This window comes from Dasypus novemcinctus, chromosome 17, assembly GCF_030445035.2.
Source record: "Dasypus novemcinctus isolate mDasNov1 chromosome 17, mDasNov1.1.hap2, whole genome shotgun sequence".
Lineage (NCBI taxonomy): Eukaryota > Metazoa > Chordata > Mammalia > Cingulata > Dasypodidae > Dasypus > Dasypus novemcinctus.
This window is the reverse complement of record NC_080689.1, coordinates 100657517-100729605: the sequence shown is the minus strand read 5'-3', so window position 1 is coordinate 100729605 and position 72089 is coordinate 100657517.

The following is a 72089-nucleotide window of genomic DNA, read 5'->3' as shown; positions in this document are numbered from 1 at the left end:
TTGGAACCCCGCTTCCCCCAGCGCCGGAGGTTTTCCTGGCAGTGGACGCGCTCCCCGAAGTGCATCGGGTGGGTTTCGGCAGGATGCCTATTGGCCGCATCTGTCCCGGCACTGCCACTGGGGACAACGCCCGAGTGCAGAAAACGCCTCCCCTCCCCCCCAATCCATCGCAACCGTCTTCCCACCCCCGGGCTCGGGCTCGGGCACCTCCCGCCAGTGGCCACCGTCTCCAGAGCAACCAGGAGGGGCGGGGTCGGGGCGAGTCTGCCGGGGGCGGGGTGAGTGGCGCCTGCGCGCCAGGGCGGCGCTGGGCGTGGGCGGCCCAGCGGGCCGGGGCGCCTGCGCTTTGCTCCCGGCTTTGCGGGCGTCAGAGAGCGGTCGGCGGCGGCGCGGGAGGCCTAGCGCTTGCCCCTCCCCCTCCCCCTCCCCCGCCCCCACCCCGGGCGCCGTCTGGGCGCCCCGAAAGGAGGGGGTCAGGCGGAGGCAGCGGATGTGAGCGAGAGGGGGCTTAGATCCCACAGGGCTGTTGGATGCGGCTCTCCCGCTGGCAGGTGTCGGCACTTTGGCTTCCCTCCGTGGTGACGACCACGTTCTCCTCCCTCTCAGCTGACCTGGGCCGGTCCAACGAACCTGAGCGCAGGTGGTGCACCTGCGCTGGGGCTCAGGTCCCAGCTGGCACGGGGCCTGTCCAGAGACATGCAGAAGCCTGTCTCCTGAGCGGGCACGCACCCAGTGCCAGGCTCAGCCGCACCCAAAGTGACAGAAGGAGAGGCATGTGTAGGGAGGCCCCCCTGCAACCGACTCCCCTCCCCCACCCCGTACCCCGTGCAAGAGCACGGATTCCCGAGTAGAGCCCACTGGCAGGCCACTGAGGCCCGGAGCCACCTGCCATCAGCAGCGCAGTCCTGGGTGTGCCCGCAGCCCTCAGGAGCACCAGGGCCTGGGGCTTGATATCGACCCGGCAGCTGCGCCTCGGCGAGAAGGCCTATCTGCTTTGGTTTGGAAATCTGGACAGTATCCCTGCGGCATCGCCCGCTATGGTAGCTTGGAACGGCGATCAATAGGAAAATCACCTGGTTGCGTGGCGTGCTGTGGCAGAGGGAAATGTGCTGAAGATGATGGGTTCTCCCTTTTTTTCCCCCCAAAACGGATGGGTACGACTCGAGTCACTGCCCAGACAACCCATACGTCGTCCTCTTTAGACGGTCACGATGGCCGCTTAGAATATACCCGGTCCATGGAACACCTGGACCTGTAAGCCCACTTGACCGCAGTGCCTGCCTCAAGTGAGCAGAAATGATTTCCACGCAAGTGTCTCACCACCCAATAGGTAAGCAGTTTCGTTTTGCATCCCGCGGCCCCAGAGCCGAGAGAAACGCTCGTTGGTTGGTACGGTCCCAAAAAGGAGGGCGAGAGGAGAAAGGGCAGGCTCCTTGCTCAGAGTCGTCGGGGTGCTCTGGGGCCCCTCTCGTCCCAGAAAAGAAACGCAGAGAGAGAGAGAGGTCATTGGCAAGGGAGAGGGAAGACCCTGGGCCTGTCCTCTCCGGGAGACAGGCCTCTGCAGGCCTGGCCGGGAGCCCAGGCCGAAGCCCGCAGGCCACCGGTGGGAAAGGCCGGGGTTCCCCTGACATAAGCTGGAGGTGACGGCGATGGGAGACAGCATGTCTGTGACCATTGCCGTCGTGGGAGAGACCTGCAGGGCAACGCCGGCCGGCCCTAGCTAGGCCCCCGCTTGAGGAGGCCTCGGGGACTTTGGTTGGCGAGGAAACCCCCTCTTCAGACGGGTCTGGCAGCCTGGCCCAACCCAGACCCTTGGCCTGGGCCAGGTGAGCTATGGCATGGAGAGGGGGCTCTCCCAAGCAGCCCCAGAGCTGGCCCACGGGCCCCTTCCCCCACAGCCCCTTCTGCAAGGGGCCCTGCCCCTCCCCCTGCCGTAGAACTCAGCCCTCTGGCCTCCAGCAAGTGTCAGGAAGGAACTATTCCTATCCAACAGTGGCCCCTAGCGGTGGAAGTTTTGGCTCTGACTTTGGGCACCGGAGCCGCTCTCTGGTTCCTGGAGCTTCTTCCGTCTCTTGGCTTTTCACCAGACAGACAGGAGGGAACAACTGTCCAGGACAGCATAGCAGAGCTTCTCTCCTAGCCCAGTCCCCACCCAGCAGGCTCCACCCACGTCGGCGACCCCTTCCGTCGGGTCCCCGTGGCCTCCTGCTGGCATTCGCTGTATACATTTTGGAACCCCGCTTCCCCCAGCGCCGGAGGTTTTCCTGGCAGTGGACGCGCTCCCCGAAGTGCATCGGGTGGGTTTCGGCAGGATGCCTATTGGCCGCATCTGTCCCGGCACTGCCACTGGGGACAACGCCCGAGTGCAGAAAACGCCTCCCCTCCCCCCCAATCCATCGCAACCGTCTTCCCACCCCCGGGCTCGGGCTCGGGCACCTCCCGCCAGTGGCCACCGTCTCCAGAGCAACCAGGAGGGGCGGGGTCGGGGCGAGTCTGCCGGGGGCGGGGTGAGTGGCGCCTGCGCGCCAGGGCGGCGCTGGGCGTGGGCGGCCCAGCGGGCCGGGGCGCCTGCGCTTTGCTCCCGGCTTTGCGGGCGTCAGAGAGCGGTCGGCGGCGGCGCGGGAGGCCTAGCGCTTGCCCCTCCCCCTCCCCCTCCCCCGCCCCCACCCCGGGCGCCATCTGGGCGCCCCGAAAGGAGGGGGTCAGGCGGAGGCAGCGGATGTGAGCGAGAGGGGGCTTAGATCCCACAGGGCTGTTGGATGCGGCTCTCCCGCTGGCAGGTGTCGGCACTTTGGCTTCCCTCCGTGGTGACGACCACGTTCTCCTCCCTCTCAGCTGACCTGGGCCGGTCCAACGAACCTGAGCGCAGGTGGTGCACCTGCGCTGGGGCTCAGGTCCCAGCTGGCACGGGGCCTGTCCAGAGACATGCAGAAGCCTGTCTCCTGAGCGGGCACGCACCCAGTGCCAGGCTCAGCCGCACCCAAAGTGACAGAAGGAGAGGCATGTGTAGGGAGGCCCCCCTGCAACCGACTCCCCTCCCCCACCCCGTACCCCGTGCAAGAGCACGGATTCCCGAGTAGAGCCCACTGGCAGGCCACTGAGGCCCGGAGCCACCTGCCATCAGCAGCGCAGTCCTGGGTGTGCCCGCAGCCCTCAGGAGCACCAGGGCCTGGGGCTTGATATCGACCCGGCAGCTGCGCCTCGGCGAGAAGGCCTATCTGCTTTGGTTTGGAAATCTGGACAGTATCCCTGCGGCATCGCCCGCTATGGTAGCTTGGAACGGCGATCAATAGGAAAATCACCTGGTTGCGTGGCGTGCTGTGGCAGAGGGAAATGTGCTGAAGATGATGGGTTCTCCCTTTTTTTCCCCCCAAAACGGATGGGTACGACTCGAGTCACTGCCCAGACAACCCATACGTCGTCCTCTTTAGACGGTCACGATGGCCGCTTAGAATATACCCGGTCCATGGAACACCTGGACCTGTAAGCCCACTTGACCGCAGTGCCTGCCTCAAGTGAGCAGAAATGATTTCCACGCAAGTGTCTCACCACCCAATAGGTAAGCAGTTTCGTTTTGCATCCCGCGGCCCCAGAGCCGAGAGAAACGCTCGTTGGTTGGTACGGTCCCAAAAAGGAGGGCGAGAGGAGAAAGGGCAGGCTCCTTGCTCAGAGTCGTCGGGGTGCTCTGGGGCCCCTCTCGTCCCAGAAAAGAAACGCAGAGAGAGAGAGAGGTCATTGGCAAGGGAGAGGGAAGACCCTGGGCCTGTCCTCTCCGGGAGACAGGCCTCTGCAGGCCTGGCCGGGAGCCCAGGCCGAAGCCCGCAGGCCACCGGTGGGAAAGGCCGGGGTTCCCCTGACATAAGCTGGAGGTGACGGCGATGGGAGACAGCATGTCTGTGACCATTGCCGTCGTGGGAGAGACCTGCAGGGCAACGCCGGCCGGCCCTAGCTAGGCCCCCGCTTGAGGAGGCCTCGGGGACTTTGGTTGGCGAGGAAACCCCCTCTTCAGACGGGTCTGGCAGCCTGGCCCAACCCAGACCCTTGGCCTGGGCCAGGTGAGCTATGGCATGGAGAGGGGGCTCTCCCAAGCAGCCCCAGAGCTGGCCCACGGGCCCCTTCCCCCACAGCCCCTTCTGCAAGGGGCCCTGCCCCTCCCCCTGCCGTAGAACTCAGCCCTCTGGCCTCCAGCAAGTGTCAGGAAGGAACTATTCCTATCCAACAGTGGCCCCTAGCGGTGGAAGTTTTGGCTCTGACTTTGGGCACCGGAGCCGCTCTCTGGTTCCTGGAGCTTCTTCCGTCTCTTGGCTTTTCACCAGACAGACAGGAGGGAACAACTGTCCAGGACAGCATAGCAGAGCTTCTCTCCTAGCCCAGTCCCCACCCAGCAGGCTCCACCCACGTCGGCAACCCCTTCCGTCGGGTCCCCGTGGCCTCCTGCTGGCATTCGCTGTATACATTTTGGAACCCCGCTTCCCCCAGCGCCGGAGGTTTTCCTGGCAGTGGACGCGCTCCCCGAAGTGCATCGGGTGGGTTTCGGCAGGATGCCTATTGGCCGCATCTGTCCCGGCACTGCCACTGGGGACAACGCCCGAGTGCAGAAAACGCCTCCCCTCCCCCCCAATCCATCGCAACCGTCTTCCCACCCCCGGGCTCGGGCTCGGGCACCTCCCGCCAGTGGCCACCGTCTCCAGAGCAACCAGGAGGGGCGGGGTCGGGGCGAGTCTGCCGGGGGCGGGGTGAGTGGCGCCTGCGCGCCAGGGCGGCGCTGGGCGTGGGCGGCCCAGCGGGCCGGGGCGCCTGCGCTTTGCTCCCGGCTTTGCGGGCGTCAGAGAGCGGTCGGCGGCGGCGCGGGAGGCCTAGCGCTTGCCCCTCCCCCTCCCCCTCCCCCGCCCCCACCCCGGGCGCCGTCTGGGCGCCCCGAAAGGAGGGGGTCAGGCGGAGGCAGCGGATGTGAGCGAGAGGGGGCTTAGATCCCACAGGGCTGTTGGATGCGGCTCTCCCGCTGGCAGGTGTCGGCACTTTGGCTTCCCTCCGTGGTGACGACCACGTTCTCCTCCCTCTCAGCTGACCTGGGCCGGTCCAACGAACCTGAGCGCAGGTGGTGCACCTGCGCTGGGGCTCAGGTCCCAGCTGGCACGGGGCCTGTCCAGAGACATGCAGAAGCCTGTCTCCTGAGCGGGCACGCACCCAGTGCCAGGCTCAGCCGCACCCAAAGTGACAGAAGGAGAGGCATGTGTAGGGAGGCCCCCCTGCAACCGACTCCCCTCCCCCACCCCGTACCCCGTGCAAGAGCACGGATTCCCGAGTAGAGCCCACTGGCAGGCCACTGAGGCCCGGAGCCACCTGCCATCAGCAGCGCAGTCCTGGGTGTGCCCGCAGCCCTCAGGAGCACCAGGGCCTGGGGCTTGATATCGACCCGGCAGCTGCGCCTCGGCGAGAAGGCCTATCTGCTTTGGTTTGGAAATCTGGACAGTATCCCTGCGGCATCGCCCGCTATGGTAGCTTGGAACGGCGATCAATAGGAAAATCACCTGGTTGCGTGGCGTGCTGTGGCAGAGGGAAATGTGCTGAAGATGATGGGTTCTCCCTTTTTTTCCCCCCAAAACGGATGGGTACGACTCGAGTCACTGCCCAGACAACCCATACGTCGTCCTCTTTAGACGGTCACGATGGCCGCTTAGAATATACCCGGTCCATGGAACACCTGGACCTGTAAGCCCACTTGACCGCAGTGCCTGCCTCAAGTGAGCAGAAATGATTTCCACGCAAGTGTCTCACCACCCAATAGGTAAGCAGTTTCGTTTTGCATCCCGCGGCCCCAGAGCCGAGAGAAACGCTCGTTGGTTGGTACGGTCCCAAAAAGGAGGGCGAGAGGAGAAAGGGCAGGCTCCTTGCTCAGAGTCGTCGGGGTGCTCTGGGGCCCCTCTCGTCCCAGAAAAGAAACGCAGAGAGAGAGAGAGGTCATTGGCAAGGGAGAGGGAAGACCCTGGGCCTGTCCTCTCCGGGAGACAGGCCTCTGCAGGCCTGGCCGGGAGCCCAGGCCGAAGCCCGCAGGCCACCGGTGGGAAAGGCCGGGGTTCCCCTGACATAAGCTGGAGGTGACGGCGATGGGAGACAGCATGTCTGTGACCATTGCCGTCGTGGGAGAGACCTGCAGGGCAACGCCGGCCGGCCCTAGCTAGGCCCCCGCTTGAGGAGGCCTCGGGGACTTTGGTTGGCGAGGAAACCCCCTCTTCAGACGGGTCTGGCAGCCTGGCCCAACCCAGACCCTTGGCCTGGGCCAGGTGAGCTATGGCATGGAGAGGGGGCTCTCCCAAGCAGCCCCAGAGCTGGCCCACGGGCCCCTTCCCCCACAGCCCCTTCTGCAAGGGGCCCTGCCCCTCCCCCTGCCGTAGAACTCAGCCCTCTGGCCTCCAGCAAGTGTCAGGAAGGAACTATTCCTATCCAACAGTGGCCCCTAGCGGTGGAAGTTTTGGCTCTGACTTTGGGCACCGGAGCCGCTCTCTGGTTCCTGGAGCTTCTTCCGTCTCTTGGCTTTTCACCAGACAGACAGGAGGGAACAACTGTCCAGGACAGCATAGCAGAGCTTCTCTCCTAGCCCAGTCCCCACCCAGCAGGCTCCACCCACGTCGGCAACCCCTTCCGTCGGGTCCCCGTGGCCTCCTGCTGGCATTCGCTGTATACATTTTGGAACCCCGCTTCCCCCAGCGCCGGAGGTTTTCCTGGCAGTGGACGCGCTCCCCGAAGTGCATCGGGTGGGTTTCGGCAGGATGCCTATTGGCCGCATCTGTCCCGGCACTGCCACTGGGGACAACGCCCGAGTGCAGAAAACGCCTCCCCTCCCCCCCAATCCATCGCAACCGTCTTCCCACCCCCGGGCTCGGGCTCGGGCACCTCCCGCCAGTGGCCACCGTCTCCAGAGCAACCAGGAGGGGCGGGGTCGGGGCGAGTCTGCCGGGGGCGGGGTGAGTGGCGCCTGCGCGCCAGGGCGGCGCTGGGCGTGGGCGGCCCAGCGGGCCGGGGCGCCTGCGCTTTGCTCCCGGCTTTGCGGGCGTCAGAGAGCGGTCGGCGGCGGCGCGGGAGGCCTAGCGCTTGCCCCTCCCCCTCCCCCTCCCCCGCCCCCACCCCGGGCGCCGTCTGGGCGCCCCGAAAGGAGGGGGTCAGGCGGAGGCAGCGGATGTGAGCGAGAGGGGGCTTAGATCCCACAGGGCTGTTGGATGCGGCTCTCCCGCTGGCAGGTGTCGGCACTTTGGCTTCCCTCCGTGGTGACGACCACGTTCTCCTCCCTCTCAGCTGACCTGGGCCGGTCCAACGAACCTGAGCGCAGGTGGTGCACCTGCGCTGGGGCTCAGGTCCCAGCTGGCACGGGGCCTGTCCAGAGACATGCAGAAGCCTGTCTCCTGAGCGGGCACGCACCCAGTGCCAGGCTCAGCCGCACCCAAAGTGACAGAAGGAGAGGCATGTGTAGGGAGGCCCCCCTGCAACCGACTCCCCTCCCCCACCCCGTACCCCGTGCAAGAGCACGGATTCCCGAGTAGAGCCCACTGGCAGGCCACTGAGGCCCGGAGCCACCTGCCATCAGCAGCGCAGTCCTGGGTGTGCCCGCAGCCCTCAGGAGCACCAGGGCCTGGGGCTTGATATCGACCCGGCAGCTGCGCCTCGGCGAGAAGGCCTATCTGCTTTGGTTTGGAAATCTGGACAGTATCCCTGCGGCATCGCCCGCTATGGTAGCTTGGAACGGCGATCAATAGGAAAATCACCTGGTTGCGTGGCGTGCTGTGGCAGAGGGAAATGTGCTGAAGATGATGGGTTCTCCCTTTTTTTCCCCCCAAAACGGATGGGTACGACTCGAGTCACTGCCCAGACAACCCATACGTCGTCCTCTTTAGACGGTCACGATGGCCGCTTAGAATATACCCGGTCCATGGAACACCTGGACCTGTAAGCCCACTTGACCGCAGTGCCTGCCTCAAGTGAGCAGAAATGATTTCCACGCAAGTGTCTCACCACCCAATAGGTAAGCAGTTTCGTTTTGCATCCCGCGGCCCCAGAGCCGAGAGAAACGCTCGTTGGTTGGTACGGTCCCAAAAAGGAGGGCGAGAGGAGAAAGGGCAGGCTCCTTGCTCAGAGTCGTCGGGGTGCTCTGGGGCCCCTCTCGTCCCAGAAAAGAAACGCAGAGAGAGAGAGAGGTCATTGGCAAGGGAGAGGGAAGACCCTGGGCCTGTCCTCTCCGGGAGACAGGCCTCTGCAGGCCTGGCCGGGAGCCCAGGCCGAAGCCCGCAGGCCACCGGTGGGAAAGGCCGGGGTTCCCCTGACATAAGCTGGAGGTGACGGCGATGGGAGACAGCATGTCTGTGACCATTGCCGTCGTGGGAGAGACCTGCAGGGCAACGCCGGCCGGCCCTAGCTAGGCCCCCGCTTGAGGAGGCCTCGGGGACTTTGGTTGGCGAGGAAACCCCCTCTTCAGACGGGTCTGGCAGCCTGGCCCAACCCAGACCCTTGGCCTGGGCCAGGTGAGCTATGGCATGGAGAGGGGGCTCTCCCAAGCAGCCCCAGAGCTGGCCCACGGGCCCCTTCCCCCACAGCCCCTTCTGCAAGGGGCCCTGCCCCTCCCCCTGCCGTAGAACTCAGCCCTCTGGCCTCCAGCAAGTGTCAGGAAGGAACTATTCCTATCCAACAGTGGCCCCTAGCGGTGGAAGTTTTGGCTCTGACTTTGGGCACCGGAGCCGCTCTCTGGTTCCTGGAGCTTCTTCCGTCTCTTGGCTTTTCACCAGACAGACAGGAGGGAACAACTGTCCAGGACAGCATAGCAGAGCTTCTCTCCTAGCCCAGTCCCCACCCAGCAGGCTCCACCCACGTCGGCGACCCCTTCCGTCGGGTCCCCGTGGCCTCCTGCTGGCATTCGCTGTATACATTTTGGAACCCCGCTTCCCCCAGCGCCGGAGGTTTTCCTGGCAGTGGACGCGCTCCCCGAAGTGCATCGGGTGGGTTTCGGCAGGATGCCTATTGGCCGCATCTGTCCCGGCACTGCCACTGGGGACAACGCCCGAGTGCAGAAAACGCCTCCCCTCCCCCCCAATCCATCGCAACCCTCTTCCCACCCCCGGGCTCGGGCTCGGGCACCTCCCGCCAGTGGCCACCGTCTCCAGAGCAACCAGGAGGGGCGGGGTCGGGGCGAGTCTGCCGGGGGCGGGGTGAGTGGCGCCTGCGCGCCAGGGCGGCGCTGGGCGTGGGCGGCCCAGCGGGCCGGGGCGCCTGCGCTTTGCTCCCGGCTTTGCGGGCGTCAGAGAGCGGTCGGCGGCGGCGCGGGAGGCCTAGCGCTTGCCCCTCCCCCTCCCCCTCCCCCACCCCCACCCCGGGCGCCGTCTGGGCGCCCCGAAAGGAGGGGGTCAGGCGGAGGCTGCGGATGTGAGCGAGAGGGGGCTTAGATCCCACAGGGCTGTTGGATGCGGCTCTCCCGCTGGCAGGTGTCGGCACTTTGGCTTCCCTCCGCGGTGACGACCACGTTCTCCTCCCTCTCAGCTGACCTGGGCCGGTCCAACGAACCTGAGCGCAGGTGGTGCACCTGCGCTGGGGCTCAGGTCCCAGCTGGCACGGGGCCTGTCCAGAGACATGCAGAAGCCTGTCTCCTGAGCGGGCACGCACCCAGTGCCAGGCTCAGCCGCACCCAAAGTGACAGAAGGAGAGGCATGTGTAGGGAGGCCCCCCTGCAACCGACTCCCCTCCCCCACCCCGTACCCTGTGCAAGAGCACGGATTCCCGAGTAGAGCCCACTGGCAGGCCACTGAGGCCCGGAGCCACCTGCCATCAGCAGCGCAGTCCTGGTTGTCCCCGCAGCCCTCAGGAGCACCAGGGCCTGGGGCTTGATATCGACCCGGCAGCTGCGCCTCGGCGAGAAGGCCTATCTGCTTTGGTTTGGAAATCTGGACAGTATCCCTGCGGCATCGCCCGCTATGGTAGCTTGGAACGGCGATCAATAGGAAAATCACCTGGTTGCGTGGCGTGCTGTGGCAGAGGGAAATGTGCTGAAGATGATGGGTTCTCCCTTTTTTTCCCCCCAAAACGGATGGGTACGACTCGAGTCACTGCCCAGACAACCCATACGTCGTCCTCTTTAGACGGTCACGATGGCCGCTTAGAATATACCCGGTCCATGGAACACCTGGACCTGTAAGCCCACTTGACCGCAGTGCCTGCCTCAAGTGAGCAGAAATGATTTCCACGCAAGTGTCTCACCACCCAATAGGTAAGCAGTTTCGTTTTGCATCCCGCGGCCCCAGAGCCGAGAGAAACGCTCGTTGGTTGGTACGGTCCCAAAAAGGAGGGCGAGAGGAGAAAGGGCAGGCTCCTTGCTCAGAGTCGTCGGGGTGCTCTGGGGCCCCTCTCGTCCCAGAAAAGAAACGCAGAGAGAGAGAGAGGTCATTGGCAAGGGAGAGGGAAGACCCTGGGCCTGTCCTCTCCGGGAGACAGGCCTCTGCAGGCCTGGCCGGGAGCCCAGGCCGAAGCCCGCAGGCCACCGGTGGGAAAGGCCGGGGTTCCCCTGACATAAGCTGGAGGTGACGGCGATGGGAGACAGCATGTCTGTGACCATTGCCGTCGTGGGAGAGACCTGCAGGGCAACGCCGGCCGGCCCTAGCTAGGCCCCCGCTTGAGGAGGCCTCGGGGACTTTGGTTGGTGAGGAAACCCCCGTCTTCAGACGGGTCTGGCAGCCTGGCCCAACCCAGACCCTTGGCCTGGGCCAGGTGAGCTATGGCATGGAGAGGGGGCTCTCCCAGCAGCCCCAGAGCTGGCCCAGGGGTCCCTTCCCCCACAGCCCCTTCTGCAAGGGGCCCTGCCCCTCCCCCTGCCTTAGAACTCAGCCCTCTGCCCCCCAGCAAGTGTCAGGAAGGAACTATTCCTATCCAACAGTGGCCCCTAGCGGTGGAAGTTTTGGCTCTGACTTTGGGCACCGGAGCCGCTCTCTGGTTCCTGGAGCTTCTTCTGTCTCTTGGCTTTACACTAGACAGACAGGAGGGAACAACTGTCTAGGACAGCATAGCAGAGCTTCTCTCCTAGCCCAGTCCCCACCCAGCAGGCTTCACCCACGTCGGCGACCCCCTCCTTCGCGTCCCCGTGGCCTCCTGCTGGCATTCGGTGTATACATTTTGGAACCCCGCTTCCCCCAGCGCTGGAGGTTTTCCTGGCAGTGGACTCGCTCCCCGAAGTGCATCGGGTGGGTTTCAGCGGGATGCCTATTGGCCGCATCTGTCCCGGCACTGCCACTGGGGACAACTCCCGAGGGTAGAAAACGCCTCCCCTCCCCCCCCCAATCCATCACAACTGTCTTCCCACTTCCGGGCTTGGGCATCTCGCGCCACTGGCCACCGTCTCCATAGCAACCATGAGGTGCGGGGGCGGGGCGAGTCTGCCGGGGGGCGGGGTGAGTGGCGCTGGGCGTGGGCGGCCCAGCGGGCCGGGGCGCCTGCGCTTTGGTCCCGGCTTTGGGGGCATCAGAGAGCGGTCTACGGCTGCGGGGGAGGCCTAGCGCTTGCCCCTCCCTCTCCCCCCACCGTCCCCGGGCGCCGTCTGGCCGCCCCAAAAGGAGGGGGTGAGGTGGAGGCAGCGGATGGAGCGAGAGGGGGCTTAGATCCCACAGGGCTGTTGGATGCGGCTCTCCCTTTGGCAGGTGTCGGCACTTTGGCTTCCCTCAGTGGTGATGACCACATTCTCCTCCCTCTCAGCTGACCTGGGCCGGTCCAACGAACCTGAGCGCAGGTGGTGCACCTGCGCTGGGGCTCAGGTCCCAGCTGGCACGGGGCCTGTACAGAGACATGCAGAAGCCTGTCTCCTGAGCATGCACGCACCCAGTGCCAGGCTCAGCCGCAGCCAAAGTGACAGAAGAAGAGGCATGTGTAGGTAGGCCCCCTGCAACTGACTCCCCCCCCATCCCGTACAAGAGCACGGATTCCCAAGTAGAGCTCACTGGGAGGGCCTTGAGGCCTGGAGGCACCTGCCATCAGCAGCGCAGTCCTGGGTGTCCCCTGTTACTTTTACCAGAGCTGAGGTTGGTGCTGGGGGTTAATGTATACTCAGGGGACCTGAATCTCTGGACTGAGCATGTGATAGCAAGGCCCTGAGCCTCAACAGACTTGCAACTTCTATTCTGGTTTATTGGACTTATCCCACTCATCTAACTTGGAAGTGAAGAAGGTCAACCACCACACCATGGAGCCAAGAGTGTCTACAACTGAAAGCAGGAGCATTGCTTCCAGCATCCATGTGGAATGTAAGCCCCCTCTTGATATCGATATGGAGTGTACACAACCATTCTAAGGCCCACAGGATGGATGAATGGAGTATGGATTCAAGTGGACTTACTGATAGTCTGTCATGAACTATTGTGATTTTTAATTGAAGAAAATATGGCATTGGTGTGGAGAAAGTGGCCATAGTGGTGGCTTGGGGTAGGGAGTGGGAGGAAGAGATGTGATGTGGGGGCATTTTCAGGACTTGGAGTTGTCCTGGGTGGTGCTGCAGGGACAGTTACTCGATATTGTATGTCCTCCCATGGCCCACTGGGTGGACTGTGGGAGAGTGGCTATGATGTGGACCACTGACCATGAGGTGCAGTGGTGCTCAGAGATGTATTCACCAAATGCAATGAATGTCTCATTATGATAGAGGAGGTTGTTGTTATAGGGAGAGGAGTTGGGTGAGGGGGTGGGGGGTATATGGGAACCTCATTTTTTAATGTAACATTAAAAAAATAAAGACAAAATAAATAAATAATCATATTAATGAATTTCAGGAAGCAAATGAAAAGTCCTTGAAAGCTATGGAAGATCTTTTCTAAATTATAATTAAAACAAATTAAACAATTGTAATATATTCCAGAACCTAGCATTCTGTATGCTTTTAAAATTATTCACAGTTTTAGACTTTTATTAAAGAAGAGAAGTTTTAAACCTTATGTAAAGGAAGGCAAAAGTACATTCCTAGAATAAACTATAATGATTTCAATTTTATTTAACTTAGGTGTAATCTCCCTACATTTATAGAATGCCAATTAAATAAATTAATATTATACTAAGTCCTTAAGACAATGATATTGTAAATTCATGTTTAATGGAATTAAGTTAAAAGGAGAAAATGTAGATCTGCCCTCTCTTCAATGAATAAAGTAAACTTCATTGGTTGCTAATTGTAATTTTTTAAAAAGATTTATTTATTTCCCCCACTTTTTGGTTTTTGCACTTGCATCTGCTTCCCGTGTCTTTTCTTTCTTTCTTTTTTTTTTAGATTTATTTATTTATTTATTTCTCTTCTCTCCCCTGCTCACCCACGTGCCCCGGTTTTCTGCTCTCTGTCCATTCACTGTGTCATCGTCTTTGTCTACTTCTGTTGTCAGCAGCATGGGAATCTTTGTTTCTTTTTGTTGCTGTGTCAGCTCTCCATGTGTGTGGTGCCATTCTTGGGCAGGCTGCACTTTCTTTCACACTGGGTGGCTCTCCTTATGGGGCACACTCCTTGCGCCTGGGGCTCCCCTACACAGGGGACACCCCTGTGTGGCACGGCACTCCTTGCACGCATCAGCACTGTGCATGGGCCAGCTCCACATGGGTCAAGGAGGCCCGGGGTTTGAACCGCGGACCTCCCATATGGTAGATGGATGCCATAACCACTGCGCCAAGTCTGCCACCCCCATGTCTTTGGCTCTGGGAACCCATCCCGGGACCTCTGATGTGGGAGAGAGGCATTCAGTTTCACACACTGACTCATCTCTCCAGTCTGCTGCATCTCTCAGTGTCTCTCCTCTATGTCTCACTTTTTTGTGTCACCTTGCTGCACCAGCTGTGTGTAGCATGGGCTGTCAGCTCTCTGCCATGTGGGCTATCAGCTCTCCATTGTCAGTGGACTTTCAGCTCTCTATGGTGCTCAGGCCAGTTTGTCTTTACCAGGAGGCCCTGGGAATTGAAGCTGGGGCCTCCTATATGGTAGATGGGAGCCCAGTCACTTGAGCTACATATACCTCCCTAATTGTAATTTAATAAGCTTTGTTTTAATGTGAAATATCCATTCCATGTGGTTAGGGTAAATTATATGGAGTTTGAAAAAACATCTTCTAAACTGAAGCATTTAAATGACTAATTCCAGGAATGTAGCTCTAAGATAAAGGAATGCCTCTCTTAAGTACTATCTTTATTTTCTTTGCCATGTGCTTATCTTGTTGCCTATACTGTCTCTGTGAGTTTATGTCTAGGGCACACCTCTCCTAGCTGTCCTAAGCATAACCACTGCTGTAGGAACTAAGATTGAAGTTCATACTGAAACCTAGCAGGTCTACTACAGTCTCTCCCTGGAGTTAACCAGCAGCATAAAAGAATTCAAGGAAGAATGCTGTTTCCATCAACTTTGGGAGGGAGCAGCCTCTGAAGGTACCTGGCCTTTCTCACTCTTGTGGTCTAGTATGTCATGACTACAACCCTTTTTGGGTCTGTTTGCCACCATCCTCTTTATCTCTTTATTGGGACTATGGATTTTCAAAATTTGAATTGTTTATTTCTAATGAATCAATGGGTTATTAATCATGTGGGGATTTCATCCAGTTCCAACCAGGATGTGGACCCATCTTCCCTCAAACACAATATAATAGTGAGAGAGGTCATGCCCTGTCAGGCAGGGACTACTGCCCTAAACAGCAGGAAGCAACTACAGAAGAATGACCTTGACCCCTCAGCACCCCTTTAAGAATAATGGCATGAACTCTTTGAGGGCGAGTTCAGACAGTTTAGTACAGGGAAATGAGATGAGCCACAACATGGCCAACAGACTATGTGGCCATGAGACCCTACTGAGTCCTTGACCTTGACTTTCAGGTTCCAGTTGAGACTCTCTCCTGGGCTGAGGGGAGGCACTGCATATTCTAAAGACTACTCAACTTTGGCCCCCACTGTTGGTGGGATAACCCAATAGCAGCTTGGGCCCCGCCCATTAGCATTTGTAAGGGGAGGAATAATTAATAGCTTTGAAGGTGACCACACAAGCCAGAACTCACTTTCTCTGCCTAGAGGAGCCGACACCAATATTAGTGCTTATTTCCATCCTGTCCATTTCTCAGCAAGTTCTCTTCTTTCTCCCATTACTAAATAAAATCTTTTTCCTGGCCTGACTGAAAAAGAAAGAAAGAAAGAAGAGAGATTCCACAATAGATGTTACAGATGGAGCTGTGAATAGGGTTTAGTGACTTCCACAAATGACAGTCCATTTAGCAGCAGAATGTCCCCAGGGTACAGGAAGCCTGAATGTGCAATTCTGAAATCCCAGAATGTTACCCCATTAGTAGGAGACCAACATTTTCATGTTTTCAATCCACACAATTCCTAGTAATGTCAATGCTTTCAAGATGCTCAGTAAGAATCAAGGTGTCTTGTGGCTGGCAGGATTATTATGTGTAGATGGAAAAATTTAAAATATCAGTAAACAAAATTATATCTATTCTTTCTTGCTAGAGGTTATTTCTAAAATAAAGTGTTTAAATATAGTGTGCACAAAAGTTACTGATGAGCTTTTGGACCATGTGATATACATAAATTACTTTGGCAGATCTTTTATATGCCTGATAATAGGAAAACCAATTGTTGGTAAAATTGTAGGTCCTATTAAAATGGCTCTGAGCCTATATGATTGGGAATCTATAGCAATAGAAATAAAGTTTTAAAAAATCTAAAAAGAACTGCCACCACTAAAACCAAATTAAAAGACTAAATAAAAAGAAAACTGAAATTATGTGCCTCATGTGAATGATAAGAATCATTGAAAAGGCAGCACTAAAATATAATGAGAAACTAAAATTTAATTGTAAGAATAAAATACTCATAAATATAAGTTTAAGTTCAGAAATAAAATTCATTTGAAGACATGTAATTGAAAACACCTTTAAAGATAATTGATTCTGAAAATATATATACATTTAAATGTAGTACCTAGACAAGATGGCAGTTGCTCCCTTCCAAAATAAGAGTTTAAATAAGGAGCAATAATCAATGATCAGATTGAGAAACAAACTAGAGAAGGACAGGTACAGTGGAGAAAAGGAGTATGAAGACCCATACTTAAGAGGATATGAAAATATCTTGCTGGGGAAGAGGGGGAAAGGGTTTGGTGTTGAATATATGGGAGTCCCCTATATTGTATATGTGACTTTACTGTGATCTAAATTTTTTGAAGACAAAATTAAAAATTAAAAAAAAAAAGGGTATAGGCACCGAGGAAGGAATGGAAGAGATTACCTTGCCACTGTACATACAGGGCAACACCTATTACAGTGATGAAAGGCAAAACATCAAAACCAAAGTTTTATGTTTTTTTCATTTTTTAGTACCTGTTTATTTTTTACTTTATCTCAGTTTTTCTCAATTAGTATTAATTTTGCTTGTAATCTTGAAACCTATTATTACTATTTCATTTTCTTACTAATCAAATTTGGCAATGTATTAGGTTTCATTTTTGAAGAAGTTTTGAATCACAGTGAGGTTCAACTATTATAGGGGAGGAACAGTGGTGTGGGGTGTCACTGATAGTTGGGAGGGAGTTCTCCAGGGCATGTATATAGGGTATATAAAAATGTTTGGATATTCATTGGGTATTGTCATAGTAGGTAACTCTCCAAACAACTGAGGGAGTATGGAGTTCCTAACTAGGGGAGCTCTGTCACATTCCCCAGTGGAACAGCAACAGTTGCCCTCATGCATGGGCAAAGACCAGTGAAGAAGGACGGTCCAATGATGGGCCCTAGGTACTGATGACTATGCTTATGAGCCTCTGCACTTGAAATTCCAACTAAGCCTAGAGCTGCAGGGTGGGTAAGAATTACCTCCTGAGAGCCTTCATGTTGCTCAGATGTGGCCTCTCCCTAAGCCAAACACAGCATGTAGATGTGTTACCTTCCCCTCAGTGTGGGACGTGACTCCCGGGGATGAGCCTTCCTTGCACTGAGGAATTACTCCCAAGCAGCAGCTGGTGATGCAAGTAGAAAAAGACCTTGAATGAAAGGGGCAAATGGTAAAGACAAATGAGTTTATATGGCTAAGGGACTTCAAAATGAGTTGGGAGGTCATCAGAGGGGTCACACTTACACACACCTTAGCAGGATCCCAGAGATAGCTATTCAAGAAACATTCTAATCAATGCTATCCCAATCAATATTTTTTATTTAAGCAAAATATTTTAAAGCTATAATATACTAATTTATGTTAAATCTTATTTTTTAAAGAATTATTTTTGGCATTTCTGTGTTTAGTTTTCATATCTAAGGATGAAACTTTTGAAATGTTCTTTGATCTTATCTGCCACAGTGACTTTGGTTCATAGTTCTGTGATTCTTCTTAGATTTAAGTCTTCATGGTCCTACCATTAACTATTTTTACCACAATAAAATAGAATGGTAGATCTAGTAACATGTGATCTGACTTCTAAACTTGTAAAAATTGTGAATACTTTTAAGTGGATTTATCTTTTACTGAATTTATTTTGCATACTACAAATAGTCCAATTATTTTTGGTCACAGTTGACACTTTCAAGTATCTATAAGCTATTTGTATGATGATTTTCCATGTTATAGTTTTTACTCATATATAAATATATCTCTGGCTTTGGAGGAAGGTGTGAGTCAGGAGTGTGACCAAAGAAAATGCCTCAAGCAATTTAAATCACTGCTTGGTATCATTTTGAAATGACTGTACAAATCTAGGCTGTAGTCTCGGAACACTGACCAGAGTTTCATAGGAAAAAAAGGGATAAATCTTTTGCCTTTAATAAGTTTTAATAAGGAAATTTCCTTGGACACCAAGTACCTTTTAGTATATAATACTCACTGCTATTATAAATATGTATTTTTATATCAAACTAACACAACAATTTACTAAGAAATAACTTATTTTCTTTTTTTTAAAGATTTATTTATTTTATTTAATTCCCCCTGCCCCCAGGTATCTGTTCTCTGTGTCTATTTGCTGCATCTTGTTTCTTTGTCCACTTCTGTTGTCCTCAGCGGCAAGGGAAGTGTGGGCGGCGCCATTCCTGGGCAGGCTGCACTTCCTTTCCCGCTGGGCGGTTCTTCTTACGGGGCGCACTCCTTGTGCGTGGGGCTCCCCTATGCAGGGGACACCCCTGCGTGGTAGGGCACTCTGCGTGCATCAGTACTGTGCATGGGCCAGCTCCACACAGGTCAAGGAGGCCTGGGGTTTGAACCACGGACCTACCATGTGGTAGACGGACGCCCTAACCACTGGGCCAAGTCCGTTTCCCCTTATTTTCTAGTAAATGTTTTAAATACTTAGTTGGAAAAAAATGGCTAGATATGAGTCTCTTAAAGTTCTGCATGTATCTTTTTATTTTTACCCAATTAATATTGGATTTTTCTATGTAATTCTTTATGTTTATATCTCAAATGTGCCTGGTTCATTTGGTATCATTAGAGGAGTGATGTGCATTTAATTTTTTATATTTTAGTTTTTACTCATGTTAGACATGTAGTGTCAAGGAACCCAAATCCACATACATAGGTCATAAAATATTTAAAAATATATAAATTCCTTCCAGTGAATGATATATAGATCAGTTGTTTATGTTTATTTGTAACTCTTCATACAATATCAGTTGAATATTTCAATTTCTATTTATGATTCTTTGCATTTCTGATTATTCAAGAGCATTCATTTTGGTATATTTTCATCTGAGCTCTGCAAGCACTTACCTCATTCAAAAGCAAGTCTCTTGCTTGTTTTGAGAAGCACTGGAGAGAAACTTAAACAAAAAGGAAGACATGATTGTAAGTTTGGAATGCTGGGGTAGTATTTAGGACCTGGTCCTCCATTTATTGCATGACTGTGAGCAGCTCTCAACCTGTAGGAAAGCCAGACATTTTGTTTTTGCTTGTAAAATATTATATATAATTATATAAGTGTGTGAAATGTAACTAGAGCTGAGTGGGGCAATAGGAGATAGGAAGATAAAGCTAGTGGTTTCTCTCCATATATCAAAAGGATATTGGGAAAGAAGGAATCTGGTTAGCTCTTAAATGGTGTGGGATGTAGTGACATCATGTGGAATCTATAGTCCATCTCTTGCAGTATCCTTGAAGACACCTCCACTTCTAATAGGAGAAATTGGGTTATAAAGGCAGACAGGATGGGGAGCTTCCCTCCTTCTCTGGCTTCATGTGTATCCATGAGGCAAGTGTCACCAGTCTGCTGCAGAACAGGCAGCAGAGTATGCAGCTAGGGTTGGAGAGCAGAGTGAGCATCTGTCAGTGTGCAGCCTTCTCAGTAGGGACGGGCTGCTGAGAGTTCAGGAATTCTTTCCAGGATTAGAAATGGATAAAACCAGATACAGGTGTTGTTTTGTCCTGCCACTAAGAAACTTTAAAAAGTTTTAACTTGGGTGATGGAACTTCTACACAGATGACAGTTATCAAATTTGGATCTCGGGAAACGGACTTGGCCCAGTGGTTAGGGTGTCTGTCTACCACATGGGAGGTCCGCGGTTCAAACCCTGGGCCTCCTTGACCCATGTGGAGCTGGCGCATGTGCAGTGCTGATGCACGCAAGGAGTGCCGCGCCACGCAGAGGTGTCCCCCGCGTAGGGGAGCCCGACACGCAAGGAGTGCACCCTTAAGGAGAGCCGCCCAGTGTGAAAGAAAATGCAGCCTGCCCAGGAATGGTGCTGCCCACACTTCCTGTGCCACTGACAACAACAGAAGCTGACAAAGAAACAAGATGCAGCAAATTAGACACAGAGAACAGACAATGGGGGGGATTAAATAAATAAATCTTTAAAAAAAAATTTGGTATCTCAAATTTTGGATGGACAACCCCCATCCAAAAAAACCCAAAGATTATATACAACTTCAAGCAAGACAATTCCTTCTCTCTGCCAAATAAGATCTAAGTCTCCTCTCATCCTTAAGCAGAGTGGATGTCATCCCCAATACCTCAAGACTGAGGGATAAACAAACGTAAGTGGGGAGTGCAACCATGGACCACTCTAGATGTATTGCTATTGTAGTTATTAGCATGTGTAACTGAAGAACTTGTAAAATCAATATAAAAAAGTAGTTACCAAAGGTCATGAGAGGAGGAGTAGGGAAGAATAGATGGAACATGAAATTGCTTTAAAGCTGAAGCAATTTTGTTAGTGTGGGTGCAGTGTCTCTAAAGGAGCTCCCAGATAGCCTTTTGACCTGTACCTTGTGGAGTCCGCACTGTGGTAGCTGTCTCTTTGCCATTTCCTTCCTGGTGGGAAAATGCTTAGCCCTGGTACGATGGCATGTGGGTTTGCCAGTCAGCCCCAGGATATGAATGGGACAAGTTTTGGAATAAGGGCTAGGAAGAGATGTGGGTTAAGCATGCCTTTCATTAACTACTTAGAAAATGAAGCTTACCAGGACCTTTTTTTTTTTTTTTTTTTTAATTTTTTAATTTTTTTATTTTTTATTGACTTTGTAATAATATTACATTAAAAATATATATGTGAGGTCCCATTCAACCCCATCCCCTCACTCCCCCTCTCCCCCCCCCAACAACACTCGTTCCCATCATCATGACACATCCATTGGATTTGGTAAGTACATCTTTGGGCACCTCTGCACCTCATATACATTGGTTCACATCATAGCCCATACTCTCCTCCATTCCATCCAGTGGGCCCTGTGAGGATTTACAATGTCCGGTGATTACCTCTGAAGTACCATCCAGGGCAGCTCCATGTCCCAAAGACGCCTCCACCTCTCATCTCTTCCTGCCTTTCCCCATACCCTTCGTCCACTATGTCCACTTTTCCCATTCCAATGCCACCTCTTCTATGTGGACATTGGATTGGTTGTGTCCATTGCACCTCTATGTGAAGAGGAGGGTCAGATTCCACCTGGATGCTGGATGCAATCCTCCCATTTTCAGTTGTAATCACTCTAGGCTCCATGGTGTGGTGGTTGTCCTTCTTCAACTCCATCTTAGCTGAGTGTGGTAAGTCCAATAAATCAGATTGTAGGTGCTGGAGTCTGTTGAGGCTCAGGATCTGGCTATCACATTATCAGTCCAGAGATTCAGCTCCCCTAAATATATCTTAAACCCCAACATTAACTGCACCTCCAGCACATTGGCATGAAAGTCTTATGAAGGGAGATCCCATCTGAGTCCAGATTCATCACACATAAACACCATTTCCAAAGAGGGGCCATCTGCCCTGGTAGTTAACCCCATCGGCCATGACCATAACTCCCATGGGTCTCTTTAGCCCTCAAAGGAACCAATATCTGGGGGTTGTATCTGCTTTATCTGTCTCTCTGACTCTGCTCAGTTGTGCATGAGGGCAAACCTTCTGCCAGTCTCCAGACTCTTTTTTAGAAACTCGTAGCCATATAAACTCATTTCTCCTTTCCATTTCCCCCTTACTTTAGGTCAAACAGCATTTTAAAGTCATGGTATTTTATGTAGACATGGATATTCTGCTGATCCGCATTGAACCTTCCGTATAAGGTCATTTTCCAGTTGCATCATCAGTTGGTAGTTGATAGTGGTCCCTCATTGCCAGGGAGGCTCATCCCCGGGTGTCATGTCCCACGCTGGGGGGAAGGCATTGCATTTACATGCTGAGTTTGGCTTCGAGACTGGCCACATTTGAGTAACATGAAGGCTGACAGGAGGAAATTCCCAGGCACAAAGTTGCTCTAGGCCTTGTTCTTATTTTGGGTTTATCAGCTCACAAGCATAGTCATTAGCATCAGGGGCTCACTGTTGAACCCTCACTCCCTCCCGGTCCCCGCCACTATACCTGGGAGACTGTCGCTGCTCCCCTAGGGACCACGACAGAGCACCACTGGCCAGGAACCCAGTACCCCCCCTACTGTGGTTTTTAATTGTTGCCACTATGAGTATATCCAAACATTACCATGCACCCTGGACATATGTTCTGTACAGCTCCCTGTCAGCCATATATCACCTGTCATTGGTACCCCATACCAGTATCCCTCCATTGCCATTGTTGAAACACTCTGTGATCCAGAACTCCCCGAAATTTGAAGCCCAATATAATTTCATGGTCCCTTACTAGGGAATGGCATATAGCGATGAGTTTAAAGGATAGATAAAGAACTTGGATAAAGTTAGATAAAGAACTTAGATAAAGAATGTTGCCTTGAAAAAATTCCACATCCTATCTTTTTCTTTTTTTTTTTCTTCCCCCCCCCCTAATTATTCAGCTTTTCTTCACAGGAGTCCTAGACCACAGCAATGTATATATATAATATACAGCACTCCCACACATCCACCAGAAAACCTTTTCCCTTCCACAGTGATACTCTTACGCCCTATTCATATCATATTTACTTAAAGTGATGTACAGAGTCTGAGACATTAGCTTTCTAACAAGGTGACATCTGTGCTTACATTGTGGTGCATACTTTAGGATACACAGTTCTTTACATTTTTAGTTATCCTATGTTTTACATTATTACCAGGACCTTTTGACATGTTCAATACCCCTCTGCATATGATCTAGAACAGAAATGTCTCATTATAATTGTTAGGCATATAGGTACCATACTTAATACTAATTAATGCACCAACTAATGCATATTTCTTTTTGAGTGGCAATTAATAGATCTAAGCTCCAGATTTACAATACTATACATGTTATCTCTCCATGGGAGGAGGCTATAGTGCCAATTGTGTTTAAGTTCTATTTACATGTCTCTGGTAATCCCTGCTCCACTTGGTATGCCCTTCATATAGCCAGCATGTTGCAGCACCATTGACCCTAGAGAAGAGCTAGGAAGGCAGGCTCCAGTATTCCACCAGCCTGGTGCATAGTGCCCTTCAGCACCATGAAACCGTGCCAGTCTGGAGGTGATATCATTGTATATCTCACCATTTTGAGCCATTGTCAGCTGCAGCAAGAGTCTGAAACTGTCCCCCACTTTCCTCCATTAAGAAAATCTTTCATTAATGTGGTACATTGGTTCCAATTGTTGAACACATATTGAAGCATTGCTACTAAGCATGGACTATAGTTTACACTCTGCTCCCCACAACTTTATAGGTTATGACACAATGTGTAGAGGGCTGTATTGTCATTGCAGTGTTATGCAGGACAATTCCAATGACCTGAAAATGCACCCATGTTGAAACTATTCTTCTCTTTCCCTCCCACTCAGAATCTCTGGTGGCCACTGCCTTTACAGTGACAAAAGAAATTCCATTGCTAGAATAAAATAGCAATAAGTCTTTAATTGTATACTACTAAGTCTACTTTAGTCCACTGTTCACTCCCAATGTTGAGGATTTGGGAATGGTGATGCCCACTCTTGTTTCTAATTGAGAGGGGATTAGATCCCATGGGGCAGATGGATGGAAGCATCTTGCTTGCAGCTGCACACACTCTCTATTCCTTGGGATGGGTGTCATCCATCATCACCTCCTCATTAGTTGTACTGGGTGAGTCCAGTGAACTGGTGAGTAGTTGTTTCAACTCTGCTGAAACTCAGGGCTCAACCAGCACATGAACAGACCAAAGATTTAAGTCTCTGGGACATATATTTAAAAGTATAATGTTAATTATAGTTTTATACCTTCAAAGAAATGCTTTTAATTCTGAATTAGTAATATTTTATTATGACACCCTTCTTTTATTATAGTTGAAGGGCCACACTTCTCTCATTCTTTCTAAGTAATGTATTTTTGTGGTTGGTTTTTTTTTTTTGGATGCTCAGAATGAATTTAGAGGACTTGGAATTTTTCTATTGGAAAAATAGTGGTAGAAGAAATAAGTATCCCTTGGCTACAATATTGAGCCTTGATATGATCCAGTAAATCTTTCTACATGCACTTGTAAGTTGAGGTCATCCATTTTTCTATATCTACCTACATAATTTTTTTTGGTGAAAATATTCCATAGTTCTAATGGACTAAGAGTCAAAACAGTGATTCAAAATCCAGTGTTTCTTCTTACTGTATCACATTGTTTCTCAAAGTGGTTAGAAAATCACAGACTTTCAAAGTCATAAAAAGCCACTTCCATCACTATGATATAGATTCTTCCTGAATCGTTGCTCTTTCTTCATTTCTGCAGCCCCATTGTTCAGATCCTCTTGGGACCTTATTTCTCCCTCCTTTACACTTCGTTCATATTCTCAGTTTCATATTAGCAGTTAAGCCTTTTTATTTTTGCTTTTTATCCCTTCCACTCTTTTTCCCTTTGCAGATCTCTTATTTACCCACATTTACTTGTGCTTTTTATACAATTACCCACAAATTTGCAAATGAAGCATTAGTTTTTCATCAATTTGTTTGAATCCAGCATCCACCTTTTTTCTTTGGTAGCTTTTACATGAAATTCCCATCTTCAGGTCTGATGTACTGTGTCTAAAATGTAATTTCTTATCTTTCTGTGAAACCAACTGCCCTTTTGGAACTGATCTTGAAGTCTCTTCTAGGATTGAAAACTCATATGTCATCCTTCACCTCATCCCCGCCTTGAAAAATGTAAGCATTTGCTTGTGTTCTGCAAATTCTGTCCTTTTTAAAATTCTTAGTACCACTTCATTGCCTCATGTATTAAGAGGCCTTTATTTTTTGCCTTCAAGATTTTTTTGAGAGGTTGTAGATTTCCAGAAAGATGCATAAAATGTTCCTATTTCCAGCCCCCATTTTAAACATTTTACATTAGTGTGGTACCTTTGTTACAATCAATGAGTAAATATTATCATTGTACTATTTTTTATAACCTTATTTCAAATCAGAAAAAAATAACAAAAATGCAGCTCAACAAGTTATGGATACATTCCTCCTAAAAAGTTCTTTCTCATCTTTATCTCATCTAATTGCAAATTCTAACTCAGTTGTTCCTGTAGTATTCATAAAGATACAGAGATTAGTTAAATAACATAATTATGCAATATTAATGAAAAAATAAGGAAGAGAAAAATTGCTTAATCCTATTCAGATTTCAGAAAACCAAACTCCTGTCTTTTTTTCACCGTGAGCATTAATGTAGTATCAACCTTGCTTTTGCTAGAAAATCATTACAATGGTGTTCTTAATTATAGTTCCAAATAATTTGTTTTTCCATTGTATCAGCACATTCTTAACATGTAGTAGAAGTCCATTCCTCTATCTTATTAACCACAGTCTCCTGTCAAAATCATTGTTCTACATTCCCAATATTATCTTCCAGCTGTCCTCCAACTAACGTTAATTTTCCTAGACACTATTTTTGGCCACATTCTCATTCATAAATCATCAGTGTTTGTTACATTCATTATAATGTGTTGCCATCAAGTTCAAGCATTACCATATATTTACATTTTACCTGATTAAGCATTCTATACATACCCAGAATCATCTTCCCCTTTCATCCACATTCCATCTCCCACCAAAATTCATTTTATAGTCCCAACTCCATAAGTCTACTCATTGTATTTAGATCATATTAGTGAGGCCATAAAATATTTGCCCTTTTATGTCTGATTCTTTTACTCAACCTAATATCTTCAATGTTCCCCCACATTGTCTTTGCTCCCCCAATTGATTTTTTCTTACTTCTGATTAATATTCCACTGTATGAAAATATCAGATTTTGCTTATCAATTCATTGGTTGATGGATACTTAGGTTTTTCCATCTTTTAGCAATTGTGAATAATATAATTGTCCTATTAATTATAGACCCTAGTTTCCTTTATGGTTCACTGTATTGTGTAGTCTTATGGTTATTTACTTTTAATTTTTATTCTATCAATGTATGTACCACCCCAAATTTCCCCTTCTATCAACATTTAGATATATAATACAGTGGTGTTAATTATATTCACAATGTTGTGTTACCATCACCACTGTACATTAACAAAAGTAAGTGATCTTTTCACTTTCCATTTCTTCCTTCTTCAGTCTGTAACAGTTCTATTCAGTGTGGACCATTTACTCCTCATGACTTTCCTTTTAGCCCAAAATCTTTAGTTAGTAGCTTAATCTATGCTTATTGGATCAAGTCCAAACTCCATTCTCTGGTTTTCAGAACTCCTCGGGCTATTTCCTATTGTTTTGCAACTTACCATTTCTTCTTTCTTAATATAGGCATTTATGGCTATGAATTTCCCTCTTGGTAAACCTTTTGCTGCAAAACCATAGGTTTTGATACATTGTGTTGTTATTTTCATTCTTTCAAGGTAGTTACTAATTTTTTTGTGATTTCCTCCTTGACCCACTGCTTGTCTAAGAATGTGTCATTTAAAATATATATCTTTGTGCCTAATCTGGTTGTCTGCCCTTAACTGATTTCCACCTTCATTCCATTGTGGTCAGGGAAATGATTTTGTATAACTTCAATCTTTCTGAATTCATTGAGAGTTGTTATGTGACCTAGCATGTGGTCTATCCCAGAGAATGATCCATGTGTACTTGAGAAGAATGTATATCCTGTTGTATTTGGGTGTAATGTTCTCTAATTGTGTATTGGGTCCACATCCACTAGTGTATAATTCAAAGTCTTTGTTTCTTTATTGATTCTCTGTCAAGATGTTCTGTCTAATGGTGATAATGGTGTATTAAAATCCCCCACTATAACTGTAAAGACATCTATATCTCCATTTAGTTTTTCCATGTATTTTGATGCACCCTGGTTAGATGCCTATATGTTTATGGCTGTTCTTTGTTCTTGATAGAGTGTCCCTTTTATTAATATATAGTGTCCTTCTTTGTCTCTTACGATACTTTGAATTTCAAGTCTAATTGTCAGATATTTGTAAAGCTATTGCCAGTTTATTTGGTTATTATTATTGTACAATTGTTTTCCAACCATTCGCTTTCAGCTTCCTTTCATCCCTGGGTCTAAGGTGCATTTCTGGTAGACAGCATATTGAGAGGTCATATTTCCTTATCTATTCTGCCAGTCTGTGTATCTTGATGGGTGAATTTAATCCATTAATGTTCAATTTTATTACTGTCGAGGAATTACTTACATTATCCATATTTTCTTTAACTTTATATATGCTACATATTGTTTTTATTTCTCTTTTTAAAATGAGAAATTATTGCTCTTGCACTCTCCTCCAACTCTCTCTCTCTCCTGTTTTTTTCCTTTCAACCTGAGGACTCCCTTTAGTATTTCTTGAAAGGCAGGTTTCTTAGTGACCATAATGTCTTAATTTCTGTTTATCTGTGAATATTTTGAACTCTCCCTCATTTTTGAATGCCAGTTTTGCTGTTTAAAGTATTTTGGCTGACAGCTTTTTTCTTTTAGTATGTTAACTATGCCATACTACGGCCTTCTTGCCTCCATGGTTTCAGATGAGAATTTGCACTTAATCTTATTGAGCTTCCCTTGTGTGTGATGGATCTCTTTTTTCTTGCTGTTTTGGTATTTTCTGTCTTTACCATTGGACAATTTGACAAGTGTATGTCTTAGAGTAGGACTGTTATGATTTATACTAGTTGGGGTGTGCTGCACTTCCTGGACATGTACATCCATCTCCCTCAATAGGTTTGGGAAGTTTTCAGCCATCATTTCCTCCAATACTCCTTCTGTCCCCTTTCATTTCTCTTCTCTCTCTGGGATGCCTATAATACATATTTTTGAGCATTACATGTTGTCATTCAAATTCCTACATCCCTGCTGGATATTTTTCTTTTTCTTTTTTTATCTATCTGTTCTACTATCTGCTTCATTTCAGATGTACTGTGTTCCACATCATTGATCATTTCTTCTGCTTGTTCAAATCTGATGTGCTTCCATTGTATTTTTGATTTCTTGGGTTGTGTCATTCATCACCATCATATCCGTTATCTATTTAATGTGTATTTAGAATTCCTTCAGTATGTTTTCCCAGTGTCCTCTTAATATCCTTAATCTCTTCCTTCCCTTCATTAAGCTGCTCATGATACTTATTTAGACATGTCTGATTGTTGTTCCATATTCTGCATCTCCTCCTGAATTTTAGTTTGTTCATTTCACAGGGCCATGTCTTCCTGTTTCTTATGATGGCTTGTAATTTTTTGTTGCCATCTAGGCATCTGTTTATTTTGATAGGTTTATTCAGTTGATTAGGTTCTCTCTCTACTCTGGGATTTTATTTTGTTGTTTGTATGTGTTGTAAGGTTTCACTTTGACATCTAGGAAAATGAGTAATTAACATGAGTAAAAAGTACAGAGGAAAAAGAATTAAAAAGTAGGATAGAAACAATGAAATGAGTAACAGAATTAAGAAAAATATGTAGAAGGAAGTCAAAGGCTGGGATGAGAAGAGAGGAAAAAAATAGAGAAAAGAGAAAAAAAAGAAAACAGGAAAAGGAGAAATAAAAACAAGAAAAATTGAAGACCAAACAAAAGAATTTGAATGAAAGAACAACAGAAAATAGAAGACAGGAAGATGCAGGAGAGAAAAGAAGTAGTGTAGGTTAAAAAAATCAGTAAACAAAAAAGAAATGGAAACAAAGGAGAAACACAACAAACAAGATATAACACAGCAGCAACACATTTTAAAAAAGAAAGAAAGAAAAAGAACAAGAAACAAAAATTAACAGAAAAACAGCCTTCCCTCTTAAACCTCTAAGAATCTTTTCAGGCTGCTGGTGTTCATTTAATCAGCCTGTAGTCTGCCCTCTGCAAGTTTTGAACCAGGTTTTAGTTAATAAAATAAGGAAAAATTTAAAAGGAACTTAAAAAGAGAGAGAGCCAAGAAAAGCTAATATCAAAGGAATGTCTGTAGGATCCCTGTCATGAAGTTTCATCTGGATGCCTGGTAACCCAGTGGGGTCTCAAACCAGGGACCTCATATATTTAAGGCAGGAATGCTTCCAGTGAGCTAACCTGTCTCCTTCAGGTAGTTAGCCTTTCACAAGGCTGTCTGTCCCCTTTCCCTTGGGCAGGGTTGATTCCTTGCAGTTTAGCCAGAGTCCTGCTGATAAGGCACCTGTCTGTCCCTGCTTCCTCTCTAATCTAATTCCTCTCTTTACCTGGGTGGCTGGGCATGACAGCCTGCCTGAGGAGATCCCCCTCCCTTCTCCCTGTTGATTTGGCTTCCCTTCCAATATTCAAAGGTGGACTCAGCTGGCCAAACTCACTGTCAAGAAACCACTCCCCACACTCCAGGCCCCTCTTCCTCCCAGGAAGCTTGGCTCCACCTTGGCTGCTTGCCCAGCCACAGGGGCGAGTATCACAGTTTTCCTTTGGCTTCTTTGTCTTTCCAGTACCCTCCTAGAGGACTCACAGCCCCTTCCCATTCTCTATATACCCAAAGCAGCTGGCAGGGAGGAAGATGTCTGCTCTCCTCTCAGATGCAATTCACCAGGGGTTTTATCCTTGCTTAATATTTCAGGGGTGGGGGAGGGAGCCCTTCCCAGCCACTGGGAGGTTTAATAACACAGTGTGTTGTTTGGGCTTCTTCGTCTTTCTGTTGCCCACTTTCCTGGGAGTTGTGAAGCAGTGTCCTGGTCTGCCGTACCCCAAAGCTGTCTTCAAGGTAGCTTTTGGCTCTTTTCCCATTGTTTTAGTGAGAGCTCTGTCTTACCTCCCTAATCCAATGGCCTGTTCCCACAATTCCTCCAAATTAATTTCTTCATACAGCTGCATTATATTCCATTATGTGAATACACCAGTTTATCCATTGGGTTGTTTCCTACTTTTGGCAATTGTGAATAATGCTGCTATGAACATTGGTGTGCAAATATCTGCTTTCAGTTGTTCTGGGTACATACCCAGTAGTGGTATTGCTGGGATACATGGCAAATTCAACTTTAGGAACTGCCAAACAGTCATCCATAGAGGCCTGTACCATTCTACATTCCCACCAAGAGTAAATAAGTGTCCCAAACTCGCCACATCCTCTCCACTTGTTTTCCTGTCTTTTTAATAGTGGCCATTCTAGTAGGTGTGAAATGATATCTCATATGTAATTTTTATTTTCATTTCCTTAATAGCTAGTGTTGTTGAATATTTTTTCATATGTGGTTTGTTTTTTCTTTTTCCATTTATATTTCCTCTTTGGACAAATATTTATTCAAGCTTTTTCCCATTTCTTCATTGCATTGTCTTTTTATTGTTGAGTTATATCATGGATATTAAACCCTTGTCAGATGCTTGAGAGCCAAATATTTTCTTCCACTGAGATAGTTCCCTTTCACCCTCTCCACAAAGTCCTTTGAGGTTTAAAAGTAATTTTGAAGAGGTCCCATTTATCTATTTTTTCTTTTGTTGTGTGTGCTTCAGGTGCAAGGTCCAAGAAAAAGCACCTACCACAAGGTCTCTAATATGCTGCCCTACATTTTCTTCTAGTAGTTTTATGTTCCTATGTTTAGGCCTTTGATCCACTTTGAGTTGATTCTTGTACAGGGAGTGAGATAGGGGTCCTCTTTCATTCTTCAGGTTATGGATATCCAAGTTTTCCCAGCATCATTTGTTGTAAAGACTGTTTTGTCTCATTAGCATGTCTTTTGTAGGTTTGTTGAAAACCAGTTGGCTGTAGAGGTGAGAGTTTATTTCTGAACTCTTGATCTAGTCACTGATCAATGCCAATACCATGCTGTTTTGAAGACTGTAGCCTTGTAGTAAGTTTCAGTGTCAAGCAGTGAAATTTCTCCCATGTGGCTCTTCTTTTTTAGAGTGCTTTTGGCTATTCCCTTCCAAAAGAATTTGGTATTTGCCTTTTCTATTTCTGTAAAAGTAGGTTGTTGGAATTTTGATTGGTATTGTATTGAACCTATAGATCAGGTTGGGTAGGATTAACATCATCACAGTCTTCCTACCCAGGAACGTGAAATGTCTTTCTGTTTGTTTAGGTCTTCATTGATTTCTTTTAGCATTGCTGTGTAGTTTTCTGCATATATAACTTACTGGGCATACCTTGTATGTGGTTTTCTTCTCCATTGCTGCCCTCAGAAATTTCTCTTAATCTTGGACATTTGACACTCTGAGTAGTGTGTGTCTTGGAGTAAGTATATTCACATCTATTCTTATTGGGGTACCCTGTGCTTCTGACATGTAAGTTCATTTCTTTCATGAGAGTTGGGAAATATTCAGCTCTTATTCCCTCAAATACTCTTTCTGCTCCTTTTCCCTTATATTCTCCTTCTGGAACAGCCATGGCATGTATGTTGTTGCATTTCATGCTATTCAATTTTTTGAGCTCTTGTTCAAATCCTTCCATTCTTTTCTTTCTGTGTTCTTTTGTCTCTCTAATTTCAGCTCTTCTGCCTTCTGAATCACCTATTCTTTCTTCTTTTAAAAAAGATTTAAAGCCTTTACTGGCTTTGACCCTGAGTGTGGAGACTGCTGTGCAGCCACTCTCACCTCTGCCTGCACTGGCCCTTTGGGCAATGTACTGTGCCTGCTCCCTGCATGATGACCTGGTGTAGATGACTGTCTTGTCCAGCCTCTCACCCATTTCCTGGGGGAGCTCTGCTAAGACAGTGCCCAGCAGCCAGACCTGGAGGCATCTGGTCCCTGCCTGCCCATCACATGATGTCCATCTTCCCAGATCAGAAACAGAATCCTGTTTTCACAGACCTGCAGCCCTTGAGTAAGGAGGTGACAGCTGTTTATGAAGCTGTCCCAGCACTCCCTTCCCACCCTGCCAGCCATGTGCTGGGTGTGGACATAGAGGCCCACCAGGACCCCCTCCCACTGAGAACCTGCTCCTGCCAGGGCTTGCCCACCCAATATCCTCCAGGCCACACACGTGCTAGAAGGGAGAACTGCTGGGAGGGTGCCCAGATGGTCACAACTGCCACCTGGTCTCCAGTGCTCTGCCCTGCATCACCTGTGTTATCTTGGGGTGTCTCCTGCTAAATGGCCAGAAAGACTTACACTTACATCAACTCAGTCATCCCTACAGGTGGTGGAAGGCCTGGGAAATTCAAGGCCCCACTATTGAGGGGGTGGAGCTCCATCAGACCTCACTCCTCCTCCTCCCAGTTGTGTGGCCCTGGAAAGTGACTGGGCCTCTTGGGTCTTCCCAGTCTCCTCATCTTTATAAGTCAGCCAAAGGGGTGCTGATGCCAAGTCCCAGAACTCTGCTGCCTATTCTATGAGGTATTTATTTGGGGTAGAGGCTTACAGTCACAAGGCTATAAAGAGTATGTTACTTCTCTCACCAAAGCCTGCTGCTCCCTTTTGGAGCAGGGCGGCTGCTGGTGTCTGTGAGGGCTCAGCCTCCCTCTTCCTCTTCAGGCTCCTCATGGTCCCAGTTTCTGATCACAGCTGGAGGCTGGCATAGGGCTTGCCTCTCTTCCTTGACTCATTTCTATCTGGGCTTAGATGCTCTGTTCTCTTCAGTTGCTAACTCTCAGGCTCATCTCTTTTCCCAGGCTGCTGGATTCTCTGTGTATCTCTTCCTGTGTGTCTGCTACCTTGTGAAAGTCTGTTTTATCAGCCCGAGGGGGCTATGTGGTTCTATCAGAGCCCTAATCTTAATGTAATTCAATCAGATATCTCTACTGAATCTAATATAATATAATCAAAGGGTTATATGACCAGTAGGGTTATATGACCAGTTTACAAACATACTCTATTTCTTTTTGGAATTTATAAATAATATCAAACTGCCTTCTCATCTGCACCTTGAGGATCTTGTAGCATGTACTCCCTAGGGGGTTTGGCAGAGGCATATGCAATAGTCTCTCTAAAATTTATGGAATGGTGTCACAGGGACCTAATACATGAGCCTAGAGGTGGAATAATTACAAGAAAGAAAGGGAGGCAGCAGGAAGTTCAACCCAAGACTGTAGCAGTTCGATATTATTGATGAATTCCAAAAAGAAATATTGGATTATGTTTGTAAACTGATCTTTTCCTCTGGGCATATCAGATTATCTTGGATTCATAGATTTCCTTGATTAAATAATCATGTAAACCTCTTGTGCTCATAGGGTGCCAATAGATAAAAGACATGGCAAAGACAGAGTTGAGGACTTTTAATGTTGTAGTTTTGATGTTGGAGTTTGATGCTGAAGCTGGAGCCCCAGGGAGAGAGGCAAGCCTAGAGAGCCTCATCATCTAGAGCTGACCTTGTGGAGCTAACAGAAGAGCTGAGCCCAAGAGGAACCCAGGAATCCTGAACCCTCACAGGCTTCAGCAGCCGTCTTGCTCCAACATGTGAAAAAGACTTTGGTGAGGGAAGTAACTTACGCTTTATGGCCTGGTAACTGTAAGCTCCTACCCCAAATACATATCATTATAAAAATCAATCAATTTCTGTTATTTTGCATCAGCACTCCTTTGACTGACTAATACAGAGACCATGCAAATATTCTCTTCATCAAACTTTCAAATTACCCATTCATTTATTTCTTTTGGTATGGATTCATGAATTCCTGTTATATTCCTATTATATTCAATGGGTTATCATTATATATTTTGATACTCAAAATGTTTCAGATTGATCAGTAGAATCCACTTCAAATTGTCTTCTATGTCCTCTTGACAGAATTCCTTCATTAATTTATGACAAAACCAAGTCTTCAAGGCTCAAGAAGTACTCTCCCTGCCCCAGCCTGGAACCAGCTATTTTTCAAAAAGGGATGTGTGCTTTTAGTGGAGATTGATACTTAGATACCAAGATCTAGGTGATAGGGAGCTCAGTGCTTTTGGGTTGTCACTGTTTACAGTTTTCAGTAGACAGAGCTAAGGAATATATGAATATTTATACTGTGTATGTATATATCTGTATGTATATATGTAAATGGGTAAGTTTACATCTATATTTATTTCTATATCTATATATATTGGAAAACACAAATTCACCTGAAGACCAACTACTTAATCAGCAGGTCCCAGTAAAAAGTGATAGCAGGACACTTGTTCTAAAAGGGCAAAAAATATAAGGCTTTTTTCCTTCTCCACAATATCTCTACTTTTCATGGTATGTTTTACTTACTACTTAATACCATTCTAACTAAAGAAAATTTTAAAATTTAATTACCATGAATTCTACTGTTGCTCTTTATATTGTGCAGTGTCACTTATAAATACAAATACAAGAGCCTTTATCTTATATGTGGAATCATGAAAATTACACAATTCTTGGTTCAAAGCTGTATTTCCCTGTGCATATATTTAGTTTTTACCAGAATAGTGGAAACCTGAACAAAACTACCTCAACTCTTTATTTTATTTTTTAAAGATTTATTTTTATTTATTTATTTCTCCCCACCCCCTTGTTTGCACTTGCTATGTCTATTTTGTTCTCATCTTCCTTTTAGGAGTCATGGGAACTGAACCCAGGACCTCCCATGTGGGAGGTAGAAATCCAGGATGTGCAGGGCTGTTTTTCCTGGAGGGTCTAGGGAAAGTCCACTTCTAAGGCCATTCAAGAGGTTGTTCATTTCTTCTTAATATTCCATCATATGAATATATGACATTTCATTTATCCATTCTTTGGTTGATGGACACTTGGGTTGTTTCCATCTTTTGGCAATTGCAAATCATGCTGCTATGAACATCGGTGGGCAATTATTTGCATCACAGTTTTCAGTTCTTCTGGGTATATTCTTAGCAGAGGAATTGCTGGATCATATGGCAGTTGCATATTTAGCTGCCTGAGGAACTGCCAAACCGTCTTCCACAGAGGCTGCACCATTTTACAATCCCACCAACAGTGAAGGCATGTTCCTATTTCTCCACATCCTCACCCAGCACTTATTGTTTTCTCTCTCTTATAGTAATGGCCATTCTATGAGCTGTGAGATTGTATCTCGTAGTTTTGATTTGCATTTCCCTAATAGCTAGTGATATGGAACATTTTTTTCATGTGCTTTTTTTGCATTTGTATTTCCTCTTTCAAGTAATGGCCATTTAAGTCTTTTGTCCATTTTTAAATTGGATTCCTTGCTGTTTTATTTTTGAGTTGTAGTGTCTTTTTATAAAGCATTGAAATCAAATCCTTAATGGGTATTTGGTTTCCAAATATTTTCTACCATTGAGTGGGCTGCCTTTTCGCCTTTTTTTTTTTTTAGGTTATAAAACTTTTTATTTGCATATTTAAAAAATTGTGCATTCCAATAATTAAAATCACTACAACAAAAAAAAAATGGCACTCTGATTAAACTGCATTTTACAGCCTGTAGGACACCTTGGACCAACTTTTGCTTTTACTCTAGATTTCACTGTCATCCTTCACCAACATGCAAGTTTTTCCTTCCCTGCCAGCCAGACAGGCAGGTGGGAGAGGCAGGCGTGGCCTTCCTTGTCAGTAGTTCTTGATTCTTTGATGTGAAAAGGTGCAGCACAGTCATTTAAACTTGACCAACCTCTTTGCATCTTACAAAGTTAACAGCTAAAAGAAGTAAAATGAGAAGGCAATGCTTGTGGAATGGTCAGTGCATATTGGTGGTGCCCACCTCATTATGATTTGCCTGCTTGCTTCTCCTATTCGATTGTTTCTTTGGAAGGCAGTGGATTTTTCTCTTGCATTTCTGTCTTCTTCAATTTTGACTTATCGAATTTCTCAATCTCAGCCATATCAGGTTTGTCAGACATGGTTGCAGAGGAAGCCAAGCGAGCAGCGAGTGAGGAGAAGCCAGTTCACGCAGGGTTTGTCACCGAGTCCTTTTCACCTTCTTGACAAAGTCTTTGGAAGCACAAATTGTTTTACATTTTGATATGTACACATTTGGCCAACGCTTCCCCCTTTGCTTAATCAGGAAGGCCTAGAAGGAAAGGAACTATTAGTTGCCCTATCTTTCCCTTCCCTTTTTTTTTTTAAAGATTTATTCCTCTCCTTTTTCCCTGCCAACCCCCCCCCATTGTCTGCTCTCTGTGTCCATTCTCTGTGTGTTCTTCTGTGACCACTTCTTATCCTTATTAGTGGCACCAGGAATCTATGTTTCTTTTTTTCTTGTATCATCTTGCTGTGTGAGCTCTCCGTGTGCGTGGCGCCATTCCTGGGCCGGCTGCACTTTCACAATGGGCGACTCTCCTTATGGGGTGTGCTCCTTGTGCATGGGGCCTCCCCTATGCTGGGGACACCCCTGCATGACAGGGTACTTCTTGTGTGCATCAGCATGGGTCAAGGAGGCCCTGGGGTTTGAACTGTGGACCTCCCATGTGGTAGACAGACACCTATCCATTGGGCCAAGTCCACTTTCTCCCTTCCCTTTTGTCATCATTTTTACTGTAAGAGGTTGACTTACAGGAGGAAGAAAGGATCTGATAGGAATCCTTGGTGGTTTTGTATTTCTTTGAAGACCAATTTTCTACCTTCTGTTTTGGAAGTATCTCTAGTTTGAAAGAAAAATATGGTCTTTTAGAGCAGAGACTTGCTGAACTTCTACCCATCTTAGTCATTGTAATTTTATGCTCATGGGATGTTGTGAATGCGACATGCTAATGGGATGGCAAAGAATAATGGCAGACTTGCATAATGTGTGTATCTCTTTGGCTCCACTACACCACTGTACTTCACAGACAAAACACAGTGCCTGCCCTATGGAATTTGGACACATGAATAGAAAACCCTGACTGATAAACAGTTGCAGTTAAGTTATCACATCAAACTATTGTTGAGTTAGGATGTTGAATTTAAGCCCCCTATATCCACAAAACAATCACCTGAAAAATATACAGAGAAAGAATTGAGAAGGGACTAAAAATGGTTCACTTCATAAATCAGTATGAAAGTAAGCAATAATGAAAGAATTGAGGTATCAAAAAGATTGAAGACTTGCAAAGCCAAGTGGCATGGCTATATTATATTTCAGAGAAGTTTTTAAGAATCATGTAGGAATTACCATTCTCTCCCATGAGGTGTCAGTGCCATGTGCACCTCCCAGACACCACCACCATGCTGAGTAAGCGGGAGACAGAGCACAGATTGTTGACTTGGAGAAGAAAGGGTAGAAGACTTGCTTTCTTCATGCACAACTTCATTCCCTACTTGTAAAGACAGGAAAAAGGAGGTCTTCCAGTGAGTTTTCTGGCTTGTGGAAGGGAGATAGCTACAACAGAGAACCTGGGTAAAACCTTTCATTCTTTCAAAATGAAAATAAGATGAAAGCCATCTTTCTCTCAGCATTATAGATGCCCATAATGTACCTTACTATGCTTTAAGCAACAGAACATTTTCAGAGAGAACCACGCTATCACTTGAGCTGTGGATCACTTTGAGTCAGATCGTGTAGAGTTATAGAAAAAGAATTGGATATTTCCCTTGTAGATATTCTGAGCTCTTTCAAAACCAGATATCATTAAGGTTTTCAAACTAGAAATGTAGAAGCCACTGTGGCATTCTAGGTTATAATTTCTGATAAGGAACTAGGAAGAGCTAGAACCCACAGAAACCCAAAGTTCTGTGGGATCCTCCATAATTTTGTGAGAAGTTTAGAGGTTTTCTGAGACCAGAAAGTGAGGAGAAACCCCTGAGGATGACCACAGCCTGGACTGGCCCATTGCTTGGATGACCTCACAAGGAGCCATTGTGCAGGACCTGCCACCTCTATATAAGGCCCTACAGCTGAGGCTCAGGGTCCACTTACCCAGGAAGCTGTTTTTGATGACCTGTGGACTAGAACTGCTCTTCATTGGCTTATTTCTCATTTGTGGATTCATTTATTTTGTTTCTTATTTTTTCTTTTTGTCTTAATTCTTTTTTCCAGATTTTGTTTTCTTTATTCTTTCCTTTTAAAAAATTATTTTGCTTTTTAATTTTTCCTGTTTGTTTTTTTATCTTTTCCTTTTTCTTTTACTCCTGTTTTTTATTTTTGTATTTTTTTATTTTCATTTTTTTCTAGCATTTGATTTTTTTTTTATTAGATCACTTATTCAGTCTTTCCCATTGGAAAGTCTGCCTAGAGTCACCGGGTCTCCAGCCCAGCATAAACTCCAGCATGCTGTGGCCTCTCGCAGCCTTGAGGGCTAAGGAGGAAACCCACCTCAAGAACTACCAGTTCCTGAGAACAATAGGCAAGGGTGCCTTTTCTGTCATCAAATTAGCATGGCACGTCCTCACCAGCCATGAGGTAGCCATGAAAATCATATGCAAGAATGACGACCCCAGCAGCCTCTGCATGTGCTCCAGAGAGGTGAGCGTAATGAAGAGCTTGAGCCATCCCAACATCACCCGGCTCTTTGAAATCACTGACAACACCGAGGAGCTCTACCTCATCATGCAGTACACCCATGGAGGTGATCTCTTTCACTACTTGGTGGCCCATGGCCCTCTATTAGAAGAGGAAGCCTGAGCGAAATTTCACCAAGTCATATCTGCTGTCCAGTACTGTCACCAGAAGTTTATTTCGCACAGAGACTTGAAAGCAGACAACCTCCTTTTGAATGCTGCTGAGAATGTGAAAGTTGCTGATTTCGGCTTGAGTAACACATTTGACATCAACCAAAAGCTGAAAACCCTGTGTGGCACTCCCTGTTATACTGCCCCTGAAATACTTAAGGGGCACATGTTTGATGGGGCATCCGTGGACGTCTGGAGGCTGGGGGTGATTCTGTACACCATGATCAGTGGGAAGGTCCCTTTTGTTGCACAGAGCTTCAAGCACCTGCAGGAGCAGGTGCTCAGCGGGGAGCTCTGCATCCCAGACCACCTGTCTGCAGACTGTAGGAATCTCCTCAAAAAGTGCCTGACAGTGGATCCCTGTAAGAGGTCAAGCCTCCCAGACATAATGACTGACCCATGGGTCAATACAGGCTATGAGCATGCAGAATTGAAGCCGTATGTGGGACCCCTCCCAGCTTGCCAGGACCCCCACTGGATAGCAGCTATGATTACCATGGGCTACAAAGAGGAGGAGATACAGGCATCCTTGAGAGATGGCAAACATGATGAAATTATGGCCATCTATCTCTTGCTGGGTCACAGCAGATGGGAGCAGGGGACCTCCACCAGCGCCCTGCAGACCCAGCCCCCTGCCAGGCCAGGAGTAGGAGAAGCCCACCTCTCTACCCTCCTACCAGAGCCTGCCCTCTGTCCCAGTCCACCCTGCAGCTCTCCTGTCCTGCAGAGGACCAGCCTTAGCCAGGCCTTCATGGACGAGGGCTGGGAGAGCCAGCACATGCCAGAGACAGGAGCCTCCAAGACATTGGCTTCACCCACAGGGCCCCTGGCCCTGCCTCATGTGCACCAGCAGCCCCAGATGGCCTGGGTGAAGCCTAGCCAGGCCACCAGGCCCTGCCCCAAGGAGGATAAGGAGGGTCCCCTGCTTGGCCCTGTGGTCACTGCCTCCTCCCACATTATCTGCGGCGGGGATGGAGGACCTCAAGGAAGCACTTCTGCCCACTGTTGGCATGGGTGAAGCCATCCCTGGGGGAACACCCCAAGTCGGGGTGAGCAGCAGAACTTTCCCTGCATGGGGAGGCCCACCTCCCCTCCCACCAACAGCCAGGGCCAGCTGAGCACCTGGAGGCAATTCTGGACTTTCCTGAAGCATCGCCTGTGCCTAGGGTGCACCTGCAAGGAGCAGCACCAGGGGAGGAACAACCAGGTGGACCTTCAGGGGGTCCTGCCCTGGTCATGGGACCCAGAGTGGAGGATGAAGGTCACGAGCTCCCTGGAGCCACACGAAATAATGGGGGAGATCTGCTGGGTGCTTGATGTACTTGGCTGTGAGTGGGCCCTGAAGGGGTGCCATGGGCTGTTGTGCATGTGTGGCATGCCAGGCCAGGAGGATCTCCTCCAGTGGAGGATGGAGGTGTGCAGGCTGCCATGGCATGGGCTCCACAGGGTGCAGGTCAAAAGGGTGTCTGGGAGCTCTGGGGCCTTTAGAGACATGTGGCCAGACTAATAAATCTGCTTCAGGTTTAAAGCACTCCCAGGCACCCACTGGGAGACCAGGGAAGGTGGGCAGACCCTCGCTGCCCAGGTGACCACTGCTCACACCCCAGGCAGAACCCCAGAGGCTGCACTGGTTGTGTGCTGGGCCTGCTCCCTTCTCCTGTCCTTCTCCCAGGCTGGTGGTGAGGCCCAGGGGCTACCCCTTGACCCACATCTCCTGGGAGCCCAATAAAGCAGAAGCTCCTTAGCTACTGGTAATGTTCTGCATGCTATGGAGGTGCTGGGATCCTCCTCAGTGGACCCCCACTGCAAGCCCACTGTGGCCTCTGCACACCCCCATCCTGCCCTGTGTACATCCCCCAGCCCCGTGTGACACACACCACAGCAGCATGTTTTGGCTGTTGTGGTCCCACTCATGGATGCTGGTGATTGTCTCCTGTATCTCCTCTGTGGGCTCCATGGGGCTCCTGGTCTCCATCCTCCATGGTAAGTCTATGAGTGGACCTTGGTTTCTCCCCTCGGTATTTGCTGAGGTTCAATGACCTCCTGGGAAACCTGACCTGCTTATATCTTCATTTAACCTTGAACAGGTTCCCTTTTGGTGTGTTCTAGCCTGGCTATTGCTAGAACAAGAGGCTGGGGACCCAATGCAGGGAAAATTTTCCTAGGTGCCTTGCTGTGGGAACTGCCCTATGTGGACAGAGCTCTCTTTGACTTAGCTTGGGAAGATGCTTTGTTTTTGGACTACATCTGTGCTGCAGCTGTGGGGTGGTGAGGCCATGAGGCCATGCTGCAGTGTTCCTGGTTCTTGGCCTCTCCGTTGAGCATCTGTGGGGCCCAGTCCAGAGAGCCTGAGGGGCTGCTGCCAGCTGTGCCTGAGCTGTCTTTGGTTCCTGGTCCTGGCGAGTGAGTCTGGGAGATGGCAGTGAAATAAGAAATCTGTTGTGAACCTGAAAGCGAAAAGCACATGGAGATGCTCCCACCTCTGGTGGTGAGAAGCAGAGGCAGGGACCAAAATGGAAACCATGGGAAGAGTCCAGGCTGCTCTCCCTAGACTTTGTGTGGAGGAACAAGATCATGTGCCACACGGAGCCTGAAAGGACAGTGGGGAAGATGAGCAGGTGCTGGACACAGCAGCTGTAGTTGGACCTGAACAACAGTTTCAGCTGCTGGGCTCAAGTACCACGTGTGCTGGAGGGCTTAGGGCAGTGGAGGATGGAGGTCTGCAGTGCTGGGCAGGTCTCAGTGGGTCCACTTGCGAAGGAGATCCTCATCCACAAGGCCTTCCAAGCATCGGCTCCTAAGATCTAGGGGCTTCAGCTTCCAAAGGTGAAGGGAACCTTCTGGGGGTCCAGAGGAACGGCCTGCAGAGCCTCGCTGCCAGGGGGCCACTTGCCCCACCTATGGTGCTGCAGAGACTGGACTGACCTGTGTCCCCTGGGGTCCTGCACCCCTCTCCTGCCTTCTCCATCTTTTCCTCTTTGTAGGAGAGTGGAGTTCATTCTGGAGAAATAAAGAGAGTTCAAAAGAGAGCAGAGTCTGTTTATTCAAAGCTTGATCTCTAGTTTGGGAAGGGGCCCCCAGGTAGGCAGGAGCATGGGGAAGCATCACAGTGAACAGCGAGAAGGCTCGGGGGGGCTCCCGATGCCGGTGGTGGGCAGTGAAGGCCACCTGAGAGGCATCTTATGTGACTGGGGAGCTCATTTGGCCTCCCCTGGTAGGTCCTTATTTGGGAGAATGTGTGACTTCCATAGGGTGAACACAGGGAGGCTGGGTGTCATGACAAAATTCCTCCCCTCTGGGGCCTGATGCTTACAGAGGTTTTAGGGTCTCAGTTCTTTCCCTGCCCAGAAATTCCCTCTCCCACCCTGTCCTCTACAGTGGTCCAAGGAAGTGGAGGAGGGGAAGATGCAACAGGGCTCTCTCACAAAACAGGCAGCACAGGGGGCTGCCTCTAAAGGACAATAATATGCATAACAACAAAAAATAAAATTCAGAGGTCCCCTTTTTCTCCAGCTCCAAGCAGGAAGTGGACACTGCATCCCTGGGGTCCTGCCCTGGTGACAGGAGTCCCTGTTAGCCCTTGCAAAGCCCACTTAGGCTTCTACCCTCTCCTCCCTCCTTCCCCTCAAGCAAACCACCCCATGGCCTGTCCCTCACCTCAGGACCCTGGGACCCATGCCTGGGCATCTGTGCACCTGCCCTGGTGCAGATCTGAACAGGAGGGGCTGGCAGCTGCTCTAGGATGCAGAGGTGAGGGTGAGGGGTGCTGGTGACCCCCCACACCAAATGCTGTTCCCTTCCCCAGAGTCAGGCATATTCCTCCCCAAACTGCTATCAGGTCCTGTCCTCCAAAGAGCCTGTGCTCCCACCTCCCCCAGCCCTCCAGGTGGAAAGAGGGGCTGACCCAGGCCTGGAGAGAGCAGGGGCTGTGGGCTGCTGGGCCCCCAGTCACCAGGAGGCTGCCCCAGGAGTCCTCTCCCTGGTGAGGAGACACTGAGGCTTCACCCTCCAGGAGAGCCTCTGCCCGACAGCACCCACCTGCTGCTGCTCTTCCCTTGGGGTGCCCTTGCTGTGACCCACGCAGCTCCTGTCACAGTGACTGCCCCCTCCCCACCTCCCTGAGCCATTCCTCTGCTTCCTGCCTTCCCTCATGGACAGTGAGGTCCTGCAGTGGCTGACGAAGAGGCAGGACCATGGGGCTCCAGCCTTCTCCTCAAGGCCATTTTGGGAGCAGGTGTTTATGGGCACTTAGCTGGAGGCAGGCAGTACGTCCTGATTCATTTCTCCCCTCTATTGAACCTTTGAGATATTGGGCAAGGGGGCTATACACAACAGTGCTCCGCTCTCACCTGGACTGTGCTTTTTTATGAGGGCTTATTTATAAATTTATGGAATCATGATAAGTCCACAACCACCCATCATTTTCCACCTCCCCTGGTCTCATTTCAGGCTCTGAGGATAGTCAAGACCTTGGGAATGTGCAGGTGGCCTTGCCAATATTATCCCTCCTCTCCTACTCTCCTGGGCCACCCCTACTTCCCTTCTGCTTTTTGTGATGACCTGAGGGTCCAGAAAGGCACAGCATTACTCAAGAGGTGAGGGTCAGTAGGACCCCAACAATGTAGGCCCATTCTGTCCAGCTTCCCATACTGTACTAGCTTCTCTGAGCAAATAAACCGCAAATCAGAATTTTGTGGGAGGAAAAACCACGGGGAGCATAGAGGGTTTTCACCAGTAACTGACACAATGTTACATATGTTTTAAGGGGATTCCTGCTTATAGAAAGTGGTGGGGGACAAAGGCAGAAGGAGGTGGACACTGGGAACATTGCCATACTCAGGGTTGCTTGACTGGCCCCGTGTCACAGTAGCAGCTTGGAGTGTGCACTGCCCATGAGCTGCCAGACTGATGATGCACCTCTGCCCCCCAGGTCAGGAAGGTCACACACTCTCTTCTTTCCACCCCTTCTCCCTGACTCTGTTTCCAGCTAAGACCAGAAGATAAATTCAGAGAGGAGTCATGCCACAGTCCATAGAGCAACTCCTCTAGTGAGTACCCCCACCCCACCCCACTAAGCACAAGACTCTAGCTGTGCACAGCACACCCCTCTCTGGAGACAGACACCATGCCCGCCCACCACCACAGCTGCCCTGGGGATCCAGTCTGAATGAAGGGTCCGGGTCCCCAGCTGTCTGACTCATCGATTCTGCTTCCGTGGCTGCATCTGATCATGGAATGCCCCTCATTGGGAGGAGTCCAGGAAGTAGGTGTCTGGCACTTTCAACCCCATTTAGGTGAGGCATTCTCTGCCTCCCACTGTGGGAGATCCCAAACCTGCCTGGCCTTGTAGAGGCTGAGCAGCCGACATGTCACAAGTGCCGGGAGGAGAAGTCTATCAGAGCAGAAGCCGTGAACGTCCTTTGAATATAAAATGAACAGTGTTTTCCTTTCATGGCTCTAATCTACACTAACAGAAGGAAGTTCTGAAAGAAAAAAAGTATTCCATTCTTTCATTCTGTGAATTAGCCTCCTGAGGGAACTGTGATAAACTATGATTTAAAAACTATGATTTTAAAAAGCACTTGTTAGATGCTTTTTTAAGATGCTGTTGGGCAGCGGACTTGGCCCAGTGGTTATGGTGTCCGTCTACCACATGGGAGGCCCACAGTTCAAACCCCGGGCCTCCTTGGCCCATGTGGAACTGGCCCATGCGCAGTGCTGATGCGCACAAGGAGTGCCCTGCCATGCAGGGGTGTCCCCTGCATAGGGGAGCCCCATGGAGAAGGAGTGCACCCCATAAGGAGAGCCATCCAGGGTGAAAGAAAGTGCAGCCTGCCCAGGAATGGTGCCACACACACGGAGAGCTGACGCAACAAGATGACGCAAAAAAAGAAACACAGATTCCCATGCTGCTGACAAAAAGCAGATAAAGAAGATGATGCAGCAAATAGACACAGAGAACAGACAATTGGGATGGGGGGAAGGGGAGAGAAATAAATCTTTAAAAAAAAGAAATACTGTTAAAAGCATGATCAAATTTATATGATAAACTATAACCATATATACTTACATGCATACACAGAAATTCATATATACATGTATACATATATGTAAGGAGAAAGAATGAGGAAATGATAGAACCCTAAAAATATCATTTGACGTCCCTATTCTATCCAGTTGTACTTTGAGCTGAACTAAGTCTTAGAAATCCCAGGTATTCAAAAAATTTAATTACCTTTTAGGTTACAGTTAGTTTATGATGAGTTTCTGTCATTCACCTTTGCATGGAATAAAAAACTATATGAATACATTTGGCACTTAATATCTGTTGGATCTATGTTTTGCATTATAGACATAAATGTACATAGGTGAGGATATGTATATGTACTATAAGAAGGAAATGTCAGATAAAAACAAATGATTTTATATTCAACTTTATAATCCTCTGTCAAAAGGTAAAAAAAAATCTACATTTCAAAATTCTCCTTAGTTTTGAAGATTTACTTCTAGTGTGCAGGTGGGGCACAACCGTGTTTGACAAAAAGAAGATATACTTCTATTGTATGTGGAAAAATCATTTTTTAAGTTTAGCTAAGGCTGGTTCTATTCATTCCTTGAAAGTACACTTGATTTGACAAAAATTTAATGTTACTTGCAAAAGAAAGATCTTAAAAGTTAAGCAAATTTAATTTTTATTTATGTTTTTAAAGATTTTATTTCTCCCTACCCCCTCATTGTTTGCACTTGCCACATGCTGTTTTTAGGAGGCACCAGGAACTGAACCCAGGACTGCTGATATGGGAGGGAGATGCGTAATCACTTAAGACCCCTGCGTGCCCTGCCCTGTCATGTCTCTCATTATGATTTTCTTCTCAGTCTCTTGTGTCATCTTGTTGCATCAGGTCGCTGTTCCTGCCTATCATGCCAGCTCACTGTCTTCTTTAGGATGCACTGGAAATCAAATCACAGATCTCCCTTGTGGTAGACAGGAGCTTAGTTGCCTTAGCCACATCTCTTCCTTAACTAAATTTAAATACAAGGGCAAAAGAATAAGGAAAATTATATATGGGATACAAAATATTTTATAAGCATAAAATTTAGACTCCACCAGGAATCTGAGTCCAGTGTTCTTTCCTCAATACACAACACATACACACAATATTATCCTCTAAAGGGTTCTAGAACATTAGATTCAACAGGGTATGAACATTAATGTAAGAATTTTATGAAACACTTCCCAATAATCACTGAGAAATGAACATTGACACCTCTGTTTCTCACATAACTTAAATGATGATAAAGTGATTAATTTAAAGGACTGAACCACAAGGATCAACAGGGAGACAAGGAAAACAGAATAATAAAATATTGAAAGTAAAGTGTGGACTTAGGACTGGTAACTTGTTGGCAAAAGTAGAGAACCCTAACCTGAGGCAGCAGTGGCAGAAGGACAGGCCCACTCATTTATGCTCTGATCCCTGCAGGACTTGACACTGCAGACATCAGGGACCCTGTGGTGGAACAGGTGGGGAGAAAGGCAGGTCAGGAGAGGGGGAGTCTGGACAGAATGATCAGCAGCCCGTAGCTCCTGCCCACTGCAGGAGACTGGGGTTTACTTTCCAGAGGTGTGGATTCAGTGATGCCCTGGACTAAGGACCATTCGCCCCTGTGTGCAGTAAGATGCCACTTAAAACAAGGGGCTTTGTGGAAGTCTACCTGTCAGAGAGACTTCTAGTCCTGGACACTGCATTGTTTCCAAGAGCTATTCATTAGAAATAATAGTGTGCTGAGCAACCCCATAAATGTAGGATTTTTCCTTCTATTGGCTTATTTACCCTACATATGCTTTCTCTAGTTTTTTGTAAACCTATTTAGTAGGAGAGTGATGTCCAGGTGTGAGAGTTTGAATTTGGTGACTCCTTCCCAAATTTTATGTTTTTTAATTCATTCCTATGGTGGTGAGAACTTTTGATTGCCTTTGATTTTGTTCTCACCCTGAATAAATCACTCGAGTGATCAGTTCATTTTGATGGGACTCCATCAGTGAGGCATGACCCAGGCTTGGTTTCCTCCCTCTTCCTGGGCCTTACATAAATGGAGACACAGGGAGGAGACTTAGAGAAAGGAAATCACCATTTTGACCCTGCTGTATGAGAGGCCTCAAGGATCACTAGCAGCTGAAGCTGAAGCCTGAAGCCCCCAAGAGGCTGGGCTCATGGAGCAGCTCAAGGCTGAAGAGATGAGCCACATGCCTGTTCACCCACAGCCAAGCACTGGGAAATGGTGAACCTTGAGCAAAGGCAGAGACCAGGCAGAGATCTGCTGTTGCTTGTCCCTCCACGTGGCAGGGCGCCGGGGTCACCAGGAGCTGAATTTGGTGAGAAAGCATCTCTGATGGTGCCTCGATTTGGCTATTTCACAACCACAGAACTGTCAGATTTTGGCCTAATAAATGGGTTGTAAAAGCCAACCCCTTTCTGGTACTTTGCATTGGGAGCTCCATGTCAAACTAAAACACCACATTATTCTGTTTCTTTTCTGTTTGAGTTAACTTTTCTACTTTTTAAATGGAAACATGATCTTATGGAGTAGATTCAATATTGAAGGCTTAAGTTTTTAAAAATTAGATTCAAGTCATTTTTCCTTAAGAATTCAATTTTGAATGTATTTAGGCTTTCTGCTTTGTCAAGTGTTGATGAGAGTGTTAACTGTGTGTTCCTGTGTGTGTGTGTGTGTGTGTGTGTATGTATGTACGGGTGTGTGCACAAGGTTGTAGTTGCAGACTGAATCTATTTTGCTGGCTGTGATAGCCATCCTTTATAAGCCACTGGAAGGCGACTTTCCTGGAGCACAGAAGGGAGTCATCTCTTTTCTACTCCCTACCTGAAGAAGGCAGTGAATTGTCTAAATAATCCAGAAAACCAGGTCCTTTTTGAAAGATGGACATTTGAGTATAGTCTGGGAGATTATATATTTGTATTGAACTAACAAATATATGCAATGAAATACACAAAACTTTTGGCACTTCCTGAGAACTAAGATTTCCAAAAAAAAGTCAGTGTTGTCATTTTTATGGAGCTGTATTTTTGCTTTGATTTATGGTTGATCAAACAGAAGAAAGAATGGTGGAAAGCAAGTCCTTTTGTCATTATTTGAGACTGTTCTATATACAAGTCTAAGAATAAAATGGTACTTTGGATGGACACTCATGGAATCAGCTTTAGGTTTGCATTAAATTGGTAGTTTGGTAATGACATGAATGATTGTCTTGTGAGTGTAACTCTTCTCTGTATCTGTTCTTTAGAAATTATCTTCAGGAACAACCATGTTTTTCTGCAAAGGCTTAAATTTTCCTCCATGATGAAACAAGATAAGGTATGTAGGACATCATGAGGGTGATAAGTCACAGTGAAGGGGGGACAGGAACTGTGGGGTCCAGCACAAGCAGGCAAGGATGACAGAGCAGGGGTGGAGCCCTTCCTAGGAGGTACATGTCTCCAAGAGTCAGAGGTGGGTCAGAGATGCAGGGGCACCTGGAGGGGAGGGCTACAGGTGGGGGGAGCCTGTGGGAAGATAAGGGTTCAGGGAAAGCAGCTGCCCTGGAGCACAGGGCAGCTGAGGGAGGAGCCTCTGCTCTGCAGCGGGAGAGCCCTGGCTGCCAGCAGGTGACTGGGAGCACCTGGGCTGGTCCCCAAAGCCTCTGCTCCCTGGGGTGGTCGTGTCTTGGACCACACCAGCCACTGGCAGCACTGCAGCCACTTTCCTGGCTGCAGAGGACACGGTCCTGGGCTCCTGGTCCTGCACAGAGGCCGGTCCTCGTGGCCCAGGTGGTCGTGTAGCCCCTCAGAGCTGCTCAGCTCTTCCAGAGGGTCTCTGCTCGGCCTCACCCTGCAGCGCCCCCTCGGGGCCTGGATAGCTCAGTGTGCGTCTTTGGGTTCTGCTGCACCCTCTGGTGGCTCCGGGTGGAGGCCCCCTCATGACCTTCACCTTCTCCCCCCTGCTCGTGGGCCCCGTGGGTGAGGAGGAAGGCACCTTGGGAGCCGGAGGCTTCAGGTTCCAGGCCTGGTCCCGTGAGGAGCTGGAGAGCACCATGGAGGGTTGGGGTGAGCCCTGAGAGGGCACACTGGGCCCCCCTACAAAGTGAAGCTGGATCCCCAAATCCGGTATCCAGGAAATGGAGGTGTTTTCCTCAGGTGGAATCAGCTCCACAGATGAAAGCAACCAATTACACATAATTGACTGAAATTGAGTTGTAGTAAGTCCTGAGGCCAGGATACAGCATCTGTGGCCTTTTTAACAAAGAAAACATGACACCATTTTATTGCAAACTGGCCAGAAGTTAAGGTACCCAAACTTTGACTTTCTTTGAGGCTACAATTTTGTGGCAGCTCTCAGTACTTTTCCAGAACATGCTGACGCTGGTTTCCATATCACACGCAAGGATCCAGGGCACAACATTTAACAGCCGGCTTACCACTTTCAGCTAGCATCCTAAACTCAGGAAAGTGTGGATTTCCACATATCACTGTAGTAATACAAAGCTCATTAAAGCTTATTAGAAAGTTTCCTTTATGAATAAACGTCAAAGTCAGAATTTGAAGGCTGCTATAGAATATTCAGGAATATATCCTAAAACTTTAAATTAGTTACAAATACCCAAGAAGTCAGAGAAATAAGACCAAAGAATTTGTTAAAGGAGACTTTCTTAGTTTGTGATCCTTTCAGGGTGGAAATGTTAATTTGTGGTGGAGACTTTACATAGTTAAAAAGGCCTACCTCTCCTCAGTGATTTTTAAAGTTTTCTGGGACATCCTGCTGTGCAAATAAAGTTGCTTTATTCATGCTGGGAATCCAGAATGACTCCCTTGAGGAAGCAACATATGACTTACTTTATCATTATCACAAATGTGATTGAGGAATTCAGATTAAATAAATGCTTAGGGAAATATCTAAATTAAAGCTATTAAAGCTTTAATAATAAACATGGTAACCTAAATTTATATTCTCTTCTTTTCTTGGTCCTCCACTTGCTCAATTCATTTGAAACTCTTGGCTTCATTTATTTTAATATTTGCATCCACAATTTCTACATGAACCTGTGTATAGAGCAAAAGACTTCATAAACTCATTTCAGTCATTACATCTGACAATAAAGCCTCCCAATTATAATAGATTTGAAAATTATTTGTTAAAATGCATTAAAGTTATTTTGTCTGCCATCTTTTTCTACTTCCTTCAATAAACAAAGCAAAGCATTTCTATTACCTATCTTTCCAGATAGACTGTGAGCCTCCCAATGACAGAGGCCAGATCTCCAGAACCTTGCAGGGTGTGAGATGTATGCTAAGTGCTAAATAAATGTTGAACAGGTCCAATTTTGAATAATCTGTTTTGATGAGGTGGAAGCAGTTGGTGACTGACTCTTGTTTTTTTTTGGTAAGCTACATTTTAAGCATAATGAGTGGTTAAAAGCAGGAGTCTTTGAAATCACAAAGCCTGATTTTGAATCCCAGTTTCTTCATGTAATACCTGTGCATCCTTCAGAAATCACTACATTTCTCTAAATTCCATTTTTCTTGTCTGTAGAATAAACTGAGATTACATATGTCTAACACATAGGGGGCATTCCATAAATGGTGGCTAATATTATTACAAGAGACTATACCAATGTTTTGTTTGTTTTTTAATCTGTTTGGGTTTTATCTGTGAAGTTTAATGTAAATAACTATAGTGGTATACAATACTGCTAAGCATGAAGAAGATAGATAACTGGCCCTTCCCACAAATACCCCAAGTCAGAAAGTAAAGAAGTTTTAACTAGTAACCTATTTATTTGTTGAAACTTTATGAGTTACTACTAATCATTGATAATTAATTGAATAATTATGGCCTTATCAGTTCAGAAACTATATTTCCTTCCTTTTCAGTCAGTTTTTTAAATAAATGAAATAGTCTTTATGAATGGTTTTTTGTGGATTTTTAAATTGAAATAATAAGTTCCTGGAGTATCTTTTACATAAATTGACATATTCGGTGTATGAGGTTTACTTGAATTGGTGTGTGTGAACACATTACATTTGGGGATTGAACGAATAGGAGATCTAGTCTGTACTTCTAATGTTTTGGCTTCTGTAAATGAATTTAGTCATTTTAAATACTTCTCAGTTATTCTTTTTTCCTATATAGTGAAAGATATAGTTGTTAGGCCTCAGAGAAGGGCCTCTGTGGATAAGCAGAGATGACATGAAGAAAGCTTTCACATGAGAGCTAGGCAAACCTACATTTATTACACCTGCAGAGGTAAGGAGCCAAGGCCAGTCCAAGGTGACTCAGACCCAACTCCCCATGCAGCAGTTTCTCTCTGCTTAAATGTCTAGTTACTACTTAGCATTTTCTTTGATTATGCATCTGTTTTTCTGCTTATGGATGAACACACATAGCTGATTATATAATTGCATGATTAGTATGTTCAGAAAATCATGCTTGCACATACATTGGGTGATCAAGAAAGGGGCAGATAACTCCACCCCTGGGTGGGAAATTTACTATGCTAATCAGCAAGTTGAAGTGAGGACAGCCAGGGGCTTCTTCTGTGCAGGCCCAGCCAACTGGTAAAAGCTGGTTTTCCTACTTGATTGCTTCAGTAGGATAATCTTGACCACCAAAAGTGGAATTTGGTAGAAAGGGTTGCATCTCATTACCTTCTGATTTACATATAATTCTTTCCTTTGTATCCTGGCTGTTATGAAATAAAAAGCATAACCTTGCAGAAAATTATCTAACAAGCCAATCCTGTGCCCTGCTTCTGTAAATCAGCCCATGAGAACATGGCCTTGCAGGAGATTATCAAATGAACCACTCCTGCCTGCCCCCCCACTTCTGTAATCTAACAAACCACTCCTGCCTCTGCTTCTGTAAATCAGCCTGCAAAAGCATGACCTTGCACCTACCTTCTGCCTCTGTAACCCCACTTGCAAAATTCCACCTAGCAATGCATTAGCCAATGAGTGAGAGCCATGCTAGTCCCACATAAAATCTTATATAAACCTATGAAAACTGAAAAACAGGGCTCAGAATTTGGAGACTGACTCTCCTCTGGGCCTGTATGTTATAAATCTGTTCCTCTGCTAATCTGAGTACCACTTGGGCTTTTCTGCCACTCAGAACTCCCAGCTTTACAGCAACATTTGGTTCCCTGATTGGGAAACCCAACTATGCTGGCCCTTTGAGCCTCTGGTTTGAGACTGGCAGGCATGGCTGGTGGAGATCTCCACATGAACGAGGCAGCACCACCTGTCCCCTTGATGGGGCATCCTTCAGGGAAAGGATCCCTGTGGGCCATGTCCTCTGACCCAGCCTGACTCCATGGAGGGGTGGATTGAACAACATAAGAAGATGCTGGAAAGGTAAGGCCCCAGGGCTCTGAGACCCAGTCAGGCCCATCTCCAGATACAAGTGCAGACTGATCACCTCCTAAAATCTTGAGATTCAAGATTCCAGAATAGGGCACTCCCTTGGGTGGGACTGTGTAAGCTCTGAGTGATTGAGTGAATGACTGGGGACTGCAGAGGCCTCTACTGATCTAGTCTGTGGCCATGGCCTGTGCTACAGAACCCAAGTGGGTCCCAACCTGCACTCAGCGGCTATGTCATACGGCATAATGGATAATCCAGACTCTACATAATGCCTTAGCTAAGGCGAGGCTAAGTTCTCTTGAGAAACACGGACAAGCAGGCATCTGAGTGGCCTTGTGAGGGACACCCCTCCTTTGTTTGACCTGTGACACCAGCTAAGGGATGGGATCATCACAATCCAAACTCACTATCTTAGATGGTATGTCCTCTTGACATAGAGGTGCAATGGACACAACCAATCCAATGTCCACATAGAAAAGGTGGCATTGGATTGGGAAAAGTGGACATGGTGGCTGATGGGTATGGGGAAAGGCAGGAGGAGATGAGAGGTGGAGGCATCTTTGGGACATGGAGCTGCCCTGGATGGTGCTTCAGGGGCAATCACCGGATGTTGTGGATCCTCGCAGGGCCCACTGGATGGAATGGGGGAGAGTATGGGCCATGGTGTGGACCATTGACCATGGGGTGCAGAGGTGCCCAGAGATGTACTTGCCAGGTGCAGTGGATGTGTCATAATGATGGGGGTGGGTGTTGCTGGGGGGGGAGAGGTGGGGTGGGGGTGGTGGGGTTGAATGGGACCTCATATATATATTTTTTTGGTGTAGTATTATTACAAAGTCAATAAAAAAAATTTTCAAAAAGGCCTTTTCCAGGAATTATGGTATGTCCTCCAGAACTATCCACATTCTGTGCAAAGTTGAGTGGCCTAAGTTTAGTGTTAATTAGCCCTCAGAGGGAACCCTAGAGGTGGCCAAGGTTCATGCAGTTTGGCAGACAGTCACTGAAGCCCCCGGCCACCCCAGTCAGTTTCCCTACTTCAATTCCTGGTTAGAAATTGCCCAAACCCTGCTCTCTTAGGAAGGGTCAGAGTAGGGTCCTAGTAACACAAACAGCCAGACTTTGAAAACCTTTTATTCTACAAAAATCTCCAGAAGGAAATCCACTATTCCTGCTGTATAGTGCAGCTTCCCAGAATATTTCCCTGCCCTGGAGCCTCCACAGGCAGATCTCCCAGAGACGACTCCACCTTCAGGCCCCCAGGCCTGTCAGCCCTGAGGGGGATCCTGAGACCCCTTTGGCAAGGAGACTTCAGTCAGTGCAGCCTGTGCTTCAGAAGCCCCTCCAGGAAACACAGGGTCCACCCAGATCAGTGCAGATGGGACTGAACAACCCAGGAGGCCACTCCTGTTTCATCAAGCTTTCACAACTGCAGATCTCTTAAACTGGAAGCACCACACCCCTTCACATTTGGAAAAGCCTTGGGCTCTTATCCACCCCATGGAGTCCATTTTCCAAGCCCACCACCCCACTTGGGGTGATTGCCTCCAACTCCTCCTAACCCTGTTCAATATGGAGCAGAGACGCCAGATCCTCATGGAAGCCAGAAACTGGTTGTGAGAACAGGCCCCCACAACTGTCTTGAAACCAGAGGAATGGGCCCCAGAAGCAGCACCAAAAGCTCAACCAGTCTGGAACTTTAACACGAATCCGGGACAGGCTGCTTTTCAGTGGTATCAAAAAGCCCTCCTCAGAATGGTACGAGAAGGAGCGAGGCAGCCCACAAACATATCCTAAAAGGCCTCCATCAATCAACAGCCTGAAGGAATTCTGGGAGATCTGCAAAGCCTTCAGGATCTACACTCCCTTCAACCCAGAAGCCCTGGAAAGCCAGAGAATGGTCAGTGCATCTCTCATCACTCAGGAGGCATCAGACATCAAATGGAAACTTTGAAAGCTAAATGGGTTCACAGAGATAAACATCTCCCAGCTCCTCAAAGTCTCAAACAGTATTTGTCAATCGAGACAAAATCTCCCTGTTAACAGCAGCCTTAAAAAATTCAGACCCAATCAATCGCAAAAGGCCACCCTGAAAAGGGAGGAATACTTCACCCTGAAACACTCAGCTGCTGCCAGTACCTCTTAATGGGACAGTTATGGCCTGGGGCCACCTGATTTTCTTGTCTGAACTTAAAAAAATCCTTTGTTTTCTGCCTGTGGGTGGTTCCCCAGAACCAATCCCTATTTGTTCTTGAATGGGAGAATCCCAAAACTCAACAAAAAATTTCAGTTAACTTGGACTCAACTCCCACAGGGCTTCAAAATCTCCCCCACCCATTTTCCTGAATCCTGCCACTTTCCTGCTGACCAAAAGAAAACCTCCTGAACATGACTGTGCAGAAGTAACAAAAAAAGTGTATGCCAGGTGCCCTGACCTCCAGGACAGGCCACTTTCTTGCCCAGATCAAACCCTATTCACAGACAGCAGCAGTTTTCTCAGAGATGGAAATAGGCTCAGATTTGCCAGCAACAAGTTTGGTATCTAAAGTTTGTCATCTCTAAAAAGCACCCGAGGGAAACTGGCTACTCCCGGGTGGCTGAGTCTTCATCCCAAAGGGGCCGCCCACACCCTTGTTCAACAATAGACCAGCTCACCCACCTGGGCAAAGCTGCTTTAAGAGCCCTGCTCAGAAAATATTACTACAGTGCCCGGATGGCCTCGCCCTGCACCACCGTTAGTAGCCAATGCCAAACCTGCACTAAGAACAACCCCTCCCAAGGTCCCCAGGCCCGGCAGGCATCCAACCCACAGGAACTGCCCCTTTTAAAAACTTAGCAGTGGACTTTACAGAAATAAAACCAAGTCGAGGGTATAGGTACTCATTAGTAATAATGTGCACCTTCTCAGGCTGGGTCAAGGCCTTTCCCACCACACTAAAAAAGCAAGAAAGTAGCTAAAGCTTTGCTCTGAAAAATAGTTTCACAGCACAGAATACCCTTATCCATAAGCAGCAACAATGGCCTGACTGTCATAGCAGCCATCATCTAAGAGCTAGCAAAATGTTACAAATTAAGTGAAAACTCCATACAGCATATAAGCCCCAGAGCTCAGGGAAAGTAAAACCCTCTCAAAACCACCCTAGTCAAGTTCTGTTAAAAAAAAAAAAGGCCTCCCCTGAGTAAATCTGCTCCCATTAGCACTCCTTAGAGTCAGAGGCTTCCCCAGGTCCTGGGTTATTCACCTTTTGAAATTCTGTTTAAAGGACCACATCCAATTACTCAAACCTTCAAGGGAAATCTTGGACTCCTAGGAAAAACCAGCCAGGATTCTATTCTCCAGCAGTTAGGAAAAACCCTAGCCCAAATACACAAACCATCCTGTCTCAAGATCTGATCCCATTAAGCCACCCAGTACACCCACACTTTTCTGGAAACCTAGCTTGGTTTAAAAAAAAAATAGAAAAAGGAGACTTTCCAGCCTACCTATTGCTTCTTAAAAAGATAAGGCACTTCAAGAGATGGAAGTTGTTTATTTCTAGTGGCATGGGGCTGAAAATTAATCAAAAACATTTATATATGCATTGGATATTCCAGATTGTGTGTGTGTGTTTTGTGTGGGTTTAAAAAAAATTATTTATTAAGTATTTATTGAGAATAACTTTGTCAGGCATTATTGTTTTGATTTTATTTTTGTTAAGCACTGATTATTGTATTACACTTCAAAGATTTAGATTTTATACAAACTTAACATTCAAACATGTAGTGGAACACTGATGTCCTGTTTTGCTTTTATCTTGTTTTTTTCTCTCAAGGATTTCTGATCATTAGTTTGATAGCATTTCCAATAGGCATGTAAACATGAATGCATTTCTACCCTTTAAAATGGCTTTGGGATTTTTATATGACTTTCTGAGATTTCTGGTTTTATAGCTCTTTGTAAAAAATCTCACTGGTTAACATTCAGATTCTAAATATTAGAAAATTTCAAAAATAAAAATGCATCACAAATTATTTATGAATTCTTATATTTAAAGTGAAAGCATTAGTGTAAATCAGAGTTCATCCTATTAAAACCAAATTCCCTTATGCATATTCCATAATGTAGTACTCTCAACAACTTAACTTGCTTCTGTAAATTAATAAAATTCTAGAATAAAATTTAGTAGATGATACCTATGAAAATGATGGCTTTCTCAGAAATTTCTGTTAGGTAGCAAATAAGTTAGATTTAGATATACCAAATGGAAAATTGTATTTTGGCATGTGGTAGGAAAATACTGTGTAGTTTGAAATTTTATCATAAACTTTTCATCATCTAATCCTAAAGAGATACTAACTTTTGAAAGTAAAGATGACCCAAAGTGGTAGAATTTATTACAAATAAATGCTTAATAAATTTGCTTACATCTTTTCCCCTCATACCTTTTAGATTAAGTGAAGATAGTAGCAAGAGAAGTGTTGTAAACCTTTATCCCATGAAATCAGCAGAAGCCTTAGAATTACAAGATTCTGCACTGAAGTATGTTTACTTTTTAGTAACAAAAACAGACCTCCTTTTTACATTGAAGCATTTGTGCTTTAAATTCCCCTGCTATCTTTTTTCTTCCCTTGTTCCTACAGTGGTCAGATTCAGCCACCTCAGACATTGCCAGGGTGTGAGGTAAGGGTGCTCTCAGACTAGCCAGGGCCTGCCACAGATTTCTGGTCACCATGTTCCCTGAAGATTCATGGGTGGTGGTGGTGGGGTTGTATGGAATGGCCTGTCCTTCTCGTGTTGTTTTTCTGTAAGCCTAAAACTTCTTTGAAAATAAAGTTTATTATTACTTAAAAGAAAAGAATATATCAAAGAGAAACTACCAGAACTATCTGAGAACAGGGAAAGGGGGGTTTGGGTAGAGTTACATGAAGTAAAATTTAAGTGGCTGTGGAGAAGGCAGTTTTGAGGTGAAGTAGGAATGAACCTAGAGGGGCTTAAAAAGATGAACTTACCCTGGTCATAGGGAGAGAGGTTTGAGTGAGGAACACTCTTTAAGTCCCTTCTTGTTGAAAGGGCTTAGAGTGGCCAATGTCAAGGCAGGATTGTGCACGAGCCAATTTATATACCCTGAGGTGTCATTCCATGTGCAGTCTCACACTGGTAAGTCTCTGTGCTAAAGAAATAGGAGAAAAGGGGGCAATAAAGGTCAGAGCCTTGTCCCCTGAGAGTATGGGTTAGTTGAGCAGAGTGACTTGCTTGCAATTGCTTTGGGTATCAGTCATTCCCAGCTCAAGGGTTTACTGTGGGCCAGTTAATTGCCCTCATTTTCTGCTAATTGGAGTGAGAATAATAGCTGTTATAAAAATGGAATGAGATGATGCAAGAAGGGTCTTGCAACACAGGACATGCCATAAATGGAAGCTGTTATTCTTCTCCTAGTCTTTTATTGCTAGGGGGGTGGTCTTAGAATCTGGGCACCACTGCCTTCCTGGTGGAGACATTGCTGCATCACCCCATCCTGGAACAGCAGGAAGCCTTTCGTGTGCAGGCTGCCCTGGGCCCATGTCATCAGCTCTCCATTCCAGACACTGCTGCTGCTGATTCTGCACGGGCACATTTTATTTTTTAAGGACTTTATTTGGAAATCATTCTAAACTTATGAAAGATTGCCCGCCCCCCCAAAAAAAAAGCCATTTCAAGGAACATTCATATATTCTTTTTTTTTCTTTTTTCTTTTTAAAGATACTTAGATTATGCAACTGTCACATAAAAATGTACAGGATTCCCATATGCCCCACTCCCTACCATCCATTTATTCTTTTACCCACATTTGCCTATTATTAACAAGCACTCCATTTATACTGCCATTTACTCCATCTCTACTTCCCCCTTCCCTCTCTACTCTTCCCCTCCCTCCAGCCCCCACAGCACATACACACAGAGTTCTTTTTCTAAACCATTAGAGGGTATGCTTCTTACACCATAGCCTTTACTCCTCACCATTTCAGTGTGGGTTTTTTACTAACAGGCATTTTATCTTAGAGAGCTACCTTTCAATATTAACTTCATACATCTACATTGATAAAATTCTTTCATCTAATCTTCCTTCCATAAGGAAGGAAGGTCCTTCATAGCCTTGCCCCCTCCAGTGCTGGATCTAGTCTAGGAATTGGTGTTGCATTTATTGGGGGTGTAGCTACAGCCTCCTTTGATCTGGAAATGTTGTAGAGAAATCGGGTGTGCGCGGTATCGAAGGCCAGGACACGAGAGTACCGAGAAGGAAGTTAATTTATTTTGACTGGCCAGGCTCGGCAGACTCTTGTCTTAATAAAAACCAAGCCCCGAATAGCCTTTTTCAGACCTTTTTATACGGAGGATATAGGATTAGGGAGACTAACTGTGATGGTATGCAAACAGACCTTTGGTTAGGTTCTTCAGTGTTTGATCTTAGTATCAGATAGGTTATTTCCTCCAGGCGAGTTACATATTCTCCACATCCAAGCCAGCTTGGATTAGCATATTTTCCACATTCCGTCTGGAGGCAGCCCTGAATACACATTCAGTCTTACATCCTTTCTGAACGTTCAAATACTGTAGGGCTTATATTACTTATTTGGCCATTTTGGGGACTAGATACACTTGGAAACAATTTTGAATTTATGCACAGGCTATATCAGCACATACTACAAACTTTCTTTAACTTTTGTGACCTTGAAATTTTGAAGGACACAGTCCCTGCTCTCCCCCACCCCCTTTCCAATAGAATGTTCCTCATTTTACATCTGTCTGAGGTTTCCTGATGATTCATAATTAGATTGGGGTTCTGCACTCTTGGTTGGAAAACTGCCCCGGGGTGCCCCAACTGGAAGCCTGCCACACCAATCTACCCCTCCCTGGTGGTAATAATTCTTTCACCTGGCAAAGGTGTGGCCTGATTTCCCCACTGGGTAATTACTGCTTTTTAAATCCTCCCTTGCAACTCATCAGTCTATGGGGGGATGTTTCCAGACCAAGGTAGTGTCTTGCTGCAGACATGCTTTTGACCTCACCAGACAGATTTCCACCAATGAGCATGGCATCAGGAGTCCCAGCAGGGCTCAGTGCCTCTAGGGGAAACAGTGTGTCCACTCCATCTCAGTGTACAATTAGAGGATCATCCAAGGATCTCCAGTGTCTTCTGCTGAAATGCAGGTCTTCCTGATCGTGAAACCTGCCACGTATTGAGGCCTTACTTCATCCGGACAGGGTGTGAGGTGTTTGACACGTGTCATTGTTACTCCTTTCTTTCAGCACATACTGAGTACATACCATGGCACCCAAAGAACTAGCAGTGAACTAAGCCAAGGTCCTGCCCTCAGGCATTCAGGATCCAGATAAGGTATTAGGGAAAGGTGGGCGTTATGAGGCACAGTCTACAGGTGCAGAAGCTGGAGCTGCCATCAGGTCACATGCTGGCCTGAATGACTTAGGTGGTAAATGGCTGGTCCCTGCTTTTCCACTACATCATATTGCTTCTGCATGATGTGGACTAGTGGTGATGTACTAAGCCTTGTCATATTTAGAAACCTAGTGGGACCCAAATAGACCAATCCTTTTCTGAACAACTAGTCTCAGCAGGGGTAGAGAGCATGTATGCCCATGGTGATGCATTTTGTCTCCCACCAGGAATGCAGATGGGGAATGGAAGGAACAGGGGTGGGTATATCCTGGACTAAGTACTGACTGACCCCAGGTCAAGTTTTGCCTTGATCTAGTCTTCATCCCATCACTTAATCCAAGTAGCTCTATACTTGAGTGCTTTTTGTTGATGCCATGAAGCACTAATAATTCCAATAGTTATTAAGAACTTCTACTAAGGTTGGACATCTCAGTGGTTAGGAAAGAATATTTCATGTCACATTCTCTTAATATTTGTCCAAGATTCTCTTAATGTTGAACTTCTTCTCATTTTCCCATCAGCAAAGGTGAGCTGTTTCTCTGCAGTCAGTTCTAGATTTTCCCAGGGGAATTTCATTCTCTCTATTGATGTCCTCTTTATTTTTCCTGTTCTTTGCTTTTCTCCCATTGTTTGACACAAGCACAGACACTTAGGGGTTCCCCTCTGAGTAGGGTCATGCGCAGTGGCTGGCACACAGCCAGCAGTCCCTGAGGGCTTATGGAAGGGAGAGAAAGGGGATCCAATGATAAGGAATGGACTTTGGGAAGGAAAATTTCAATGTCCCGCCCATTCAGTGGACAGACCACTGGGTTTTAACTGATTGCTGAAGGTACTCCATCACTTAGGCACAATTTATATTCTATTCTTGTAATGCATTTCCTTATGCTTATCTAAATTGAAACGCATCCGGAACATTTCCAATTGCCCAAAAAGCTTCATGGGATTTTCCCAAAATTTGACTGTTTGCCATCATTTTATTATGTGGAGAATCCTAGTGTCACCCCAAAGAATGATATTTCAGTTCCAAGTAATGTATCAATCCTTCAGTCAGTTTGCTCACCACCCCCTCCCCCCTTTGTTTAAGCACCTGCTTGAAATGTCCTTGAACTTTCCATCTCATAGAGTCTCAAAAAGACATATATCTGTGTACCTGAATTCAGGAGATTGGGGGAAACAAACCCTCTGGAAAAATACCTTGAGTCCATCTCTTATGTATAATGTTTTATGTTATGTTAATTAATTCAAGGTGTTTTTTCCCATCCTTTTTGGTTGGATGAGGAGTCCTCCTACTGGAGTAAGAAATTCTTACTCCTTGTCTTCCTTGTAGGGCAATTCACCATCTTTGACTAGATGCATGTTCATGATTTTAAAAAGGGAGGTTGGATTAGCTGGCTCTGGTGGGAAAAGGAAGTCACACAGAGCAGGAAAAGGAAAAGGAAGTTGTGCCTTGGCAAGGCTGGCAATAATGACTATGCAGAACTTAAATATGTTTCTCATTTATGATCTGGTTATTTTCACATTCTCTCTTTCATCCCATTTGGGAAGAGAGCAAACCTTCCAGGATACTCTTAAGTCAACTAACCAGTATCTCTTGGTAACCTGGAGTGGCTTCAGCCTTGTTCTGGTGTAGAGGACTGGAATATGAAGGCAATAAAGTTGTCATCCTGAGTCTGTTTTAGGCACTTTGGTGGCTGAGGATGGGATAAGGAGTTTACCTAGAGATGAGCAAACTAGACTGGTTGGGTGGGGTGGGCTTGGATTGGTAACTGGAAGCTGTGTTGAGCACATGTGCAGGAAGTTGCACTGTGTGTAATGGTGTGGGACAGTTAGATACAGGGAGGCCAAGAGCATGAGGCAGTTTGTCATTGGCACTGCTTTCTCTGACTTTATACTCATGTTTGAAGACTTTCCACAGGAATTTTGGGTAGCCTTGGCATCCATTCAGGGAGAACTGCAAATGACCTTTCTGTATATAAATAATAGAGAATGAGCTGAAGAGTTAGGGGGAATGACAGGAAATAGGAGGGGAAGGCGTTGCTTGTCACAAGAACCAGCCCAGAAGTCAAGTTCCTTGTTGGAAGTTCTAACAAAGCCACTTAACTCAATAGGGAAAATAATGACATTTTCCCCCCTAAAAATATGTTCTGGTTTTGACATAAACCCAAAGCTAGAACATAATTTATATATTTATTTATTTATTTTATTTATTTCTCTCTCCTTCCCCCCCATTTTCTGATCTCTGTGTCCATTTGCTGTGTGTTCTTCTGCATCCACTTGCATTATTAGGTTGCACTGGGAAACCACATCTCTTTTTTGTTGTGTCATCTTGCTGTGTCAGCTATCCATGTGTGTGGCACCACTCCTGGGTGGGCTGTGCTTTTTTCATGTGGGGTGGCTCTCCTTGTGGGGCACACACCTTGCATGTGGGGCACCCCTATGCAGAGGTGCTCCTGTGTGGCACAGCACTTCTTGCATGTGGCAGCACTGCACATGGGCCAGCTCATCACACAGGTCAGGGGGCCCTGGGGATTGAACCCTGGACTCTCCATATGGTAGGTGGATGCTCTATCAGTTGAGCCACATCCACTTCCTGATTTTTAAGATTTTTAAGAATAGCATTACTCAACAGTGAATTCAAGATAAGAATAGAGATTGGCATGAACTTGGTGGAATGTATGGAGATGTTTATATTAGCAATTACCAGCATTTTCATTAGGGTGGATCTACAGGGTTCTTGATTATCATTAAAAAAAGAGAAGGTAGAGCATAGTGGTGTAGCTCAGTGGCTGAGTGCCTGCTTTGCATGTACGAGGTACCAAGTTCAGTCCCTGACATCTAAAAAATAAAATAAAAAAAAGAAGACAGAGGATCATGAAATAAGCTAGTGTTGTGCCCTGCGGGGCCCCTCATCTCCATGCGTCTCTCTCCCCTGGTTTTCCTGGTATGCTACAGGCTCAGGTGCCCCTTGAATAAGAATGACTCCAGGCCCCAATCTCTACCCCCCAAAATTCAAATATGTATCCAAAGGACTGCTGACCTTTTTCATCTCCAGGCCTCACATTTCTCATTCTCTACATGGCTAAAGTGAAGCTATCAAATTACTTAATTAAAAAACAAACAAACAGGTGTTGTGGTCATATATGTACAGCATAACGTTTCCCATTTTAGCCCCTTTCACACATACAATTCATTGGCCTTAATCCCATTCACAGTGTGGTGCTCTCAACCTCATCACCACCATCCATTCCCAAAATGTTTTCCTCAACCACCCAGAAACTCTGTACTCACCCCCATCCTACCCCAACCTTGTAGTCTACCTCCTGCCTCTATGAATTTGCACATTCTAGTTATTTCTTATCACTGAGATCCTGCCACATTTGCTCTTTTGTACCTGGCTTCTTCTACTCAAAAAGGTTCATCCATGCCATTGCATGAGTCAGAACTCCATTCTTTCTACAGCTGTATAGTCTTCCATTGTGTGTAACACATTTTGTTTGTACACTCCTTCTCTTGAGGGACACTTGGGTTGCTTCAACCTTGTGGCTAGTATGAATATTGCTATGCATATCTGCTGGACACCCCACTTTCAGGTTCTTGGGGTATATACCTAGGCCATATGGTAATTCTGTACTTTCTCAGAACAGTCAAACTTTATATAGTGACGGCATCATTTTATATTCCCACCAACAACATTCGAGGATGTATTTCTCAACATCCTCTCCAACACCTGTAACTTTCCATCTTTAAAAATAGTAACCATTCAGGTGGGTGTGACTTGGTATCTCATCGTGGTTTTGATTTGCATTTCCCTAATAGCCAGTCATGATGAGCATCTTTTCATTTGCTTTTTTGCCATTTGTATATATTCTTTGGAGAAACGTCCATCCACATCCTGGGCCCATTTTTTCATGGAGTTGTCTTTTAGTTGTCAGCATCCCTCTGGAATTGCTCCCAAGTGTCTTCTCTGTGGGTCTCAGAGGTACCAGCACCCACTGAGCCACTCCTCTTGGAAGCCAGAATGTCACCCATGGTCAATTCCAAGCTCTGCACATTTTAACTGAGCTTGTTTTTTTCTTGAAAACTTTCTTTGAACCATGATTGCCAAGGCAAATTGATGTTGAACTGACAGCATGTGATTTGCCCAGGTGCTTTTGGGTTTAGGCAAAAGTTTTTATTAACAGCTCCCCATGTGATTCTGTGTATTTGGGAACTGCTGGCTTGGACCCTTTCTAGAAGACTGTAATTAAAATGGGGTGGGGGCTGCATGTGAAAGAAGCCAAAGGCAGCATGGCTGGTAACCACACGGTAAACAGACAAGCTGATGTTGACAGGGACTTTGTGCTGGGAGGTCCCTCCCCTTAGTTTGTGTTCCAGTTCATATGTACTCCTCTAGGAATACAACTTTCATGGTTTTAGGAAATGTGTCTATGCCTGACTTAAAACACTCATTAGTTAATGTAGTGTAGGAGGAAGAAAGATGCATTCTTACCACAGCAATTTTACAGTCCATTGGAATATACCATGCTTTCTTTTTCTTCTTCTTTAAGGTGCAAAACGATGTCACATTGCAGAGTAACAGCAGTCAGTATTCTCCAAATGAGGTGAGTTTCCTGAAGGTTAATGGAACTGGAGGCCTTTCATAAAGCCTGAATTGGAGCATCTTTTACAGCAGGCGTTCTTAACCAGGGGTCTGTGAGCTTGAAGTGAAATTCAAAAATACATTATTCTTGTGGGGATGTGCTGGAGTGGACATGAAATATTTATTAACTAATACACAGTACAGTGTGGACTTTTTAAGGGGTCCATGGTTTTCACCTGACTGGCAGAGGGGTCTATGGAACAAAAAAGGTTAAGAACCCCTGAGTTACAGAAAGAGGTCATCTAAGACTGTGTGATTAATGCGTTAACTGAGTGTTGCAGATCCACTTTCATTAGCTATCTTAGCCTTACCTCACCCTAATTGTAATTAAAGATAGTTTATGAGATATAAATATATTTGAAAAACCAAATAGGGGAACTTCTTTATAGACTGTTTGTGTTCTAAACTGAATGAAACCAGCTCAAATCAAACCACCTTTGGCATATCTTGTTATCCATAAATGATTCAGTGTGCTTTTCCTGTAGACATCTATTCAGTGAGTGTTGGTTCCTCATTTCATTGCAGTATGAGAGTCTTCATCTGATATGCCCCATTTTGGATGTGTTGGGGAACAAAATGATTGCCAGTTTTCCATAACTAAAATGTTTCTGTAAAGAACAAATAAAAAATTGAGTGAATTCCCCCCAAACAATATTCTTTTGATTGTACCATTTTTTAAAATTGACATGTGAAGATGCATCTATTATTATATATTTTAGCCAGGCCTTCATCTCACAGCAGCAAATGCAAAAGGCCAGTGGTTTTATAATCGTCCTTGAACATAGAGATGCCTGCTGAGTTCTCTTCTGTTTTTTTAAATTGCCTTTCCTTCTAACACCACAGGTGAGAGAGGACTCACCTGCAGAATCTCCTACCACAAAGAGCACCACTCCCTTTGGCCTGAAGCCTCCATCAGGTAAACAGAATGCTCAGACAGTTTCTCTCATTAGCCTTTTAAAATGATCCATTGTCAGTGTGAATGTCCTTATCAACCTTGCGAGTATAATAAATCCTGACCTCAAAATTGGCCTACCACCTGGGAAGCCCAGACTTCAGAGTTTTGCTTCCAAGTAATTGGCTTATAAATCCATATTTTCAGTCATGCATGGCTTGCCTCCTTCCAAATCAGAGTAAAAGTAAAGTGGTGATGGGTATGTGTAGAGTGGAGAAGAAATGATGTTTGGAGGTTTTTGATACCCAGGGCTTATCTGTCAGTGATTCCGTTGCCCCAAGGGTGCCTGGTGCTCTGCTGAGTCCATGATTAAGGGCTGCCTCTAGGGGAGGAGCTACTTCTTCCACAGCCTGAACTTGCATCCTAAGCCTGGCAGGTTCTGTGTATTTACTCATCTAATAGGATGGTCATTTCAAGATTTCTCTCCATGGCCCGGAATCATTTTTTTTTAAAGCCTTTCTTGAAAGCATTCTGCTTATATTACCTCCTTTCTTTCATTTACTATTAGTATATCACAGAAGTAAATTATAGCAATGTGCAAAATATTTGATTTTTTAAAAAAGAGCTACAGCTAGAAATGTTGTGATTTCTCTGTTTATCTAAAGGTCTGGTGTCATATACCTTCTTTCATGTCCTTCATTGTTTTCATATTTTTGATTCTTTGGTGTTTGGCATCCACTCACTACAATTGCTTTTAAGAAAATGATAGATGACTCAGACACTTCTAAGCAAAAACTAGCTCAGATGTTCTTAGGTTTTCCAGTAAAGCATTTTGGCAACAACCTAAGTTCTACATATGCATATTTTGGGAAAAGGGTGGGGAGGGCACCTGTAGAAAAAAGAACAAAGATGATTCTTTTACACAGGGGAGCCTTTCATTTCTGAGCAGGCTGGCCAGGTGTAATGGTTTCCCAGCATTTCAGATGGACCAGGAGGCAAATCCCTTTGACAAGTTGCTTGGGCTTGGCAAGGGTTAGTGGTGCTTTAGGGAGAGCAGAATGGTACGTGAAATAAGGCTCAAACGCTGGCCCCTCGCTAGCGCCTCGTGTGGAGCTCTGAGCATATGCCACCTCTGAGCCATGGGCCCTGGGCTTCCCGTCCTCCCAGGCTCAGACATGTGCTGGGGAAAATGGAGGCCAGTCGGGGCATGGCTCAGCTCTGCCTGCATGGAAAGCACCCAAGGACCCCAGGGAAAAACAGCTTTATCCTAAGCTTTGCGGTCAGTTCTGCACAATTTTAAAATATTTTTATGTTGAGCAAATCAAGATAAATTTTTTTAGGAGGTACCAGGGATGAACCCAGGACCTTGTACATGGGAAGCAGGTGCTCAACCACTGGGCTCCATCTGCTCCACAATGAGAGCTGGTTGTCTCATTTGTTTGTTTTGTTTTTAGGAGGCCTGGGGATCAAACCTGGAACCTCATACATGGCAAGCTACAGCCGCTCCCCAGAACAGTATTCTTTTGAAAGTGCAGCTTTGCACTTTAGCTGTCAAGTTGTTTTTAGTGACTTTTTAAATTCCTCTTTTGGGCATCCATGCTCACCTTATCAAAGTTAGAGCTTACCCTCCACTTGTACTGTGAAATCATTTCAAATTCTTTGTGGTGGTAAAAAAATTTTTTTTTAATCAATTGTTTATATTTTAGTAGGAGGAAACAAAAGTAATCCCCTCTCCAAGGTTTCTACCTTTTTATAATTTTGACTAGTCAATGAGGAAATCGGTTTTGAAAGTTCTCTGACTTTGGTTGCTGTAAATAATAGTAATTTATCTTCAGGAACATCTGGCACATTTGAACTTTATAAAACAAGCATTACATATTGGGAATTTATTTCCTTTTCATTTATTAGTTTAAAAATATTACAGTATATATTTATCACATTTTCTAGGAAATAATATATCTAGTAATCTTAATTGAAAGTCAGATGGTTAAAAAAGAAACCCTTTTGACTGAGTAGCTCTAGGTAAAAAGCCAAGGAATTTTTATTTTAAAATTAAGTATGTGAATTTATGTGATTTGTGTGTTATAAATAAAAAAAAGCAGACTGCTCAAATCAGCAAGTTGGAATAAGAACTTAGATTCTTAAAGTCAGCTGATAGTTTTCTTCAAATTCTTTTGCCTTCTGATTTTTTCCCTCAAAGAAAGATAGGTGCATGTACCCAAACAGTCATTCTAGAACCATGTCTGCGACGGTTTGCTCAGTCGGTAGAGGTGGGGTCTGGCTGCGGACGAGGGGTCGGTCCCGCTTGGGACGAGGGGCCGGTCCCACTTGGGACGAGGGGTCGGTCCGGCAGCAGATGAGGGATCGGTCTCACAGGGGTTGCGCGGTTCAGCTGATGGGGTTGCCCGGTGAAGCCAGCGACGAAGGGGTCACCCGGGGAAGCAGGCGATGAACTGGGGACAAGGGAGGCCAGGCCCTTGTCGGGGGCTCTCAGGACTGGAGGGCACACGGCAGAAGAACTACCGCGGAGACAAGGTAAACACGCAAGTCCACTTTATTGAGGGAGAGGCAACAGTTTTATAGGGGCTGGGGAAGGCTGATTGGTCGAAGCCACGCCCTGTTCTGATTGGTTGCTGGAGAAAGGTCAGTGGGAGGTGCTGGACGGGGGAGGGGTGGTGGTTAGGGATTGGCTGTCGCTGTTGCTGGGGGAAGGGGCAGGGTTTAGGGATTGGTGGCTGCTGTTGCTGGGGTAGAGGGCAGACTGGAGTTTCCCGCCCACGCCTGGCTGTTGCTGCTGTCGGGGGATGGGAAAAGGGCAGACTGGATTTTTCCGCCCACGCCTGGCTGTTGCTGCTGTCGGGGGAGGGGAAAAGGGCAGACTGGAATTTTCCGCCCTGCGCCTGCGCAGGGAGAAAGAAGAAGAAGGGTGCCGCCCCACAGGCATCGTGTGGCACCATCCGGGAGGAGGGGTGGCCGCGGAAGCATGGCTGCCGAGAAGGGGAGACCCGAGGGCACTCTGCGCCCATGCTGAGCTCCCTTCAGGGGTGGCGGTGAGTCCGACCAGCCACCCTATTATGGGGGCAGCGGCTTGGCCTGCCGCGGCTGCTCCCCCGCCAGGCCAGGAAACCACACTTCAGCCCGAGGGGTGACCACACATGTCCATTTATTTTACTGGTCCTGCCTTACGATTGAATGAAAAAATTATATAGCCATTTCCTAAACACATGAGATTGCTATATTGCTATATGGATATTTAATGGGAAAAAAAAGAGGAAAGTGCTTCATTTCATTAATGACCCACTAAAGAGTGATTGAAATTGACCTCTATTGGCTAATTGGGTTTGTTGTTAAAGAGACCTTTACGAGGGTCCAAAATTGTTCTTATATTGACCAATATTCAAAGACAATATTGAGAAGTGTGTCAGAGATTGAGAAAAGAGTTGGCTAGTCAATTATCAATAAAGCATGCCAGTAAGAATTACAGCTGCCTTAAAAAGAAATTTTACATTGCTTTGGGGGGAAAAATCACAGCTGGTCAATACTGATCCTGTAATCGATGGTTGAGTTTCTAAAGAATAGATATACCCACACCTCTATTAAGCTTTCCTGTGCAACCAGATTTTTTGTGACTAATGTTTGTTAAGAGCATTAAGTATTTGGAAGGCCTTTGCAAAAAAAATTACCTGGTAGGTCTTTTGCTTTTTTTCTGCATGACCTATGGGTACTTTCTTCCTGCTGACATGTTTCATTAGAACTTTAAGTCTTTGGGCTTTCTGTTGAGATGAACGATACTAACAGCATGCAAAGTAAATGACTGATAAGTACTAACGCTCGGTTTTTATCATTCTTTTTATTCCTTGCACCATCTCCCATTCTTCTGTATTGTACTTGTGAAATGAACTCCATATCAATGAAATCGGCTTCATTTCCATCCAACCCTTATGCTATTTGTGACATGCTGCTGCCCCTTTGGTTTGTCCTGGTCCTTGTGCAACACAATGTGGCCTGGCTCTCATGCTGTCCTGCAGACCCAGCCCTCACTCTTCCTCCTATCTCTTCCAACAAACTTATGCAGGCACAAACATGGGACAGCTCTAGTGACAGTGTTCCATCTGCAGGGGACAGTGACAATGGTAGGTGGCTATCTATGTTATCTTTCAGTTTGCTCGTTAGTAAGCCAATGACTATACTCAAACGTTCCTTTCCATGAAGCCAAAGATAGAGCATATGCAAGTGCATGCCTGATATAGATACAGTGAGAGAAACGGAGAAGTCAGAAAAGTATGTGCCCATTGTTCTAATCATCTTGAATATTTTGAACGTTGGGGAGGACTTTAAAATATTTTTTCTCTACCTTTTCTGCTAGGGTTTTTGGTGTTTGTTTGCAAAGCTTTGGGATGTGTGTATTTGAATTATCTCTGCTCCTGCATCTGAACCAAGTGCGTTTAGAGTTTGATCTTTTATTATCTATGCTTACCATATGAGATTTTTAAAGTAACTAAAAGGTACCTACATTGACCCCAAGTGTCACACTGAAAATAATGTTATAGAAATTTCTAAAATGAAGAGAATCACTTGCCTTCTCTGCTCCCTTATTTGCATGTTTTGACTCCTGATACCTCCATGAGTGTAAGTGCATCTTGAATAATATTGAACAATATAATTTGGCCTGAAGATCAAATGTATGAATAAAAATTGAGGACACTCAGCCAAGCTTGGTGGTATATCTTTTACTTTGTGACCATAAATATCTTACCTTGCCTAAGAGAATGAGATAAAATAATTATTTGGATCTACATAGCATATATAACTGGATCTCCATTCTAGTTTAATAGTGGTTCAGATTTTAAACATTTTACTTTAAAATACAAAATGATAGTAGTGATGTTAAGTGGTTCTAAGGGCATGATTTATAGATAAGAGAAGTGAGATGTGAAGTATAAACACAATGCAAATGCAATAGGAAGATAGATTTTCTGGTAATGTTTATTTTTTAAAAATCTAAGTGTGTCATGTGTTACACATGGAAAATTTGTAGTTTTAAAAACTTGCAGTGATTTCTGGTCAAAATTGCTGATCCAGTTTCCTTACATAGAGGATAATGTATACCATGGAAGGGTCAGTTACAAATGAAATTTTAAAGTTTCATATGCTTCTAAAGTTTTTAATTGAAAATAAGTATGACAAAAACCATAATGAAACAAAAACTCTTATATCTACCTATTTTAAATTCTGAAAGTTGAAGAGGGCTAAATGGAAACTTTCTTGATAAATGGCTTCTTTACTTAAAAATTAAAAGAAAGGGGGAGGAATGTTTTTTTTTTTTTTAGAAAACATGGCTATTTATGGGTCTGTTACGAGTTAAAGGAAATAAAGCCTGGAATGAAAGATTTATGCATGGTTTGGTATTTCCATAGGAATGATATCTGAAACCGAAGGACTTCAAAAAAAAAAAAACATTGGGAAAGAATAAGGTGTCCAATACAGAAATAGAACACCTAATGTTGCCGATGAACCAGCTAAAACCTCCGTCTCTGCATAGCCTGAGCCACACTGAGCTACGTAGAGATGGAGGGGCAAGCCCAGGCTCCAGATTCTGGTGTCATCTCCTCTGCCACAGCTACATTCATTTCATAGAATGAAAATTCTCAGTATTTACTGAGGATACCTATGTGCAAGGTATGAAGCTAGACTGCCCTTTTTTCAGTAAAATCCTAAGATCCATAAAAAATGGTTATTGCAAAATCCTTTTAAAAATAAAAGAACCAAGGGAAATGGGATGTGGCTCAAGGAGTTGGGCTCCCATTAACCATATAGGAGGTCCAGGGTTCGATGAACAGGGCCTCCTGGTGAAGGCAAGCTGGCCCGTGTGGTGAGCTCACCCACATGGAGTGCCAGCCACCATGGGAGTGCACGCCCTGCAGGGGTGCTGCCCTGTGCAGGAGTGCCAGCTGCCACGGAGAAGCTGGTGCAGCAAGATGATACAACAAGAGACAGGGGAGACAAGGGGAATACACAGAACAGGGAGCTGAGGTGGCACAAGAGAATAATCACCCCCTCTCCTATTCCGGAAGGTCCCAGGAATGGTTCTCAGAGCTGCCTAATGAGAACACAAGCAGATACAAGAACACACAGCAAATGAACACAGAGAGCAGACAGTGTGTGTGTGGGTAGAAATAAATAAATCTTTAAAAAATAAAAATAAAAGAACCTTGGATTACTTATTTGATATGAGTGAAAGTTTCAGGAAGTCACATATTGCTTTTATGCTCTACCACAGTAATATAAAGGGATTGTTTTCAATACTGCATGGCAGGGCCAGTCATGTCAGATGTTCAATGGTTGTCATTTTTCCTTATTTGCAATTTGACTATAAAGTGCCTCAGGCAACAGATGATTTTCTGTTCAGAAATGTACCTTACCAATATTATCTAGGGGTTAAATTATGACTTGTGATTTTTTTTTAAAATTTAAATTATTTATTTATTTTTAAAAATTACATTCAAAAAATATGAGGTCCCATTCAACCCCACCGCCCCCACCCCCCACTCTCCCCACAGCAACACTCTATCCCCTCATCGTGACACATCCATTGCACCCGGTAAGTACATCTCTGAGCATCACTGCACCCCTAGTCAATGGTCCACATCATAGCCCACACTCTCCCATGTTCCATCCGGTGGGCCCTGGGGGGATCTACAATGTCCCGTAATTGTCCATGAAGCACCACCCAGGACATCTCCTCGTCCCGAAAACGCCTCCACATCTCATCTCTTCCTCCCATTCCCCAAACCCAGCAGCCACCATGGCTACCCTTCCCACACCCATTCCACATTTTCTCTGTGGACATTGGATTGGTTGTGTCCATTGCACATCTATGTCAAGTGGGGGTTTAGATTCCACATGGATACTGGATGCACTCCTCCTGCTTTCAGTTGTAGACACTCTAGGCTCCATGGTGTGGTGGTTGACCTTCTTCAACTCGATGTTAGCTGAGTGGGGTAAGTCCAATAAATCAAAGTGTAGGAGCTGAAGACTGTTGAGGCTCTGGGCCTGGGTGTCACATTATCAGTTCAGAGATTCAAATCCCCTAAATATATCTAAAACCCTAGCACCAACTACAATTCCATTAAAGTAGCATGCAAGTCTTGTGAAAGGAGATCCCCTCTGAGTCCAATTCCATCATGCAGAAACACCAGCTCCAGAGAAGGGCCATCTGCCATGGCAGTGAACCCCGTCTGCCATGATCATAGAACTCGGGGGTCTCTTTATTCCTCAAAAGAACCAATACCTGGGATTGTATCTACTTTATCTGTCTCTCAGACTCTGCTCATTTGTGTATAAGGGCATTCCTTCTGACAGCCTCCAGACTCTTTTTTAGAGACCCATAGCCTTATGGTCTCATTTCTCCTTTCCATTTCCCCCTTACATTAGGTCAAACAGCATTTTGAAGTCATGTTATTATATGTAGACAGGGATATTCTGC